This window comes from Tachypleus tridentatus, chromosome 7 (assembly GCF_004210375.1).
Source record: "Tachypleus tridentatus isolate NWPU-2018 chromosome 7, ASM421037v1, whole genome shotgun sequence".
NCBI classification, from domain to species: Eukaryota; Metazoa; Arthropoda; class Merostomata; order Xiphosura; family Limulidae; genus Tachypleus; species Tachypleus tridentatus.
Window position 1 is genome coordinate 147,998,781 of NC_134831.1, and position 72,089 is coordinate 148,070,869.

A 72,089-nucleotide genomic window follows, 5' to 3' on the forward strand; every position below is an offset into this window, starting at 1 on the left:
ATATACATGTACCTAATCGTGAGAAGAAAGCGGGTGTAAATTCCAAGTTTACTACAGGGGCATTATTAATGGAAATGTACAATTATTTATTGAGTTAGTGTTCATTCTGAAATTTAATCAAAGGAGTCGTAAGTATTAGGTTTCTTTTCATCCAGCTTATCAGCGTCTGTTTTCAAGTCTACTTTCTTTTCATTCCAATTGAATTGTTTTAGTTCTTTATTCACAGTTTGTAGCTAGTTTAGTTTAATGCCTTGTTTCAGTTTTGACTGTAATTTCTGAATGTTCTAACGTGTTTCATTCATATCTGGCTTTACATTTTACGTTCATGTCTTACATCTTTTAATTTCTTTTCACCAAATTATTTACCAATCTTTATTTGATTCTATGGATCCTAGCTGCCTGTTCGTTAATTGTTCTTTATATTTTTGGTCTTAAGAGAAAACTCTGGGATGTTGTTTCATCACAGAAAAGTTTCCGACTTGCTGCTATATGACAAAAGTAATGACAAACTGGAATTGGTACTCATTACGTCTGACCAACAAACACGAAATGCCTCATAATTTCCACAATAATATCATAAAACAATTTATCCGTTGGGTTACAATATTTAAGATAAATATGAAGTTGTTGTTTTACCTTTAATAACATTATGCATCCTTTTTATTTCTTATGAACCATGTGACTTCTGTGGGTATATCAGAAGTTATCATTATTTTCATATGGTCCAAGTGACTTGTGTGAGTATACCAGAGGTTATTGTTTTTTATGCTATTTTTAAAACTTTCTTTTATTATCACATCTTATTTTTTAATAGTATTACACATTCATTGGATCTTGGGATATTCCTCCTGGATATTTAACGCTCTAAGCTCTCAAGGTTCATTTGTTCAATCTTGTGCAAAACTATTCCTAGGCTGTAGCTTTATGTTCTGTCCGTTCCTAATTTAGAAGTGATAAACTAGAAGAAAAGTAGCATTACCCATTGCTAACTTTTAACTAGTCCTTACTGAAAAAAATAATGCAACTGACCATTACAGTTTAACACCCTCACGATTATTCGGTGGTGGGATTCAGATTGTGACTCGAGTGTGCTAGCCACCTGTCCATGCCAGGTACCGTAAAAGACAAAAAAGCCGATCATGGGAAGTCTTTTGAAAAAACAATAATAAACTTAAACACTGTCATTAAACAGCCCAATAGTATTCTATAAATTCTACAATAAAATTATTCAAATTGATTAAATTATTGTGAACTCCATTTTAATCTCTAAATTACAACCAGTGAATTGTACTAACGAAACGGTTGAAATGGAATTTTCAATCTGAACGCCCAGGTCAGATACTCATAGTGTATCTCAATTGGTTTGGATTGTAACATTTTATTGATAAGTAGAGAACAACGTTTCAACCTTCTTAGGTCTTCTTCAGGAAGGTCAAAACATTGTTTTCTGCTTATCAATAAAAGTGTTAATACCCCTAGCAGCCGTTCTGAGATACATTTTTATTTCAAGTGGGTTTCTCGTCATCAAGAGATACTCATAGTATTCAGTTAAAGCTGTCCAGAATTTAAGTAAGATAGCTAGTCACTAGTATCAGTGCGTTATCTGGCTTTTGAACTAAATAATTGAGCTGATTATGACTTCTATAACTTGCCCCAAAACAAAAGTGCTAAGTGCTTTTTACGGTACCATTTCTGAATCCCAACCTCTCTTCATGTGCATCCCAACACGTTAACCATTAGGCTAATATTTCCTATTTATAAAAGAGTTTATAGAACAGAAAAATCGGGTAGAAGTTTATATAAAACTTCTTTTAAAACGTATTTCTCTTAATTCTAAAATCTTATTTCTGCCTCATGTGAAGGGTGGATGAGCGTGGTCTAGTGGCTACTCTGACTGCAAATCCAAGACTTCATGGTTATAATCTCATTTCCATTAAAATGTACACCGAACTAAAAGAATGACGCTAAAACCCATTATTTGGTCAAACAAGAATATCCGAACAATTTTTGGTGGATGCTGTTGACTTTTGCTGTCTCCGCTCTTGTATATCAGCTAGTTTCTTGTGTGAAAATACAAAACTAGGAATTAATTATTTTATTAATGAACTTTAGAATAGTTTTACTAAATAACAAATGTAATGTTTAAAGATAATATTGCATCTTTATATATCTCCTTAAATAGAGAGTAGTTAAAGTAAGATAGAAATTATTTATTGTTTCGAAAATATTGTAGAATCTTAAAGTGGTATTTTAGACTAGTAAAAGTCCTTTATAAGTAATGTAACTAGAATTTTATGAAACATAAATATTATATTGAAAATCTTTCATAAAGCATAGAGCCTAAATTTATCTCTCTTATCCTTCAATGTTGTTTTCTTTATATAATTTATTATTATTACACATAATTATAGTTTGAAAACTGTTGAATTTTATAATAAACAGTCCATGTATTTTAACAGCTCATCGCCCGTGCTTTAATACTAATATCGGACGTTTTCTAACAGTATTTATTTTTTAAAAAACAACAAAAAACAGTAGTAATACAGAGTTAACGAATATGTCTCAAGCTGTACCTTTTGTTCCATAATTTATTTTGGAGAAATTAATATGTCTCAAGCTGTATCTTTTGTTTCATAATTTATTTTGGAGAAATTAATATGTCTCAAGCTGTACCTTTTGTTTCATAATTTATTTTGGAGAAATTAATTAATGAACCTAGTGAATGGGCTGTCTTCATTCTATCTGTCGCAAGAATTCGAGTCCCGGATTTTTGAACTGTAAGTTCATAATTCCAGGTGCTGGTTTGCATGAAAGTAAACTCTTCTAAAGCAAAACTTCAAAGTACTGAATGAATCTTTTTTATGACTTTTTTATTGTGAGCTCTTGAAAAAATAAACAGAGTAGAATATTGTTATCATATATACATATATATATATATATATATATGTTACCTTTGCTTCCAAGTAATTTAATGCAAGGTTAAAAGAAAATTAATAGCTCTAAATTCCTGAAGTTTATGTAAAGGGCGTTGATATATTTCTTATGCGATAAATACTGCGCGCGTTGTTGTACAAGTATCACATTTTTATTACATGAACTGAATATGTTTTTATAATATTATTATGAAATATTTTATTAATTCAAAATATGAAAGTAATATTTATTAAAGTAACTAATATAATGATAAAAATAATGTATTGGAAGTGTTATATCTTATTATGGAAACTGTATTTTAAATTAGATTTAACCTAAATAATAATAAAAATTTAAACCTTCTAAGTTTTTATATATAATTTAGAGGCCACTTAACTATTGATATTTTAGTAAGCTATTGAAAAAAAACTTTAAAATGTGAAAGTTAAAACTGGGACTGAAGAAAAACGCTTGAACTACAAAACAATAAAAACTCATTTATCCATAATATAAATTTAATAAGTTTTGTTAGAAAACTGAACCGTATGTTAACTTATAGTGTTGCCTTTGAAAGTTTGGTTTGATTTGAAATTTGCGCAAAGCTACACGAGAGCTAGCCGTCTCTAATTTTGCAGTGTAACACTAGAGGGAAGGCAGCTAATCATCACCACCCACCGCCAACTCTTGGGTTACTCTTTTACAAACGAATAATGGGATTGACCGTAATATTTTAACACCCCACGGCTGAAAGGGCGAGCATGTTTTAAACACTGACAAAATACATCTTTGCGTTGTCTTACTATTTTCTCGGAAATACCTATAACTATCTTCACTGTAAACATTAAAAAAAATCCGTCTAATTCTATGTAATATATATTGTCCAGAAACACAAAAACAAATTACAAATAGATAAGTAGAAAAGTTTACTTCCAATAGCGACGCGGTATGGCCAGGTGGTTAAGGCACTCGACTCGTCATTCCAACGAACGCGGGTTCGAATCCACGTCACGCCAAACATGCTCGCCCTTTCAGCCGTAGGGGCTTTGTAATGTGAAGGTCAATCCCAGTATTTGTCGGTGAAAAGTAACCCAAGAGTTGGCGGTAAGTCTTCCCTCTAGTCTCACACTGCTAAATTAGGGACAGCTAGGGTAGATAACTCTCGAGTAAACTTACGCGAAATTCAAACCAATCGTAAGAATGACCAATGTAAATATGCTTTATTTAATTACCTATACTGATGGCTAGGGTAATTTTCAGTTTCGCTCTAAGCACATAACTTGCTCTAATCACAATTTATTATTATTATTACCGAGAAATATCGGATTGTTTCAAAACTGAGTATAGTTTTATACAACAAGTATTTGACTAACCTAGAGATTATAAAGTAGCGCGAATTGAAAACTTTAAGTGTGTATGTGAATAAACATATCCTCTTTCTTTTCTTGATGCGTGGTAAATAAACGTTGTTGTGACTACATATAAATCTGTATATGTGTGTTTACGTCATAAAGGCCAAAAATACTAATTTATCCAGATTTCCGTTCACACAAAGAACAAGCTGCTCATTTAAAATGGATAACTACACTTGAAATTTCAACATCACAACCAATACAAGTATATGTATTAAGTCATATTTTTATATTGTTAGATCTAGACTAATTGGTTTTGTTTGACTTTCGCGAAAAAAAACTATACAAGCACTGACTATCTACACTATTCATTTCTAATTTAACAGAAATAGACTAGAGGTAAGGCAGCTAATCAATACCACCCACCGTCAACTCTTGGGCTACTCTTTTACCAACGAATACTTGGATTGACCCTAATAACATTATGACGTCCCATGGCTGAAAGGTCATGAGTATGCCCGGTGGTGAGGATTCGACTTCACAACAGATTGCGATTCGAGTGCCCTAACCACAAAGTCATGCCAGGTCCTAATCTATGTTAAGCCCATGTTTGCAATCATTTATAAATGTTTAATTATATACCTTGAAATGCGTGATATCTTGAAATATTTTATTCATTTTTTTTATCCTGATATGTGTCACGTATTGTTGACAAAGTTTGTCATTTTGTGCTCACTTTTTATAAATATATGTATAATTATGTTTATTTTTACTTGTATAATTTTAGGAGAAATTTGTAACCTAGAAACTGTAATTTGTTGTTTAGTCCGAACGTCTTTCATCAAATTGGAGCGAAAAACATTCACCAGTCTCTTTATCGACCACTTAAAGTGGGCACCGCTGAGTAAGGGGCGGGACTCACTTTTGTTAAGTCCAACCGCGTTGAATGATAAATTACCATGTTTTGTACGAATTGCGTTTCTACGGCTACGCTCTGCTACCCTAGTGATAAGTGAAAAGTCTTTGGTTTGCATCAAACAATCGGTTTCCTAAATACATCTCCACTTTCTTCTCAAGAATAATTAACTTTATCTTTACGAACTTGATTATCATGATTTTAAGTTGTTGCTACTGGTTTATGGATACGCCTTTTTTTCACGTTCAACAAGTTTATACAAAGTTCAGTTCTTGAAGCAAGACAAAACCTATGAAAGAATAAGTAAAAAAAAAACCTTTTGTGTTCTCTAGTACAAGACCAACATTTTACATAGGAACATATATTAAAACGACACATTTGACTGCGGTAGTTGAAAGGGAATATATGTGGAAAGAAAACCTACACTGAAAGTTATATATACTCTTCTCTGTTAGGGCACCATTGCTGAGGGTTGAATTAGTTTCTGAACCTGCATGTTCCGTATTTGTAAAGTAAACCATCAAGTATATTAATCACGGTTGCTGAGCAACGAAAGATTGTCTGTAAACTTCAGATACAGGTATAACCTTTAATATGTATATTTATTCTTTTATATCATGTAGACATATGCGTGAGTGTACTTAAACAGATGCCAGAATAACGTGTAGATTTGAATACTATCAGAAATAAGCGTTGGAAATCGTTTATGGGCTACTTAAGAATACTGTGTTTGAATTATTGTGTTTTATTATCACATCTTCTGTTTAAATAACTTAGTTTTCACTAGCTTTGCTCTACAATTGACAAGTGCATAGCTCATACTGAGTTTGGAGTACATTAAGCACAGAATAAGCTTCTGTTCTTATGATAGAAACGTTAAAAGGTTGTTTACAAACAATATCGATTGCTATTAACGTCTTGTTAGTCCATTTCTTCACTTTTATTTGTTTTTAGTTTATTATTTTCTTGTAATACTAAATTCTTTATAAAAAGCTATTGGTAATTAAATACTAAGGTAAAAGTAGAATGCGAGATATTAGTTGTATATATATTTATATATATATACTTATAATTATTTAATAAATCAAGATTTTCAAAATCATGTGTTCTTTTTTATTTTTTTCATGGGGTTAGTACGTAGTTTCGTAAATACTCACACTGCGTATATGCTTTGGGCTTGTTCTATAGTTGATAGTGTAACTAGATGTCCGAGTAACGAAAATCTAAGATTCCAAATCGATTCCTTTCCATACACTTATTTAGATGCAGTAAAAACATTTTAAACGAAGTCCGTGAGATTGTTAACATCGGAAGTCATGTTTCATTGATGCTCTTAGTACTTAATAATAAATCTATCGACAAAACATACCTAAAACTTTGTGTGCACACAAAAATAAATAATAATTTGTCACTAAGTATTGTATTCCTCACCCCGTTTTCTGTCTCAGCCTAACTTAACATTGTTGTACACATTAGATATCAAAGAGGCGTGAGCTTAAAATAATATTTTTGGATACCAAAGAGACAATAACTAAAAATAATACTTTTGGATACCAAAGAGACAATAACTAAAAATAATATTTTTGGATACCAAAGAGACAATAACTTAGAATAATATTTTTGGATATCAAAGAGGCAATAACGTAAAATAATATTTTTGGACATCAAAAGAACAATAACTTAAAATAATATTTTTGAATATCAAAATGACAATAGCTTACAATAATATTTTTAGGATATTAAAGTGGCATGATCCTAATATAATATTCTTGAATATCAAAATGACAATAGCTTACAATAATATTTTTAGGATATTAAAGTGGCATGATCCTAATATAATATTCTTGAATATCAAAGAGACATGATCCTAAAATATTGGTTGTAGATGTGGAGATGTGATGGCGAAATGACGTAAATTATTCTTAGGAATAACAAAATGAAACCTCTAGATCTGCTGTTTTAACTTCAAAGTATTGTACTAGATTACAGCTTTTTTCGTGTATATTCAGTGTACAAATTACGAATTCTTCTACAATTCACTACTGCTGGGGTCTTTATGTTGTACCATATCAAGTTATTTTGTATTTTATCCTGTTATAACACTGTCTAAAAAGAACTTACCAAATATATTGAGTGATAATGATAATTACCCAATTTCTATGTAAAAATAAACAGTGGAACCCAGCATTAACTAATTAAATTAATTTCAATATTCATGATATATTTGGTTAATTTCTTTTGTATGTGTGACATGTAATATTAGGGACTTGTAACAAATATAAGCATAGACGCAGAAGGAATTTGATGGGTATTTAGTTTAGAAAAATTTGGTAATTTTGAGTTTAATATAAACTTTTATTATATGTAGATAACTTGTTTGGAATTTCCTACCAATCAAAATAAGTTTTCAATGTTGAATATTTAAGATATAGCAATTACGTCTCCTCAGTTAAACAATGAAATATTTAGAACTAAAATTTCTCAGTATGTAGTTTTGGAAACAAAATAGTTAGATATTTTCCTGATACAATGAGGGTTTCCAGTAAAAGAGTGTAGGCTAATGATAACATTTGACTATATCTTGATCATTGAATGCTACTACTGCCTTCCTATGAGGTCGTTTGCGAACACTACTGTTCATTAAACAGGCCCAGGTACGGGACAAAAAAAATCTTAGTTGATCATAGACATGGGAACCAAAATGGATGGAGGGGGTACATGTTCCTAACAATTAAATTGGAGCCTCAATATAATTGAACTATTCCTCAATATTTTACTGGCAACAGTTTTTGTAGTTAGTCTTTTTCTATGTTGCCAGGGGAAATAACACAAGACTATATTTCTTTGGTAGATTCTAAACATTACAATGTAAGTAACTTTTGCGTATCTGAGTGGTGTGTATACTGGTTATTATTATTTTTATGACTTACAATTCTGTAGTTCACAGCAAAAAATTTCATTTGTTTGTTTTTGAATTTCATAAAGCTACTCGAGGGCTATCTGTGCTATCCGATTTAGCAGTGTAAGACTAGAGGGAAGGCAGCTAGTCATTACCACTCACCGCCAACTCTTTTATCAACGAATAGTGGGATTGACACGGCTGAAAGGGTGAACATGTTTAGCAAACCCGCGACCCTCAGATTACGAGTCGCACGCCTTAACATGCTTGGTCATGCCGGGCCGTAACTTCATTTGTATTTTGTATGTATAATGTAGTAAATATTAATTTTTGAAATTGTTGAATTTATTTGACAGATTTTCATGTCTCTCAGAAGTCCTCTTACCCAAATGTTTTGCACATTCTTATGTGCCTGTTGAAATGGTATTTGTAACAGTCGTTTATGAAACAAGCAATAGAGTATATAATAATATCTAAAAGTAAAGCGTATATGGCCTGGCAAAGCCAGATGATTAGGAGGGCAGGTTTCGTAATTAGAAGGTCGCGGGTTCGAATCCCTACTTGTCTTTCTAAAATTTAAAAATGTGTGTTTCTTTTTTAATAGCTATATTTTTGTGCGCTAGAAATCCGAGAATCGCTGGTTTGAATCTCCGTCACACCAAAATATCCTTGCCTTTTCAGCTGTGGAAGAGTTATAATATGACGGTCAATCCGTCTATTCGTTGGTAAAAAGAGTAGCCTAAGAGTTGGCGGCGGGTGGTGATGTCTAGCCGCCTTCCCTGTAGTTTACCACTGCTAAATTAAGGACAGCTAGCTAGCTCAGATAGCCCTCGTGTATTTTTGCGCTAAATTAAAAAAACAAATAAACAAAGTAATACGTATCTGATAGTACATCACAGTAAGTCACATTATAAAACACGACATATCTATAACATCTGTTCAGGTTCTTAAGTACCTCTTTTAGTATAGATGTTGTCATTGTTTATCCAACCGTTTACAATAAAAATGGGTATTACAAAAGTCTATATGACACTTATTTTAATATTTCTACAGGCTTATCGAGTTGGAAATACATAGACTTGGCTCGAATTTCAAAAATGTACAGCTAAACTAGAGAATAACAAACGCCTAGCTTTGTCCGCTTTCGTTTCGGCCTTAGGACTTGAACGTTGCTGGTGAAAATACATTGAAACACGGCTTGTGTATTATACTTTTGTGTTGGATATCGAGGGGGCCTCAGTTGTTGCGACTGCTTTCAGTGCTGAAAAAGGATAAAGAAACTGAATTCGATTGGTAAAATGGCGTCTTTTCAGGACTCCATGGAAGCTTTACAGATCCCAATAACTACAGAAGCATCTAGATTGATAGAATTTTCATTCAAGTCTAAAGTCTCTGAACCGCACGCACACCTTAGCTATTTGATGTAAATCTATCTGTTTGAGAAAGTGTATGGTTAGGTGTTGTCCATATAGAACTATTTAGCAAATTAGAATACTATAAGTCAGTTAGCCTAATACTGACAATAAATGTAGATTAATAGCTCATTTCGCTTATAATAATTCCCGTGTAGCCAGCCACGAAGGAATTAATAAGAACTAGTAGTTATGGACAAGAACTCAGGGTTGTGATGTTACATCATATGTTCTATAAAATTGGTCATCAATTCAAGCTGTCTCATTTCTTTATTTACTGTATGTCTGGCCCTACGGCAAAGATGGTGGCTGCCTTGTTATACAACAAAACCAAACGGCTGCTGCTAGATTTTCTTGCCCTTGAGAGGAATCTTTTCTTTTTTTTTCGCGACTCCAAAAGTAACCATAAAACTTATCTCATAGATCCTCATTGAATCCAGCGAGACCATATTAGCGATTTTACACTTCGTCCAACTGTCGTGAGGGTCTGAGAGAAACTTGTGTTGAGCATAATAGACTACGTGCTTTTTATAGGATAATTAGAAGACACTTAAAAACACAGTGGCGTGCCTCAGCCATTATCCTTTATGTGACAAGTCAACGGCATATAGAGTCGGTGAGGTTGGTCAAAGTGAAAACGCCAAGGAAAGAAAGTATCTTGCCAGTAGATATGATCTTTGAGATTCGTATTATGTATGAAAGGAAATGTAACCAGTAGTTTAAGAAAATTGGTAAGATAACCTACAATAAACGAATATAGCCTAGAATATTACATGTATGTACTATGTATTTGAATACTTTGCTTGCTGTAAATCATAGTCTTATAATAGTACATTCATTTGTGGATTACATGTTGATGTAAACCAAAGGGTAAATATATATACGAAACTTAGCTAATTATTAAGAATTTGATGTTATTTCAGCCGTTTCTACTGTTATAATCAAACAATAGTATCTGTAGTGTTTCTATCTAAAGTACGAGCCAGTTGGTTCCAAAATTAATAAAAATAAAATTAAAATGTGGAGGTAGTTTTAGTCATAAATTGTTTTTGATTGTTGGTTTGTTTCGGACATTTGCGAAAAGATATGCAAAGACAATTTACGTTTGTCGTCCCTAATTGAAGTGTTTATTTGTTTTTATTGTTAAGTGCAAAATAGTACAGTGGAATATATCTGCTCTGAACCCATTATAAGCACATAATCCATAATTTTAAAATAATAAGCTCTAAAATGTAGCGCTGAGCAATTGGGTGTATATTTAACTGATAAATTAGATAAAATGTAGCAAGCTAACAACATCCATAGCCAACTCTTGGTTACTTTAATTGAATAATTAAATTTCACTGTCACTCTTATAACGCATTCACTTCCAAGCATGATTGTACTGCAACGGTACGCGAATCTTGGATTTACAGTCTGATATGCTAATTAGTAGACTACACCCTGCCCAGGTAGACAGAGAATAGAAAAATACAGCGATGCACAAATATTCGTTAATAACTCAACCTAGTTCTGATCCATGTCCAAACATCGCGTCTTTATGTTGACCTCTGAACTTCATAGGAAATACGCTTCCAATCATAAGTGAATTAATCCCGTTACCATGTTTTGTAACTACATATAAAGTATTCTATATATAAATGTTAGAAATTAATAACGCAACCTGATATTTAGCTTCACAATAAATTATCTTATTAAAAGACGCAAATTAAGTCAGTTTTAGGTATCCTAACATATTTTACATGTTTCAACCACGAATTGCAAATAATCATGTCAAAACAAAACGTTCTCCGTAAATGATCACATATGATCCAATAATTTAATCTGAGATTAAGTAAGATTCCCAAGATCTCGCAGAGAATTTTAATAGTAGTTATTAGATACTTCAAAATAAAATTTACATTGTGATTTGACTAAGATAATACTTATTACTATAAGATAATACATACTTCAGGTTGACAGTGAAGATGCTTAAGGTCTGATTTTACTCTGAAAAGTTTTCGTGTACTTTGTCTAACTATAGAAAAGACAATTATAGAATTTAATATAGCTACTGGTGAACTGAAAAGTAAACTAACAAATAGACCAAAAGGCATTATACGATAAAATGATCCCGTGATCTTTGTAAATAGCTTAAGAAAACAATAAAAACTAAAAGTTAATTTATCAGCATTTTATAATACAGCATTTCATCTCTAAACGAAACATTTTCAAATGTAAAGAAAAATAAAATATATATAAATTATTAATTTACATAGAAAAAAACACACAAAACTCTCCCATTTTAAAATACACACAGAGTAAATATAAACAGACAGGAAGGTAAATGAATATATGATCTGAATACAAAACGTAATTAATTTTAGTATACTTTTAATATAGATAATTTCAGCAAAACTAATATCTAATATCAGTTGTTTGGTATATTTTGTTGTTGTTGTTTATTGATAGAATAAGTCTTTATAATTAATCAAAGTCTTTGTTATGACAAGTTGATGGAGTTTAAATCTTTTGATAATTGTTCTTACATAAAACATGTGTAGATATAACAACTTCCATGTGAAAATGCTTCTTATTTATAATGCTGTAGACACTGTAATAAATGAGGTCTGTCAGTATAGACGTTCACACACTATTAAATTGACCCGGCATGACCAGATGGTTAGAGCACTCAACTCGTAATCTGAGGGGCGCGTGTTCGAATCCCCGTCGCACTAAACATGCTTGCCATTTTAGCCTCGGGAGTGCGTTATAATGTAATGGTCAATCCAACTATTCTTTGGTAAAAGTGTAGTCCAAGAGTTTGCGGTGGGTGGTGATGACTAGCTGCTTTCCTTGTTGTCTTACACTGCTGCTAAATTACTATCAGCTAGCGCAGGTAACCCTCAAGTTGCTACGCGCGAAATTCCCAAAACAAATAAACAAAGGCTAACAGAATATGTATGTTTGTTGTTTTTATGTATTAGAGTTATGTTTCAATTTTAACCTATACGTCAGCAAAATTAGACTTAACGAAAGCATTAATTAGAGAAATATATTTATATTTAATACTTTATCTCGTAAGGACGGTAGAGAAGATCGGAACAGTAATTATGTATTTATAAAGTTGTTCATTCTGTCATTAGCAGGCCATTAAATCAGCGCCTCGTCACAGAATGTTTAGTTTTCACAGCCTCACCTCACCCACTCGTCATCAGCAGTGTCGTCTAACGCGCGTAATAGATAGAGCACACGCATGATCTCGGATCCATTACTCTAGATGTTCTTGGGCATTGGATTCCCTCGGTTCGGGATCGCTGCCGTCACTTATAGATATTGAATCACACCATTTCGTATGTTTCTTTCTCCATATCCCCAGTGACTCGAATTGCCGGTGACACCATATTAGCTTATTCTATAGGAGGGGAAATTTACTGCTTTGATTTAGAATTAATTCGTAAATCCTAATTCATCTATTTACTCAAGCTGCCAATTATTTGATATTAATTTGCAATATAAATAAAGTACTCCGTGGATTTAGAATTAATTCATACATCCTAACCCATCTGTAGTTCTTGCTACAGTATTAATGTTACGGTGTGGTTAAATGTGGAGCCACAGCGAGGAAGATGTATTTATCAGGCAGCCAGTAGTACTACCATATAGTGATGGCTTGGGTTGTTCTTTGAAATTGTATTTTAAATAACTCCTTAACAGGTTATCAGAATTTTACTACAGTACTCAATGTTCCCTTTATAATAGTATCTATGTAATGACTGAGTCACATGTTCTGTAATTTTATAGGAAAATGTTTGAATTTCTTGTTTTCCTTTCTTCTGTTTCTTTTTTTATTACATGATAACCCAAAAACTAGGTACTTATTAGACCTTGTGATAATCAGACGTGTATGTGTATGTATGTATATATATATATTCATGTAGACTGTTATACCTAAAGTTTAAATGTTTCAATGTGAATAAGATATGCATATTGCTGATACTTGTATTGTTCTCCACAAATGTCGATATAGGTTGGTAGGAATTATATAAAAACAGTTAGGATTATACATCTTGAAGTTTTTAAAGTAATTCATACATATGTTTTGGAGCATGAAGAAGGCGCTTCCATCTGTTAAAGGCCCGGCATGGCCAGGTGGTTAAGGCACTCGACTCGTAATCCGAGGGTTGCGGGTTCGAATCTCCGTCACATCAAACATGCTTGCCCTTTCAGTCATGGAGGCAGTATAATTTACGGTCAATCCCACTATTCGTTGGTAAAAGAATAACCCAAGAGTTGGTGGTGTATAGTGATGACTAGTTGCCTTCCCTCTAGTCTTACACTGCTAAATTAGGGGACGGCTAGCGCAGATAGCCCTCATGTAGCTTTGCGCAAAATTCAAAAATAAGCAAACAAACTATCTGTTAAATCAATTATTTTTCCAACCCTTCTGGTTTGTGATACTTATTCGTGGTGCATTCAAACAAGAGTAAACTAGAAATACTCGCTAGTTTAACCGGCAATAGTCTAGCAAGTTAAATTACCATTGCTAGCAAACGGAGTTGAATCAGTAAGTGATAAAGAAACTGATAAAAATTAACATATAGTAATATTAATGATGAACTCAGGTACAGAGCCAAAGGCTTTGTGGCAACTCACTGTGACGCCACCAGCATTAAACTGTGTGTGTGTGGGGAACGTTATAGTCAGTAATATATTGAAATAGAATTTGAATGAGCGAAATGGAAGATATTACTTTTATGTTTTCTTATAGCAAAACCACATCTGGCTCGCTGCTGAGTCCACCGAGGGGAATCGAACCTGTGATTTTAACGTTGTAAATCCGTAGACTTAGCATTGTACCAGCGGAGTACCTTATGTTTATATATTAAATATATATTATATAAGTTAACAGTTGTATAATTGATGTGGTTACTTGAACGTACTTATGGTAGCTGCGCCACTGACTGAATATTACAGAAGAGGTACTGTTGGCATATTATAAGATATGCTTCTTTCCTTCCACTCATAAGTTCTTAGGAATAATACAATGTAGTTTGACTTACTTTTACGCTGAAAATTAAGTTATTATGTTTGCTTACAATAGTTGAAATGTTTACAAGATAATCTAGATTTAAGGCAATGTAGAGGTATGAAAGTTTTGGAGAAGAAAACGAGAGCATATTTTTATTCTGTATTACGTATGTACAGGTTGGAGTATAATTATGTACCCATCCGAAATATTGTTCTATTTAAATGATATGTGGGAATTGTACTTGAACTCACGTACAAATGCAAGTCCTGTAATTTTTTCATTTACTGAATGTAGCCCTCTGCATGTTCTCTACAGATACTGGCTTCTGAACAAGTGGTTTCCGAACGTAGGTAGCATGTTGGCGATAGAACTAGTCATCGCTATGCTGAATACATGTTTTCCTGTTGCTTCATTGTCTCTCCGTGTATTTTTGTTCCCTACTCGTGAATGCAAATTCAAGTCACTCGTAATTGTATACACTTAGAAGTCGTATGTCCAAATATCGTCAAAATGAAACGATATTTCTAGATGTCACACAAGTTTTCTTATACTTAAAACTGCAGATTTTGGATTTGATTTCAACTTTCAACAACAAGTATAACTTTTAGACTGTAAAACTTTATTCATGAAAAGACCTAAAGTTTTAAAGCACACACGTCATGAAAATGTGTATGACACTTTATCTAGTAACAGTTTTAATAATTCTGCAATTACAGCACAAAGTAATTAGCTTCTGAAAGCAATATAAAAATATATGAACAGAACAAACTTCACTTAAACTAATTAGGCTGCATGATTAAAAGGAACCCAAGCTATAATGCGGGATATAAAACGTGCTTTGAGTTTTGTAAGTGGCTGTGGAAGTAGGGTACATATTCCGGTGCAGATTGGCCGTCAACCAGTCTTAACCTCTTCTATATGACAGCTTCACATGTTGAGAAAAAAGAATAATAATAATCAAACAAAATTAGCAACAAATGTATAAGTTAGGAGAGCAAGATATAGATGTTCAAACCTATAACGTCCAGATCTATACCACCTTTCACTGCCTGCAGACTGTAGGAAAGTGATTGCTATTCAAGATAATAAAACGAAAATAAGTTTCTACCACTAAAGGTAAGACAAATTTATGTAAGATTAGCATTCCAGTAGTAAAGTCTTAAATTAAATTAATTAGAAGTACAGTAGAAAAAGTGTACTCATCACCTCCATAATTCGTTTTATATACCACGTTATAGTCAGTACTTGTGAATCATTTTAATTTATGTAGAATCTTTAATTTCGATTTTTGTTTAAACCTGCTTTGTTCATTCAAATGTTGTTTATCACTCTTATATCTGCTGTTTTTAACGCAGTCATTCCTTTTAATGTTAGATTTTGTTTACCTGTTTAAGTATTAATTAATTTTCAATACATACATACACAAACACACACACACATATATATACACATATATAGAACATGTTTTGGTTTATTTAATGATATGTGCAAGCTTTACGATGATATGTACAAGCGTCAGATAAAATATCTGTGTTACAGATATCGAAACCACATTTTTTCTCTTGCGATATAACCCTTCACACTTGTAACTGAGCTATTAAGAGTCCAGAGTGGTTGATTACATTATATTGAAACGGTTTTTGAACATCAACACGTCGTTACAGTCCATGTCGCCATATCCGGTTATGCTCTTTATAGTTAAGGTACTGCACGGGGTACCATGACATTTGTTTCAGTCCCTAAATTTTACCAATATATTCATTTAATAAAAAAACCTCTAAGACATGTCCTTGGTACTGGAATATGGAAATTCTAAAGAATGATAAGTATTTTCACCCTGGTTAGTTCAATTGTCAACAAAGATCAGTGAAGTATTACCATAGTGTTGAAATTTACATTCTCTAATGGCATAGAATAATTAGTTTGTTTTTTAATTTCGCGCAAAGCTACACGAGGGCTATCTACGCTAGTTGTCCCTAACTTAGCAATGTAAGAGTAGAGGGAAGCCAACTAGTCATCACCACCCACTGCCAACTGTTGGGCTACTCTCTTACCAACGAATAGTGGGATTGACTGTAACATTATAATGCCCCCACAGCTGAAAGGGAAAACATGTGTGGTGTGACGGGGATTCGAACCCACGACCCTAAGAATGGAAGTCGTGTTCACTAACCACTTGGTCATGCCGTGCCACAAGTATTAGTTCATCAAATGGAAAAATTAAGACAATATTCTCTTCTCCCAATACTTTTTCCACAGTGCTGTATACTTAACAGAGATGTGAACATAGTAAGTGTTAATTTTGAATGTAAAGATAAAGTACCATGTTTTATACAGCTACGTTTTCTTTGTGTATATAAATTAGTATATTCTTATTGTTTGTAGAATGTTTATTTCTGTAATTAAGAGTAGAAGCACGTTGGGCTAGCTGCTGTATCCAATACTTAATCAAATACCGGAATTTACCGTTGTAAGTCCATTGAGTTATTGCTTTCCAACTGGATGACTGTTTATAATATTACAATTAGATAATTTTCGTAAGTTATCGCTGTTTCACTGAATGACTGTTTATAATATTACAATTAGATAAGTTTCATAATTTATCGCTGTCCCACTAGATAACTGTTTATAATATTCCAGTTAGATAATTTTCATAATTTATCGCTGTCCCACTAGATAACTGTTTATAATATTCCAGTTGGATAATTTTCATAATTTATCGCTGTCCCACTAGATAACTGTTTATAATATTCCAGTTGGATAATTTTCATAAGTTATCGCTGTCCCACTAGATAACTGTTTATAATATTACAATTAGATAATTTTCATAATTTATCGCTGTCCCACTAGATAACTGTTTATAATATTCCAGTTGGATAATTTTCATAATTTATCGCTGTCCCACTAGATAACTGTTTATAATATTACAATTAGATAATTTTCATAAGTTATCGCTGTCCCACTAGATAACTGTTTATAATATTCCAGTTAGATAATTTTCATAAGTTATCGTTGTCCCACTAGATAACTGTTTATAATATTCCAGTTAGATAATTTTCATAAGTTATCGCTGTCCCACTAGATAACTGTTTATAATATTACAATTAGATATTTTTCATAAGTTATCGCTGTTTCACTGAATGACTGTTTATAATATTACAATTAGATAAGTTTCATAATTTATCGCTTTCCCACTAGATAACTGTTTATAATATTCCAGTTAGATAATTTTCATAAGTTATCGCTGTTTCACTGAATGACTATTTATAATGTTACAGTTAGTGTTATCCAGCTAATTGTCGAATAAATAGGAAAAGAATCTTCAAAATAAATTAGTTGTTGGTACAAGTCTTACAACTATATCGACTATCAACATTTTAGAATCTCTTTTACTAATATTTAAAATTGGAAAAAGTTGATTGTTATTATTTACTTTAATGGTTTGATTAAGCCTTAAAGTTCAGTCGTTCCGATCGCGTAGTTTCGTTCTTTTCTCAGTTCAATTTGTCGTCTTTCTTCTTTAATTACGAAGTTTTCAAAAGTGTATGAGTTTATCGTCTTACTCTTACGTGGAAGGTTTTAGATTCTAAGAACCAGGGGCGCTCATAAACATATAATTTCTCTTCGTTCCCTCAGTGGCTAAAGAATATGTGAGCTACATATGGCCTGCGACCAATCATTTTTCGAAAGGAAAAACAGTTGTGTGATATAGTGTAGTATAATGGTGGATAAAAACCTAAACAGCGTTTGCATTTGATATTATTGTATATTTTTAACGCAAGCAATTATATTTGCTCCTTAAAATCTGACCAAATGTAAGTTGTTTATCCAGTGTTCTGATTGAGAGACCTCCCATTTGTGTCTTACACTGTTAAATTAGGGACGGCTAGTACAGATAGCCCTCGTGTAGCTTTGCGCGAAATTCAAAACAGACAAACCTCATTTGTGTACGAAACACACAACTAGCTTTATTCAGTCCAAACACCACTAGTATTGTATCTATCCGCCAACTCTGGTGTATAAAACTTCTAAGTAAAAACCGACTTATCGGCTGTCTGATCAATTTCTTTCATCAGAAATGTCAGCGACGGCGGTACTTCAGTAAGTATTAGCAAGAATGTTCTTTAGGCCGGGAAGATAAAACACTGAACACCACATAAGTTGAAACCAAAACACTTAATTCTGGCCTAATGTCACTTACAAAAAGTGTAATACATCTGCCAAACTATTATAACTACAGTTTATCTAACTTCATAGTCATGTACAAGAATATTCAATAATGAGTTTTCAAAGAAAAATATTAAAATTATAATAATATTTTGTTTTTTATATTTGCAAGCAACTCTACTCTTTTGAGAAATATAATTTATTTTTATCCAGTATTTGCGTATAAGTTGGTGGGAAATATTCTCGGTATTCACTTCCAAATTTATAAAGTATTAGTGTTACTTATTAAGCGTAGAGTTTGCACCCTCAGTATTATCCGAACGATCTGGAATAGTCTGCTTCTTTCATCTTACCAAGTATTAACAGAACAATATAAAGAGAAAACAAAATCTCTTGAATCTAAAATGATGTTAAACTGTTATAATAGAATCATTGGTATTTTCTTGGATTCGGTGATTTATAAAAGACAATTTATCTCACTTTAAAATTTATCACCGTTACATCAAAAATGTACAAACAAATGTAGTTCATATAAATTTTAATTGATATAAAACAAATAAAACTCTAGACTGAATTAATCAAAAGAAATTACGGATCAAAAGAACAAAACGCAATAACGCAAAAATTGAGCAAGTCTGTAAAATCAAGCGTCTATTGCAATAATAGGCAAACCAAATGAAACTGCGTTATCAACTTGATTTGTTAGCTCACTATCACAATCCATCTAAGCATATTAATAAACTATCATTCTTACTTTTATCAATAATCGACTTTAACAGGTACATCTACTTTGACTCTAAATAAATATGAATGTATTAATTTCTTCACGATTTATTTGGAATAACAGTGATTAACACACCTTATTATTTTTATATGCGTGATTCATCACATTGCTCTAGATACCCTGTAAGCAAATATTAATATAAAGTATACATTTAAGTTCATCATGATAATCTAATTCTGCATGTCAGTTTGACAGGAAATGGACTGGATTCGAAATAGGTGCGTTCTGTCGCCCGTTTCCTGCAGGTTGCAGCAAGATATGTTATTAGAATAACAAGGTTGCAACAACATATATTATTAAAATAGTAAGGTTGCAGCAATATATATTATTAAAATATCAAGGTCGCAGCAAGATGTATTTTTTTAGAATAGTAAGGTTGCAGCAAGATGCATTTTTAGAATAATAAGGTTGCAGCAGTAAGATATATTTTTAGAATAGAAAGGTTGCAGCAGTAAGATATATTTTTAGAATAGTAAGGTTGCATCAAGATATATTATAATAATAATAAGGTTACATCAAGACATATTAGAATAATAAGGTTACATTAAGATATATTATTAGAATAATAAGGTTACATCAAGATATATTATTAGAATAGTGAGATTGTATCAATATATATTATTAGAATAATAACTAGACAATACAGAGTTAATGGATACTACATTTTCAAGAGTCCTCGATATTCTTCATAGAAGCAAACAAACTCGCGCATCAGAAAGAACTTAGGACAAAAAGGAACTCCAAAATTACATCTTAAACCAATCTGGAGGAACACCTTCCCTCGCAAAGTAAAGTATGTGGTTATAAAAGATTATTCTCTTTGAGAAAAAGCTATTACGATGAAAGAAGTCATATTTTTCTATGATGCACTGTTCGGGAAAATATTTAGAATCCAAGCATATAAGGTTTTTTTTACCCCCTTCTTTTTATTAAACTGCACCCAAGTTCACTTGACCTTGTTTTACAAACTTTCATGTATGCAAATGTACATTGATGTAATACAGAAATATGGTCAATTAAGTAGATAAGTTATTTTACCACAAGTTATCTATTGCACTGGGTTCTTCATCAATGATGTAAGTTTCATTTCTTGCGAGAAGGATTGATTTAAAGTAAAAACAATACATCTTATGAAGGTGGGAAGTGATCATTTCCGCACTGGCGAATCTGATGATAGCGGCCCAACGTGACCAAATGATTATGGTACTCGACTTATAATCTGAGAGTCACGGGTTCGAATCTCCGTCACACCAAACATACTCGCTCATTCAGCCGTGGGAGCGTTATAATGTGACGCTCAATCTCACTATTCGTTGCTAATGGAGTAGCGCAAGAGTTGGCAGTGAGTGGAGATGACTAGCTGCCTTCCCTCTAGTCTTACACTGTTAAATTAGGGAAGGCTATGCAGATAGCCGTCGTGTAGCTATGCGCAAAATTCAAAACAAACAAACTGGTGATAGCTTGAGAATACATTTTCTCTTATTTTTTTATTGGAATAATGAGAAATGAAGTAGAAAGCCTAAAAGCCCTCAGAAGAGTGGAATTGTAAAATTGTATATCTGATGCTATATATTGGGGAATATATTTTAATAACTTACAGATTTTGTAGTTCTTCCACAGAGAACTCTCAAACATCCAGTAAAGACGCCGTCCTCCCATATCTTCCATTCTGTTTTGTAAATTGAATAAAGTTTCTTTCACACTGTTTTACATTTTATCCAGCCTCTTGGCTTTTCTCAACCCAGTTGAAATCAAGATTTAACTCGGTTTAACTCTGCAACACATTTTCTGGTGAACCTCTCGTTATTTGCAACTTCTAACGAGCCTCACCAGAACCGTTGCTCTTTAAATACCATATTGGTATATTAATAAGATAACAAACAAATACTTGCAGTTGAAAACGACTAACTAGCCAAATAGTCATAAGCTTTCAGCCATACCTCAAAATCAACACTACCATCACTAGAATGGTAGCCTAAAAACACTGATCACAGCAAAACGGTTCGACCAAACACCTGTAAAGACCACTGATCAGTCAAAAAAAATAAATTTTGTGCTTTTGGTTTGCCTAAACGAGATTTTGGAATCTGACGTACGCGTACAAAGGAGAGTCTGTGGAAATAGGTTAAAATTTGTGGTTATGATTGATGTCATCATATATCACAGAAGCTTGTTGCTGTAGAAATTGTAATAACGAAGTAATTGTGCGTAATCATGGTTATCAGAGTGAGCATATGTTACGATGGAGGAAATAATTCCAACTCAACCACGAGACCTAGAACATCTTCTTTATCAAATTCAAGTAACTTTAAGTTTTTAAATTATGAACTACATATAATTGTATTTAAATGAATTAACGAGGAAAATCCAATAATACACAGTATTTTAAGCCTATGAATAAGAAAATAGACGCTTTTGAAATTGAAAACGACCACTTCCATGAAGTCATATGCAAATAACCTTGAAATGCACATATAGGTACCTTCAGAAACATTTGGATGACATTTCGAGCTGACAGCGTCCTTATCAAATCGTCCAAAGATTGATGCTAGTAGCTCAAAACGTCAAAACAGACGCAGTTTATTAACAACGCGTTGTAAATATACTACTATTTGTTTAAACTTTCTTTCAAGCAAGGTGCAGCTCAATAAAAACCACGGAATACAATAGCCACGCTAAGAGCGAAAGTATTAGAGAAATTATCAGCATTTTCACTAGGTCACATAGCTGGACAAAGAGCTGCGTGAGTGAGCGAGGAATCGTTTGATACATGCAATATCGCTGTCCAAAGTAAAAAGAGTAACGTCGTACTTTTGTTCATGTCAGAAACAGTTTTCCTAAGGTCAGAATACCCAAATTACCTCCATGTGTTGTGAGATAAAAATGGAGTATGACCCACGATAAACCTTCGTCACTGTTGCTAGACAGATGTAACTCTGTCCCTAAACCCACGAAAGAGTTTTTCGTTGTATGGACTAATCTTCAATCAAGACAATATTGTACGTCAAAGGAGTGGGCATTATAATTTTGTTCGATGAATCCAATTTTGCACAATTCTTGGACAGTGGATGCAACATGAACTGTCGACTAGCTTCTAACGAACTTTCGTCTGAAAGCCACGCAAACATGGCAGTGTTTCTGTATGATGTGACATTTGAGCATCTGGATAATCACACCTGTTGAGATGTTTAACGACGGGTCACTGCTGGTGCTAGATATGACAGAATTTTCGAACAAGTCTTTCTATCTGTCTGCACAAATAATCAGTTTACCAGACAAAAATAGTGCCGTCATGCAAGATGGTTTTCTGCTGTCTATGTCACAAAACGAAGACTTAAAATTCAAGACATTACATCTTTCTCGTAACCAGACTAATCGTCGTATATTAACTCTATCGAGCATACATAATTATTCCCTTCCAAAGCATCCAAAGCAAACAACTTTAGGGGTGCCATAATCCAATTTCTTCTTCAAAAATAGGATGCAATCCCACAGGCTCAGACTTTCGACTTGTATATACGATATGTAACTGTTTTTCTGCCTTAAATATTATAAAGTTTAGATCCAGAATTCATAATAATTAAGTACCTTTATTTGGTGCTTGACTATTTAACTCTTTCACTGTTATTGACACATATATGACGCCCTCTAGGGCACTACCACAGATTTATATATGTGGGATACATTATATAATCTTAGTTTGAGAAATAAAAGTGTAATATCAAGTAAATATTCTAAGAAATAGATTTGTACTAAATATGGAATTTGATTACTTTTTTTTTTAAATGGCCAGGTGGTTAGGGCGCTCGACTTGTAAGCTGAAGGTTACGAGTTCGAGTCCCCGTCACACCAAATATGCTCGCCTTTTCAGCTGTAGGGGCATTATAATGTGACGGTCAATTTCACTGTTCATTGATAAAAGAGTAACCCAAGACTAGGCAGTGAGTGGTGATGACTAGCTGATAAATTTGGGACAACTAGTGCGGATAGACCTCGTGTAGCTTTGCGCGAAATTAAAAAAAAAATAATGCATAAGTAATTATTTTATTTAATTCTTTTTACCATGTGAGAACGTACTTACGTCAGACAATTATTTCTAAAATATTTCGAGACAATACAACAATTAACAATCGAAGTAATTATACAGCACCACATATGTTCCATACATCTTGCCACCCCAGTTTCAATACCCGAGGTGGGCAGAACACAAATAGCCCATTATGTAGCTTTGTGCGTAATTACAAATAAACAAATCAATAATCTCAAAATAGACCCCTACTGGGGAATCATTTCTCTGTAAGCGTGCTAATGAAAAGGTTAATTAAATGTTATTATTTTTGTTTTTGGAGTGGGTGTTTGTTTACTTACTGATAGACAGTATCTGTAAGTAATTTTCCAATACAAATGTTTGTTTGCTGTTAAGCATAAAGCTACATAATGGGTTAACTGTGCCGTGCAGCCACAAGTATTGAAACTTGATCGGTTTTTAACGCTATAAACTTTCAGACTTACCACTGAGACATTGGGGAGTAATAAATAATGTATCTGTAGCGGTTTAAAACATATTTATTTAAAATATACAGTTTTAGATACCTTTATTTGTAGCTGAAGTACAAAAGTGTTAGTCTAACACTTTTAAAATGTTAACATAAAGTTGTCCCTACTTTTCAGATCATAGAGGGAAAGCAGTTAGTCAACGGTTCCCACCACCACTTTCGCGCTTCTCTTGCTGGACCGAGTTATGACTTTGACCGCCACTCTTACAGTGCGCCCAGGGCTCAAAGTATAGCGCAGTTTTACTCGGATGTACAGTTGGGGCACATTAACCACTAAACTATATCTGGCCCACAAGATGAAATCAGTAACAAAAATACAAAGGTAAAAATGATACCAATATATTGTCCTACTGATTTTCTCTACTTAAAAGCTAAATAAAGACTCTATGTGATTTCATTCTCAGAAGATATATTTGGTTAGTGAAATACGAAACTAACATATTTATTCCTAATTAATACTTTCTTTCACATAGATATAGAACTCTTGAGAAAAAAATCTTTGAACAATGTTATTTAAACAATAACTTTTACTTAACTTTCTATATATATATATTATCTCTTGTACTTTAATTAGCCAGGAATGGAGATTAAAGCATTTGTTTTCATATAGAAAAACCTCTTAATTATGTCTCTACAGTAATCATATAACAATATCCTTTTTGTCGAGGTAATATTCTGAGACAAGATAACAAAAGGTTTGTTTGTACGTAGAAAAATACAGTGGTTATGTTTGTATAATAACCGCATAACAACATTGCATTGTTTTTGTCAATGTAATGAACTAAGATAGGAAAGCAACCAGTTAGGTATTTTAGTGGGTGGATGAAGAATAACACACTAGACGTTAAATCATAAACTTACGAGTACATACAAGTGAAAGTATGTCAACCACACGATATCCACCATATCCAGTAATGATGAGGTCTTTCGTCGAAGACCACGAGCTCATCAGGCCAGTTGAGATGCGATACACATAGCAGTGCTCCAGATGGTATTTATACCATCAGTTGCTTGAACATTAATTGTAATTTTATTTTTTTATAGTGGTAATTATAAAAATTCACGTATTCAAAGCGAACTACTAGGATTGCCACTTGATATTTTTTTAAAAAAAGATGGAAACTTTTGCTAGGCAGCTTTTGGAATTTATTCTAACCTGCTGCCTGTAATAGAAAAACCTGTGAGACTGGAAGTTAGGCCCCCTACACGCAATCTGAGGGAAGCGGGTTTGGTTTGATCGTCTGTCGCTGAACATACTCGTTTTAAATGATTGTCTGTTTGTTTGTTTGTTTTTTGAATTTCGCACAAAGCTACTCGAGGGCTATCTGTGCTAGCCGTCCCTAATTTTGCAGTGTAAGACTAGAGGGAAGGCAGCTAGTCATCACCACCCACCGCCAACTCTTGGGCTACTCTTTTACCAACGAATAGTGGGATTGACCGTAACATTATAACGCCCACACGGCTGAAAGGGCGAGCATGTTTGGCGCGACGGGGATACGAACTCGCGACCCTCGGATTACGAGTCGCACGCCTTAACGCGCTTGGCCATGCCGGGCCCTTAAATGATTGTCATCTCAGCCGACCACCCTGATATCAGAATTCTTGGCTTAGAAAATTACCAGCTGACCTAAAACTATTTGGGATTAAAGTCCTTACGGAGCAATAGTAGAAAAACTGTAATTTCTAATTCAGCATAAAACACTTTAAATCTGAAGTACATGCATCTGACTTTTTGCTTAGTAATCGGAATGAAATTTAAAAACAATCCATGTGTTTGTTTTCGAATTTCGCGCAAAGATAATCAAGAGCTATCTGTGCTAGCCGTCCCTAATTTAGCAGTATAATTCTAGAGGGAAGGCAGCTAGTCATCACCACCCATGGGCTACTCATTTACCCACGAATAGTGGGATTGCTCGTCACATTATAACGCCCACACGCCTGAAAGGACGAGCATATTTGGTGTGACTGGGATTCGAACCCGTGACCCTCCGATTACGAGTCGAGTGCCTTAACCACCTGGCCGTGCCGAGCTGCACAATCCTTGTGAATAAACGATCAAGTAGAATGAAAGTAAATGTAATAGTTTATATTCTGAGCTTTGGTCCTGATATTTTGTTAAATGTACTTCACTTCTCATTATTCAGTCATACAACTGATTCAGCCAACAAACTGGTATCATATGTTAACCAAATAAAATCTAAATGGGTCGGTTGGCTCCTTTCTAAAATATGTAGTGGTAATACTGTTACATATCCAAGCCAAGTTACATACCTGGCTCGAAACTCTCCGTTGGAATCGATCTTTCGAAAATCGCAAGATTAAGCCCTAACCTAGAGAATCATGATTGACGTCTGCGGTAAGACCACATGATGGGGTCGGTTTACCACACGTTTATCCTTACGTTCATAGGTCTAATGAAGGCTGTTTTCTTAAACACTTTAAGTGTTTCACGTTAGTTTCGCCGAGTTAACGTTGACGTAAAATAAACTAGGAAAGTATGAGACGAGATTTCAGCGACATATCAACTAAACAGGACATGCGTGTTATATTTGTATCCAAATAACACAATTTCGCTTTGTTTAATTGTGAATAAAGCATTCTCTTCTGTTATACAACTATTCGTAACAGAATAGCTTAGTGGATTGTCCTCAGCGGCATATCCCGCTTCGAACCTGCGATCCTCTGATTCGCAGACCAATAAAAAAAAATCAGTTGAATAATGAATATTGCGTTAGATTCAATCAAGTTTAAAGTTAGGCTAAAGACGTTTAAAATTCAAATTATCTAGTGAAATTTTGAAACTAATTTCGGCATAGTTTTGGAAACATTCTTCTTTCAGATATTTTTTGCAATATTTTATATAGATTTTAAGAAATAAATGAATTTAAATTTATTTCAAGATTTTTAAAAACTGTTACAGCTTAACTGTAAAATTATTTTTTCTGTCACATGATATTTGCTTGAATGGTGCCACACAAACTTATAGTAATAATGAATATTTTTCTTAGGACATGTGCATTAAATGTACGAGCAGGCATATCGGTAATAACTGAATCAATATATTTGCTTGTCCATTGGCCAACGAATCAAAAACGTTTAAACGAGAGAGCACGAGATCTTTACCATTGTTAAAAGTTTTCGAAAAGGAGGTTATACCGAATACGAAGAACAAAAGAAGGAATTATACTTAAAGTTCAGAAGCTTTTGTTTATATATTAAAAGTAAAAACAAAGGAAATTAGTTTTTATGCCTCGTAACGGGAAAAAGATAACCCTTTCATGCTTTAGTAGGTTTTTAAGAACGATCTCGGAAAAAATGGTGATTAACTCCATCTGTTTTACATTAAAACACTGAATCCCTTACGAGAGGTAAGCGTTAGTGGTGTAAAAAACGTAACAGAATCACGATAAGTCTTGCCTTTCTGTTCAGTATAGTCACTGAAATTATTTTGCTCCTGGACAAATGATTCACTTATCGTATTGTTTATATCATGCCAGTGACCAACGAGCTAATGAACGGAGTAATCTTTAAGGTTAATAATCATTAACCACCACTTCTGTTTTATACGTGGCGTATCTTCGCAATTTGCAGACAATGGACGTTTTCTTCTCATTTCTAAAGCAAACTAATTTGTCTTTATTAGTCTAATTAGCTTTAAATGTTTTTAAAAGATTGACCTTGTATATGTTTCGGAAGGTTTTCCCTGAGTTGTATAAAAATAACCTTTAAAGTTGTGTTTCAAAGCGCATTTAAGAAGAAAACACGAAAGCTTATTTTGAAATATTATTGTTTTATGTAGCTTGGCAAGAGAGATGTAACTTTGTTTACAAATGCTCATAAGCGCCACAAGAACCAACTTTAAGTATCTTTAAGCAGAGTTTCTGTGGTTATATGGTTTTATTGTGAAGTAAATATGCTTAAGTTTCTCGGCAACAAAACCGATACTTTATTTAGGAACAGTAAAATCTGATACCAGTCTCGTCCAATAATGATAAACAATTTAAGCAACATTTTTTGTTGTTTATTTGTAAAGTACCATTGCTCTAAGTTGCTTGGCAAAAATCGAAACTTTGTTTAGAAATGTTCTGAAGCAGATACTGCTTGTGACAACCAAATTCTAGCTATCCAGATTTATCGTTCAATGGGAATAAGTAATAGAAATAAATCTAACCTAACATTGTCAAATTCTTACATGACATTTAATTGGGTAGGGCAGAGCTCGAAAGCAAAGAGGAAGGATTCCAGCACGTCACAGTCACATTTATATGTCTGTGGGCGGAGCGTAAACGTCGGCTCTGTTTTATCATTAGGTCGGTGTGTCTACCCACGGGTAAGACTTACAAAAAAGTTAAAGCGTAACATCGGTGGCTAAGTCCCCAGGGGGTCATCTATGGGAGGTCCACCATCTTCGTTTACTGTGACACTTTCTCTGCGAGTATAGATATTTCAACATCTATAGATAAAATAGATATGTATTTCACATGTATGTATGAAATAACGTGTAATGCATGAATAGCAGTGTACGTCTACATGGGAATTAGGAATGAAAATAAGATAGGTTCAGCGAATTATATGGGAATTAGAAATAAAAGGCACAGTTAGGCTATTGTCTGTAAGGACCGCAGTTAAGGGAATAGATTTGTGAACAAAATACAGAAGGGTGGAAACAAACTATATATACAGTTTTCCAATGAATGAAGACCAGAAAAAAAAAATTAAACCTAAGTGTTTTGTAGGATTTCAGGGAAACTAGGTTTTCCCCGTCTGACGAAGACATAAATGAATCACAAGACATATAAGTGGCACATAAGTGACAAAAGTGAAGCATTGCGCCAATGTACTTTTGATAGGTCGATTATGAAAGAACTTGAAAGCACTACCTATAGAGACAAAATAATAGTCATGTAAAAGAAATGTAAATAGCATGTGTGTGCCACAGATTAGTGCATAGGTATGGTAATAGAAGAACATAGTAATTATGTTTATTTGAATGTAAGATGAAAATAACATGACACATAAATAGTATAGAGTTAAGAGAGAAAAAACCCCAAGGACATTTAAAAGTTTATTTATTAACTACATGGAGAGTAATTGGTGTTCTATAGTGTTATGTAAGAGTGAAATGAAGGAGCGACATATGGAAAGTGTAATAAAAGTGATTATAGAAATGTTAAAATGTTTTTAGAGCAGAATGATTAGTACGAGTTTGGCACGTTGTTTCCTCTGAGTACCTAATAGTAAAACTTTAAAATATGTAAATTCAGATCATAATTTCAAGATTAAATTAACCGTTTCAATTATAGATCAAATCTAAGTAGTGTTTGTTGAGTGATTGTAAATGTTCAGTTATACGGATAACCTGTTTGTCACACGAGGAACGAATATTTAACTTAAAATTAGCACGAGAAAGTAATCTTGTATATTGTAGCTAGTTACTAATATCCTTTGACAGTTTGTACGAAATATATTTTCATTCAGACTAACTGAAATCATTTTAATAAATTTCCACTCAGTTCTGCGTGTAGTCATGTCGTTCATGTAAAAACAAATTCTTAATAATTTCCGTTAAACGTGCAACAAAAAACTACTTATATTTCATGGTAATTTCTACTTCTAATATTTGATCTTTCTGTAAGTAAATTTATAATTTCATTTTTATGTCATTTGTTCATGAACTTCTCTCTATTGCCTGTGACTCACACTAACGTTTGTCTCTAGGTTTGGAACATTCATTGGCTTACGGATACACTAACAAACCCTGCGTCATTTTAAAGTTCTCGTTCGTTTCCTATTATTAAGCCGTTTAACCAAACACAGTCGTCTGAAAAACAAGTTGGGAAAATGAACGTTTCATATGCAAGCGTGCATAAACACGCGCATACACGCAAACCTGACCAATATGCAGCTAATAGTCATTATGTGTTTCAAAATGTATACAGTATGTGAAAGTATGGTTTTTATTATGTTTCCGTGTCAACGTTTCTGTCCAAATGTGAAAGACTGCTTTCAGGATTTAGCAGGAAATGTAAAAGTGATTACAGCGAGAAATGACCACGTGAAACCGATTTTATACACTATGAAAGTGGACGTTCGGATGAAAAAAAAAACACATTTCACTAGAAAAAGTAAAATAAACTACCTTTTGTTAAATGTTCTTAGTGCTCAGCCTACTGTCAGTATATGTTTGAAAAGCAACTGAAATGTACAAAATCTAAGATATCTACTAATATTATGACTAAACATTACTTTGTACCGCCTCCTTTGGTTTTGAATATAAAATAGAAAGCGAGGATACGAAATGTAGTCATAGGCAGCGTATGATTGATTTAGGTATTACAAACAAATTACGAGTTGAGAAACATTATATTAAAGATTTTTTATATTCTGAAGCTTTAATGAAAACAAAAACAAAAAACGTGTATGTATGTAGTTCATAACTAGCAATTTAATTCCATGTATAAACATCTATTGTTTGTATTCACGCATCAATCGAAACTGTTTCTTGATCTATTTTGTAATGTGGTTGAAATTAGCAATAAACAGATTATATATAGCTATCCCAATGAAACCTAAATATATATAAAAGTTGGTATATATATGTGTGTATATACATTGTAATCTCATTTCCAAAATTAGCATTAAAAGATGAAACTTTAAAGCCTTTATATTACAAAACAAATTTTCACTGCCTCGTTTATAAATGAAAAATCTGCCATGTCAGCTTTATTCTTTTTAACTTAAAATAAAGGACACATGTGTTTTAATATTTTATTGTTTATCTGAAACTTCAAAATGTTAAATCTTGTGAACTTGGAAGCAACCTTTTCTCATGGTCATTTGCAAAATTTTAGACTTCCAGAAAATGTTTCACAGAAGGACATATATATGCCCTCGACAGTATTTTTACCCACGACAGAGCTTTGAAGAAAGAAATACTTGTGATCATAGTGGTGGATTAGAAGGACATATATACGTGCCCACGATAGCGTTTTAGAGGAAAACGTGTATGTTACCCATGGCAGTGAAAAACTAAGCTTACATGTGCCTTACATTCCGTACTAAACATTTTAAACACGTTAATTCGTTGTAATGATGTTTGTTCAAGATATTTTTTTATCAAAGTTAGTAATTGAGGATGTAAAGGTATATTTAAATAAATTAAATTTGATAATGGATTAATATATTCATGATTAATATCTTCATGATTAATATATTCATGATGAAGAACAAAGTAATAACAATATATTAAAAAAGTTGGTGATTAAGTATAATAGATTGCTAACACGTTCTCAGTAACGTAGTTATGGTCCTCAGTAATTCTGAGAACTTATGAGTGAAAGTAAAGAATATATAACAATGTGTCAACCACACTACATCTGCTATATCCAATACCGACAAGTCCTTTCTCCTAGTACCAGAGCCCGTCAGTCAGAAAAAAACAACAACAGATACAAGCTTGTTTGTTCAATAGTAAAGTGTCCACTGCAAGGAATGGAACCCCAGATTTTACGTGCGTAGACTTACTGTCACATCACTGTTTACGATGTATTTATGTTAATAAGTTTCAAGAACAACTGTATCGTGTGAATTAGATTAAGCTGATGAAATGTAGTTTTTAACAATTTTATGAACCACTTGCATACCAGAACTGAGATAACCATTAATAATACTATTATTTATTTATTTTAACACTGCTTAAAAGGCGAGCATGTTTAGTGTGACGGAGATTCGAACCCGCAACCCTCGGATTACGAATACTATTTATTTATTTTAACATTAAATATTCTAATTTCTATTTATTTTTACTTGAATTTACTTATTTGTTTGTAGTTAAGCGCAAAGCTATACAAGAAGCTATTTGTGCTTTACCCACCAAGGGTATCAAAATCCAGTTTCTTTCTAGTATTGTAAATTTGCAGACACGCCGCTGCACCACTGGGGGAACTTTAATTATTTTTAATCATTTTTAAGAAGTGATAAACCAACAAACTAGTCTTATTCTTACCGGAGTGGGTCAAACAACCTCAGCGTCAAGAAGGAAGGCTGTATTTCCTTTATTTTAGCGCCATAACAAGCTACGAGGACACAAGAGATCGTGTCCAAATTTGAATCAGTAGAATATTGGACTTGGGTACGGTAACACAGGTATATTCTTTGTTTGTTGAAATTCGAACACAACTCTAGGGCTACCTACGATAACCGTCCCTAATTTGAAGTGATAAATGAGTGGAAAGACAGTTAGTCAATTCTAAACTTGAGAGATACGTTTTTACCAATGCACAGTAGGATTGATCGGGACATTATAATGCCCACATAGCTGAAAAAAAAGCATGGTCGAAAATTAGTGTCGAATCCGCGACTTGCAGATTAGGAAACGAGCCCCATAACCATGCGATTACATAAGGAATTCTAAACATTTTGTGTGTGAAAGTAAGGAAGAACATATATGCATAGCAATACGTCACCCGCACCATATCTGTCATATCCAGTATCAATGAGTTATTTCGTTCAATATCAAGACTCCTCAGATCAGATGGGATACAACAGATTTTGTATGTTTGTGTTGTTGAATTTTGCGCACAGTTACTCTAGACGTTTCTGCACTTTCCTTTGGTGACGTCATTTCAATGTCTACTGACTGACTGACAGAAAACGCAATACTGCTTAGGAATAAAAACAGGTGACCCTTTCTGGAGACCTTCTGTCCCCTTTGTGAGTTTGTGTTTGTGTTTTGTTATAGCAAAGCCACATCGGGCTATCTGCTGAGCCCATCGAGGGTAATCGAACACCTAATTTTATCGTTGTAAATCCGGAGACATACCGCTGTACTAGCGGGAGGTCCCCTTCTGAGAAATCAACAAATTCCATGAACAATAACTGTTGTGGTGTAAACTAAATTAAATTGACGAAATGTCTTTTTAAACAATAATTTTATATGAATCATTTATACAGAAGAATTAGGACATAAAGTGCATTATGTAAGCACTTGAGATAGGAAAGTGGTTACATTGAAGTTCATTACTATAATAAAGATAGCGAACGATTTTTCCCATTCTATTCCAAGAACTTAGTCTGATTTGGAGATAAATTTCAAGTAAATATTCGTACACGTAAATACTTCATTGACTATAAGGTCTACAATTTAGAATAGGTCTTTTCTGGACAGTCAATTGTCAATTTTAATTAAATTTAAAATTTAAAATCGTTTCTTAGATTAATTCGTCATTATATGTTGTTATTGCTACACCAATCGGCACCTGTCAAATCATAACAACAGAGATAGAAGATATATTATATTTAAACGATTTTGTAAAATCACCATATCGTTACACTCCATATTACCGTGTCTATTCATGCTCTACCCGATAATCGAGTACTTTAACAATAGATATGCCAGGTAATTCATCCATCTAATGTAAGAAGACAACGACTTTCTACTATTCATTTAAACAGTCCAGTCGCACAGAAATTCATGTGTTGCATCTAGCGATTTGAACCGAATGTCCTAACCTGGAAAAGCACGCTGCTTGAGGTATCCGACAATTAAACTGACATGTCGTGGAAGAAAATCTTAAAGACCTGATTTGTGTTAATTTTTCGAAAGGGCACCCTTCTTAGTTATGTTGTGCAATGCTGCCTGGAGTATGTGGACGTCTTGTTACAATGGCCTTTGGTGTTTATAAATTCTTATTTCTTACAAGATGCTGCACTTTTGTTATTATTATACATATAGGATACGACTAGTCTCTTTTTTGGATTGTCCTATTACTCCAAGTTGATCTGTATTCATTTGGTTTCCAGTGCCACTAAGTATAAGGTATACGCCAATCTTATGAATCTTAAAACATATCTATAATTTGATTATATTAATATTTTGTGTCGATAAAAGTTACCCTTTTTGAAAGCGATTAATATTCTATGGTATCACACTATCTACTCCACTCCAAACAATGTCTAAACATAGTTGTGATACATACGGTTCCACCTTAACTTTATATCGGTCGTAATTTTTCACGTGGCAATCTGCATGTTCAAAATCATTTTAGTATAGCGTACTCAACCTTGTAAACCATGTAAAATGTGCAGTAAAAAGTAAATTAATCTCTTTCATAATTTCACGTTAATCTTTTGAACATGTTTTTTTCGATATAGCTCAATGAATTTGGTAATATTTAATTCAGTGTTTGAAAATTGCAATCGGATCGAATTTTTTGTTTAACAGCTGAGTGCAAATATTCTTTTAATTATTTTGCTCAAAATAAGCAATTATTGGTTGGATACCAATATGTGTGTGAGAAACAGTAGGTATAGAATTTATTTTTTAATTTTCTGACGTACTTTTTCATCACGTGCTTGGTCATATGTATTGTAACTTTTCACCTAACATAAATAATATTATTTTCAATAGTACCCTAGTCATTTCTTGAAATCCTACTTATACGCAGTAGAAGTTACTTCTACGAAGTAAAATTTTGTCTCCCAAGAATAAACATAAAGTATACAAAGCTTCTGATTAGTGATCACATACATTAGAACCTGCTTAGAAGCACATAATTATATAGTGTCAAAAAAAGACGGGAAATTAAGGGGTGTTGCAGTCCATTAAATGCGCACCATTCTGCTGGGTATTTATGACAGTATAATGTTACTTTTTCCAGTCCGTATTTTGTTTTATATTTTAATTTAGTAGAAGTCATAATACATATATTAAAACAGTGTATCGTCGAAAAAAAAGGTTTCTTTAGTTATTCAAGTGTGTATTCCAATTATATGGATATGTTTTATTGTTGTTTTTATTTTAACACATTCAATTTTTGATCAGCATTCACATTCCACAATTCTATTATTCGTTTCTGGTTATCCATTCTTTCAGGAAGAAGGTCAGAAGAGAAAATAACCAAAGTTCAGTTGCTATAGTAGATTAGTCAATCGACTTACCAGGAAAATTGCAGGTTGGCGTAAAACATGTGACACTATACGAAAGATTACAAGTTGTAGTTTAACTACAAAGTAAGGGTACTTCCGAAATCATGTAGATTGTCTTACACGTCATGAGAAACGTCCTCGTAACAAACATGTTTTGTTATAAAAATACTTGAAACACTCTCATATAAAAGTCTCTAATTATCTAAATTTATTATTGTGAGCCCTTGAAAACATCAAACTTCTCGACCAGGATTGTTGGTAGGATTTCTTCAACAGGTTTCCTCCATTTTCTTTTTGTTATATATTTTCCATTAAACAATACCTCATAAACGCTTGTCAATAAGATCCTTCTATAAGTATTTGGTTTGTGTCTTGGCAAAAAAGTATGTTCACAGGCGATGCTTTTTTTTTACATATTAAATCTCTGTTTGTTGGAATGTTACTGGAGACTGGCAAGTTGGTAAATTAATCTAGTATTGTTAGTGGTAAACATTAACCCAATTTGTTTTTCATGGAAATGTTGAAAAGTTCAAAACGTGAGGTTTCCCTTACGCAATTAGAAGTTATGCTAACAAACATGTCAGTAAAAGAACCGAGTATATGTACCATCAAATAAGTCGTCTTATTGAAGTTTTCGATCAGCTTTCAACCCAACATTAAATAAATGTCTTATTATTCCAAATATTGGAATCAAAACTGCGTCAGTTTTAAATAAGGAGTAGCTATAAGTTTTAGAATTCAGGCTAACAAAACTATACATGTAAGTTTGTGTATGTGTGAGTGTAGAAATATTTCGTTTTCACTCAGTTTGATTTTCAGTTTTTTTTATGGACTCTCATCACATCTTATTGTTATAACTAGAACTTATGAAAACCTTCAGAATTTATTTTTTCGTGCAAATTATTTTCAATAGTCTGCAATTCTTCTTTCTCAAAGAACATTTTTGTTCTGTGAAGTGGTACTAATCTCAGTTCATGTTGATGTTTAATGTTTACTAATCTCCATTCCTGTTGATGCTAAATATTTACTAATCTCCGTTCCTATTGATGCTTAATGTTTACTTATCTCCGTTCCTGTTGATGCTTAATGTTTACTAATCTCCGTTCCTGTTAATACTTAATATTTACTTATCTCCATTCCTGTTGATGCTTAATGTTTACTAATCTCCGTTCCTGTTGATGTTTAATATTTGCAACAAAGAAATATCTGTTTGAATTTTTTTAACAGTAAAGTTACTTTAGAATTCAATACCTATCGCAGAATATAGATCTCAAGAAGCTATAGTGGTTAGGACGCTCGACTCGCAACCTGCGGTTGGCGGGTTGGAATCGCAGTTACCGAACACTCTGGCCCTTTCAGCCGCGGGGACGTTATAAAGTTACGATCAGTCATACTATTTATTGATTAAAGATTAGCCCAGGAGTTGGTGGTTGGTGGAGTTGACTAGCTACGTTCCCTCTAATTTATCACTGGTAAATTATGAACAACTCGTACAGATAGTCTTCAAGTAACTGTAAGAAAATTGTTAAAAAGTTAATTCAGATTCGTAAACGTTTTTAATTTTATACAGAACTGGCATGGCCTGGTGGTTAGAGCTCTTGATTCTCAAACTATTAGTAACGGAATCTAAACCCGTCCCGAAATGCTTACTCTTTCAGCTGTAAAAGCGTTATTATGTGGTAATCAATCCTATTATTTGTTGTTAAAGAGTAGCCCAAGAGTTGGCGGTCAGTGTATTGAATATCTGCCTTCCCTCTTGCCTCTCACATCAAAATTCAAACTAAACTAGCACAGGTAGCCTTGGAGTAGTTTTGCGCGAACTTTTACAAAAACAAACAAAAATTTCATCAATACAAAATAAAAAACTGCGAGTGGCATGTCCAATGGCACAGCGGCATGTATACGGACTAAAGACGCAAGAAACCGAGTTTTGATTATCCTTTGCTTAGCTTTGTGCAAACAAGAAAGACTATGCTATTTAATTTTATTTATATTAGACTAAAACAGAAAAATCTAAAAATTTAAACTTTTTCTTTGGCTACATTCATAAGTCGTTTTGATATCAAACTCAATGAAATCATTAACATAACAGTAAAATGAGTGTATGTATGTAGAAATCCTGGGAGAGTGCGTGCGTAGTGAACGATTTAAACCTGGTTAAGGTGATAGGCCGCCTCGTAGCGCTGAGGAGGAGCACGCAAATACGGTATCCATTACAATAATTGTTTCTGTGGCTGTTGATTAGCTGAAAAGGCCAAGACAAAGCCGTCCGCAAGGAGTGGTGGAACCCAACAGAGCTGAACCCACTCCCAAACGCCACATTTGACAAAGTTCTAATATAAATCATGAGCTAGCTAATGTGACTAATGTTTCAGAAATGGAAGCCAACGGGCAGGAACGTTTTTGGGGGGCTGTAATTAGTGTGATAGTTGGCGCCTTTTTGCAAAGTTACGCCTTCTGGGCCAAAATATGAACCTAATCGTGCCACCTGGGGTCAGATTAAAGAAATCTTTTTGATGTTTTGATTTAGATGGCAGGAAGTTTTACCATTTTGGATGCAACCGTGTGGCTTTACCTACTGAGACACGCTGTGTGACCGGCGCCGAGAATACCAGGTCGAATCAAGAAACACATCTGTTCAGTAAAAGTATTAATCGACGAGGGAAAATTTCTATAACCAACTGTACTCACCTGTAACATCTAAAGCTCAAATAAATATATATTTTACAAACAGCTATGAATGTCAAGATAACTTGGATTCATTATACACGTGATTAGGTTAAAATATAAGCTTTCCCAACACAGGACTGTTTGTTATCTGTATAAATAATACGCATCTCTTTGTTTGTTCAGAACTTTTCTCGCAAATATCTCGATCAAACGATAAAAATCTCTTAACGTTAGAAAGGCCTTTACTCTAAAAGTCCGCCTACATCAGAAACTCCTGTGTTGTGACGTTTGTGTACCGAACGATTAAATTATTAAACATGCAGCCAACTAAAATCATGTGAAGTGTTTTGTATTTTATTTATATAAATATACATACACTCACCTATACACAAACAATATTCAGAGCTACATATCCAACTAATAGATTTAGTTATAAACCGGAATCACCAGACGTTCAGCCAAATAACTAAAAAGCGACCATCGGGAACTCCAAACATTCTTAAAAATGTACGCATCGTCCCTCCATTGTTGTAACTGAACAAAATATTGGACAGAAGCTTTGTAAAAACCGGTCTAACAATAATCAGTGTTTAGCACACAACATTTTACTGGAAATTGTTTTAACATATCGAAGTACTTGTGGAATTGTGCTGTTTTCTGTTTTTAATTTGGTTATGACAATAAACTTATTATTGTCTCTCACACTGAACTAACTCCGCACTTTGACCGCCAAGTACTCTATTTGTTTACATTGTACACCCACTGATGAAATAGTGCGGAAAGCGTGTTCATCAAAAGCCATTGTCATTCACTGATGAACTGTATACAATATTCATTCTATATACTGAGACAACTGTCATAGAATCGTATGTACTGGTACATATGATGTAACTACATACAATGTTAAACACGAAATACCCATGCAATATTTTTAGCTGTTCACGTATTCAATAACAGCACTTCAACACATTAATAGGAATTAAATAGGGGCTTGTTAAAACATTTGTGTTATTGTAAGTAATATTCAGGTGGAGCTTGCTTAAAACGTTAGTTTTGCTGTAAACTGGGTTCAGCAAGAGCTTTTTTCTTACAATAAGGTACCTGCTTAATTATTTCTGGTAAATTTATTATTATATATTTTCGACTAATAACATTAAGTAAGTACACTTATTTGCCATTCCATGGTCTTTATGGTGTCTATCGTAGTTATTGCAATATGAAGCCGAGTGTTAGACCACACAGTAACAAAATATCTGATTTGATTGTACCAGCCAAAGGTCGTGCGTCTGAGAACAATATAACGTCAATATATTGTTGAGTTGTTAATTATTCCCTTTGAAACACAATACCCTTCCCCCGTAATAAAGTGGTAAGTCTGAAGTAAAATGTATTCTCAAAACGGCTGGTACAGGTATTGAAACTTTAATTAAAATAAAGTGCAGAACCACGTTTCGACCTTATAGGTCATCTTCAGGTTACCAAACATAAGTCTGAAGGTTTATAATGACAAAAATCGGGCTTCGATATTCGTGGCGGGCACAGCACAGATAACCTATTGTGTAGTTTTGGGCTACAAACAGACAACCTCTTATAATATTGAATCATGTTACACTTTCCCAACGTGGATCTGTTGGTAAAAACAAGCTTTGAACCATTTGTAAAGAATACAGATGCTTGACAGATTTTCTTTTAACTTTGGTTGTCCCGACAAACGTCCACACAAATTTCTTGCTGTTGTGTAATCAAATGCGGAGATGAAATGGGACTTCTCGACCTTATATCTTATATGGAAATTAATAATCATTTCATTTGCCGTTGTTTGGAAAAAGAAAGTTAGAGAAAAACTCAGATGGAGTGATATATTTTATAAAACGGTTTTCACATGTAAATACTCCAAAATTAGCATATATACTCACAACAGAATACGTGTGAAGTGAGAATGTAACTGATAGCATTTTTGGAATCTCGTTCAGGTGAAATGTTTCACTTTGTTTTTAATTTCACGCAAAGCCAAACGAGAGCTATCTGCGCTAGCCGTCCCTAATTTTACAGTGTAAGACTAGAGGGATGGCAGCTAGTCATCACCACCCACCGCCAACTCTTGGGCTACTCTTTTACCAACAAATAATGATATTAACTGTAACATTATAACGCCCACACGGCTGAAAGGAGAGCATGTTTGGTGTGACGGGAATTCGAACCTGTGGCCCTCAGGTTACAAGTCGAGTGCCTTAACCACCTGGCCATGTCGGGCCCAAATGTTTAGGAGTACATTAAATGTTTGCCCTTTTGGTGTTTTAGTAAAGTATATGGTTTACAAACACCTGACGTATATATTATTTGAATATATATACATGTAGCAATTTATTTGGAGGAAACAAATCTGTAATATTTGTGGTAGTTTCCGTATTGCCTATCTTATGCACGTGTTTACATATTTTAGTGTTCTCCCTTCTAAACGTCTCTCGCCGGTACAGCGAGCGGTAAGTCTACCAATTACAAAGCTAAAATTAAGGGTTCGATTCGCCACCGTGAACTCACCAGATAGCCCGATGTGGCTTTGCTATAAGAAAAACACACGCTCGTACATAAATATATAATGTTGTGACTTGTTTTCAAATACATCCCATACAATTATATATTAAAACATAAGGAATCTAGTTTCATCTTTTTAAAAACGCTTACTCGAAGAGCATCCTTTTAGTCCTAGGGATGATATTAAAAATACATTTTCCGTCTTTAATTTTAAAGTAACGACAAAAACTTTTAATGAAACTGAATTGCTATATTATGTAAAACACGCATTTCTTCTAATGTACGACCTTCTTTAGCTCCTTATTCGTACGTTACCCGCTAGGACAGCGGTAATTCTTCGGATTTATAATGTTAAAATCAGTGGTTCGATTCCCCTCGCTGGACACAGCAGAAGCCCGATGTGTCTTTGATATAAGAACACACACACACTCACCCTTATTCGTAAAAGTAAAGAAAATGGCTTACAGTGCAAATATAACTCGAATCTAGAAGTTTAGTTTCATATGGAAAGTAAAATTTGAACGAAAGAGAACCAACAAATTCTTAAACACTTGCTAAAATCACTCCCTTACAGGTTTCTCCATATTAATAAAATGTATAACAAAATATTTCTAGATTTTATCCAAGTTGCTCTTCATTCACAAGTAATTAAGTTAGACACTTTAACATAAAGATACAGGCGATTCAAAATTTGATAAGCTGAAAAATTCGACTTGAATCTTTTGCTATTTAAATAACCAAATTATCAAAAAATAAAAATTCGTCACTCTTACCAAATTTTGAATACCCAAACTATTGCTTTTGAAAACGTTGCCCCCTGTCGGGTAATAACATCTGTATGGATTCCACCTGCTAGATACTAAACAGTGCTGTTCGTTATAAAACGATCATTAAAGTACCATCGAAAATGCCGCTGTTGTATGAGATGTCTTTCAGTTAAAGTATGAGTAGCACTTTTTAATAAATCATAAAGAACAATGGTGCCAGTGACAAAGACAAGCATAAAGATTCCTTTTTTTTTCGTAGTTTTTATTCAACGTTCTTGAAATAGGTAACGAGCCGCCACAGTGTTAATGGTGTGTTTTTATACGTACAGAATCATGACTTAATGAGGGCTCCTGCTATCGTAAAGTAATTCAATAGAAAAAAAAAAACTTTATCGGTTATTAAAGACCCAGAATCTCTTACTCTTACAACTACTTTCCTGTACAGTCGCTATTCCACAAGAAGAGGCCTCTACTGATTTCTTTCCACACTCTCATATTTGATGTCATTTTTATAAGATTAGGTCCACTTACATCACACCTGTTATTTGCTCTTTCTCAGCTGCTCTATTTTAAAAGCATAGACTAAATAACATAAGCCTTATAAAAGTTAACGATAGATGGCGGCACAAATGCAATAATAATGTTTATCTTAGTGTGAACCTAACATTCAAAAAGTTGATGAAAACCTTATTGCACACATGTACACATAACTTAAGTTAGTAATATAAAAATAATTATTAGTAATATGTGTGTGTGTGTGTTTCTATGATAATGTACATTGTTCATTTTCTCTCCTCTCTCCTCTCCCTGTAGGGGCGTTATAATTGGACGGCCAAACCCACGATTCGTTGGTAAAAGAGTAGACCAAGAGATGGCGGTTGGTGATGATGACTAGCTGCCTTCCCACTAGTCTTACAATGCTAAATGAGGGACTACTAGCTCAGATAGCTCTCGCGTAGCTTTGCGCGAAATTCAAAAACAAACAAACATGTATATGCGACCTTACATTGCTAGAAATCAGATTTCGATATTCCTGGTGCACAGAGTAAAGATAGCCAATTATATAGCTTTGTGCGTAATCACCAACAAACTCTCACCTGTACAAATAATAAGCTTGCGTTTCTTTGTCCGGAACTTTTCTTGTAAACGTTTCGACCAAACGCTACAGATCTCACATAGTTAGAAAGGCCTTTGTTCAGAGGGTCTAGGTTGCGTATTTTTTTTTCAATTTACAGCCACCTTACCTTTTTCCTTTGGGGTTGTGATGGGTTTTGAAATCATTTACAAAGCTAGACACTGGTTATCTGTGCTCTGCCCACCACGAGTATCGAATCCCGGTTTTTAGTGGTGTGAGGCCACATACGTGTCGATGGGGACTTTTTGCTTAGTTACACTTTTTATTGCAACGAGTATGGTACATGATGGCCCAATATCGTTGTCATCACGTGACAAATGACTTAGACTACCATTGATTTCAGCTTCAGTTCTTTTATTTCCAACCCACTATTCGTTGGTAAAAGAGTAGCCCAAGAGTTGGCGGTGGGTGGTGATGACTAGTTGCCTTCCCTCTAGTCTTACACTGCTAAATTAGGGACGGCTAGCACAGATAGCCCTCGAGTAGCTTTGTGCGAAATTCAAAAACAAACAAACAATTTATTTCCAAAAGTATTTCATACAAACAACACTTAACCCGCGTGTAATTCCCCAAAATAATTAACATAACACTTAATACAATTTCAATGGGTTTTCTCTACTTATTTATGTCTAAAATATATATGGGCATTTCATTCAAAATTGTATGTTTGTCACTTTATGAATATGCATTCAGACATTTATGTATACGTTGTTGTTTGGTATTAAGCATAAAACTACATGAAAAGCTATTTGTGTTCTGCCCACCACGATAGCTGGTTTTTAGAGGTATAAGTCCGCAGACAAAACCACAGTACCACTGGGTACTAGACGCTTCTACGAAATCAACCAAGTTTTTCTACGGCTTACTTCCTAAATTGTATAAACACCTTCTAGTTATCTTTTACTTTACTGTGGATTTTATTCTTTATTTATCGACTCGTAATCTGAGGGTGGTGGATTAGAATCCCCATCGCACCAACAGATGCTCGCCCTTTCGGCTGTGGGGGCGTTATAATGTTATGGTCAATTCCACTATTTGTTGGTAAAAGAGTTGGCGGTGGGTGGTGATGACTAGCTGCCTTCCCTCTAGTCTTACACTGCAAAAATAGGGACGGCTAGTGCAGATAGCCCTCGTGTAGCTTTGCGCGAAATTCAAAAAACAAACAATCAAATTCTTTGTTTTTGTGAGTTTCTTTGTTTTAACTCGTAAAAACCGCGTTTTACATTGAAGGCTCATAATCGTTTCATACAATGTGCACCATTATAAATACCATTAACTTACTTTAATTTTTACTTTACGTGTAATTTTATAAGATAAAGTTATGTATATGTAGATTTATTAAATAAAATTACGTCTCCGTGAGTTTGTTTGTCTGATCTCATAAAATGTTTTTGAACAATAGACGAGGATATACCGATCTAACACATTATGCCTGCAAGAAAGCGAAGCTTAAATGGTGTGCGTAAAAGTGATAGAATAAGAAAAACTGAAGCGAACTGGGCAAAAAGTAGCGCAAATGCTTTGTGGGTCACGACTAGTAACATATATATTATACTAGACTATTTAAATAAATCATTTAGAATATATTGTGATAGCCCTCATCGCTATATTATGTTATATTTTTAAATAACAGTGTAACAAGGCAATGGTATCAAGAACGAGCTCAGTATAACATATTTTATAATATCTGATTTCTGCTATTCCTTTTCCTTTTTTCGGAAACATAATTTATGTGCTGAACACAATCTGTTTTCCTATTTTTTGCAAACTGTTCGCTAGATCACAGAATTCCCTAAAATTAGCCCTCCGCTAATACAGCAGTAAGTCAACGGAGTTACAACGCTAAAATCAGGGGTTCGATTTCCCTCGGTGGACTCAGCAAATAGCGCGATGTGGATTTGCTATAAGAAAACACACAAACACACACCCTAATATTAATAATCAGAATAAAACTTGTATTTTTAACAACATAATTTGTATGATTTATGTTGATAAATCTTCAGTTTTTATACTAATGGTGTTTAACTCTAATCGCAACCTTAATATGTTTCATAATCTTAAGCTTTATAGCCTTTAGCTTCAAAGATCTGGATTAACCGTAACATTATAATACACCCATGGCTGAAAGGGCGAGCATGTTTGGTATGACGGGGATTCGAACCCGAGATTATCAGATTATGAGTAGAGTGTCTTGATCACCTGGCCATGCCGAGCCTACAGCGGTAGTCTGCGGACTTACAACGCTAAAAACTGGGTTTCGATACTCGTGGTGAGCAGAACACAGATAGCCCATTGTATAGATTCGTGCTTAACTTCAAACAAATAAACACCTGCAAGTTTTCATAAAACTTTACGTTATGCTGTCATATCTAATTATCTTATGTATATGTTGCATGATATTAAATTTTCAAAACCTGTATTTCTTCTGAATACTATGTTATTTGTAGTATCGATGTACTAACTTTGGTTTTTGGAAACTGTATTTTGTAGACTATTTCTACGATTGATTTCCACAATCTGATTATCCAAGTTCGTTATTCCTGTGATGATTTGTAACATTTAGAAATTACTAAACCCATTGTTTTAACATGAATTGTCAAGTTTCGTGATGACACATACCGTATTAAGAACATTCCAGAGTGCTACATAAAGTTATCGTGTCCGTGAAACTTTCTACCCACAAACACTGAACGTTTGTCGTTCATGGGATGTCATCAGCGATTTTCCATAAAGCATGCACGAGTAAACAGTCTATATGAAACATTCTTGACTTACACTATTTACTTCATGAGCTGGTATCAATTTATGCTGGTACTTCAACGAATTCTTAATTTTTTTCAGGATGAATAACCTTCAAAAAGTTTCTCAAACCGCAACACATACATTCCATGCGTTCTTTCCTCGTGTTTGAGGAAACGCATAATCTCTCACGGTGGTGAAGATAATTTATAATGATTAATTACAGATATAAGAAGTAGAAGGTTCAAATATTTGTGAATATTTAATACATGTAATACTTTTCTTTAACCGCGTTACCAGGAAATGTGTTCTTGATATAATCGTACAGAATAATTGAAATCTGTGATAATTTAAATGCAAAAATAAGCAACTACTAAAGACACTCTCAACAAAATGGTATATAATAACTCAGTATCCATCATACCTAGCTTTGTTTCACATCTGTAATACTTTCAGTATTAAAATGAGCAATTGCTAAAGACACTTTCAACAAAATGGTTTATAATAAGCCAGTATCCATCATTTGTAATACTTTCAATATGAAAACGAGCCACGACTGAAGACACTTTAAAGAAACAAGAATCTAATACCTTAATATCTATCATACTTATCTCTGTTTCACATTTGTTAATAATCGTCTTCAACTCAGAATTGAAAACATCAGAAGTTAGCTATATAAGCAGCAGTATTGTCAACATATATCATATGATAGTTTTGTTTCTTTGGAATTTCGCGCAAAGTGTACGAGGACTATCTGAGCTAGGCATATAGTTATATACCATTATCAAAAATGTCGTTTTTGGTTAGTAATGAATCGGCAGTAACCATAGTTCAATAATAAACTATGAAGTAATAAGCATCCTATTACAATTTGAGAAAAGGTTGTTCATTTGTGTGTGTTTGTCCTCTAACTCTTCATAAGCTTTTGTTTTAGAGCTGCCAAATATAAGTTAATCAATTAGGAATGATTCGAAATGTGTCAAAAATAAGTTAATTTTTAATGCAAAAATTTCTTAGCTCCATAGCTTTTTAAACATAGCTCGGTCGGTGGGAAGTAACTACAAGGGGACTAGTAGGGGTACTGATGGAATTTCTCTAGTTTTTTCTTTCATTGCGTGAGGATTCATAGTCTGTGAATTTTCAGTCATTGTTTGTTTGTTTTTGAATTTTGTGCAAAGCTACACGAAGGCTATCTGCGCTAGTCGTCCCTAATTTAGTAGTGTAAAGCTAGAGGGAAGACAGATAATCATCACCCCCACCATCAACTCTTGGGATATGATTTTACCAAAGAATAGTGGGATTGACCGTAAATTATAACGCCTTCATGGCTGAAAAGGCAAGCATGTTTGGTGTGACGAGGATTTGAACCCGTGACCTTCAGTTTATAAATCAATTGCCTTAACCACCTTGGCATGACGGGATATTTTAGTCATTATTGGCATATTTAGAACAGAATTTAAAACACAGGTTGGTAAAATGTGAATTGTACAATTGCATTTATTTGAAACCCCAGCAACCATTTGAGATATTTCGTTTCATACATTATATGTAAATACCTTAAAGACAGACATACTTATATAAAACGAGATGTTTCTAAGTCATATGTTATTTAGTATCTTTCGATGAAATAATACTAAAATAGAAAATAATATGGTATTTAAATAATTAAGCACATTGGACATTAATAATTTTATTATTATGCGCTTTCAATCTTTATATTGCCACTGGCATATTTCAGGGGGAAAAGTTGTACAAACCTCTTACCATGCATTGCACGGACACTTCTGTTAGTCTTTTCAACTAGTAGTTGAAACCAGTATTGCATATATTTCAATAAGTAGTTCAGAGCCAGTATTACATATATTTCGACCGTGAATCATTATATCATACTGTCATTTAACCATGTAACTAGGGAATAAAACTGAATCCAACACAGTCATTAACTGTTGCGAAGAAACGTGCAACACATTTGTGACAAGCAGCTATAACACGTATTATACTCAGTTCAATAGTCAACTGAGAAATAAATTTGTAATACATATATAATTAAACAGTTAAGTATAATACAAAATAGTGCAGCTAATATAGTACAGCATTTAGATAGTTCATTTCTTATCTTAGTAGGAAGTGTCCATTTACTCAATAATTATATCAAAAACTACAGTGATTAAATGATAAGTGACATCCAACATTCATTTTAATATTTGGGCAGTAATTAGCTATGAAACACTAAAGTGATTAACTAAGTATTCATGAAAAGAGTTTAGCATTTTCTCAACAAGTAAATGTGAAACAGTACAACGAATATATTACAGCGAAGAGCTGAAAATATCATTCAACATGTCTTTAACAAGTGCCCCTGAACTAGTGTTAACATTTTGTAAGTAGTCAAATGTGGAACAGAACAGTGAATGTTTTAGGGATTAGCTGGGGAGTCCACTAGCTTTAGTTAATGTTTTGTCAACAACTACTTATGAATCAGAACACTGATTAGCCGAGTGTCCATAAATTAGAGTTTGTGATTTTACCAACAGTTGCAAATAAAACATAACACCGATTAGTTAAGAAACTGTATTCTATAGAAGCTTATGAACTTATGTTTAGTATCTTTTCAATAACTAGATATGAAACAGTAAAGTGAATCAGGTATAACACTTATCTGAGAAATATAAGTCAACATGTTAACAAATGTCTGAAAACTATTATTTAACATTTCGTTAAGAATTATATTTGAGACAGCACAAAGAATACAATACAGTAGTCAGACGAGAATCGATATTCGACAATTATTGTTAATAAATGTCAACGAATTACTATTTAACGTAATAGTTCAGTGAATAAAATACAATAAATAGCTGAGAAACACATTTAATAATTTCGTTAACTGATGTATAACATTTTATCAACAATTATATATAAAACGTACAGTGAATATTGTACAATACTTAGATAAGAAATACAGTTCGACATATAATTAATCAGTGCCAATGAATTACTGTTTAACATGACGTTGACAATTCCCAATGAACCAATACATTGAATGAAGTATGGTAATTAGCTGAAAAGTATAGTTCATCGTGTTGTTAATAAATGACAATAAACTGGTTTCCAACAGTTATGCATATGTGAAACAGTATAAAGTATAGTAATTAGCTGAAAAATGTTGTTCATCGTGTTGTTAATAAGTGACAATAAGCAAGAGTGTAACATTTTGTGAACTATTAAACATGAAAAAGTACATTGACAAGCTGAGAAAGTGTATTCAACATATATTTAACAAGTTTAATATTGTTTCAGTAATAAGATATGAAACAGTACAGTGCTTAGCTAAGAAATCGTATTCAAATGCCATTAACAACTGTTCATGAAATATTGTTTAACATATTCTCAATAATCAGATAAAAATGTTACAGTAAATACAGTAAAATAATGAGAAGAGAAGAAGTATCATGCATTGTATTAATAATTATTAGTTAGTTAGTTAGTTAGCACCATTATATTCCATCTTGGAACATAGGGCCGCAATCACTTGCGGATTCTTCAACAAGTATGTAAGTGAGTAGGTTGTTAGCCCACTGCACCGAGCCGTCCCTAATTTAGCAGTGTAAGACTAAAAGGAAGGCAGCTAGTCATCACCACCCACCGCCAACTCTTGGGCTACTCTTTTACCAACGAATAGTGAGATTGATCGTCACATTATATCGCCCCCACGGCTGGGAGGGCGAGCATGTTTGGCGCGACGCAGGCGCTAACCCGCGACCCTCGGATTACGAGTCGCACGTCTTACGCGCTTGGCCATTAATAATTATTACTAATCTATTATTCGATATTTTGTAAAATATTCGACATGAAACTTTGCAGTGACAAATATACTGTTTAGGAAATAATGTTTACCATTTTGTCAAAATATTTCTATGAAACACAACAATGATTAGCTGAGATGCACTAATCAGTAAGTTGTTTCGAAATATTTATGAAACAGAGTGTCTAATATTTAAACAAAATTCAGTCTGAAACAATTAAGTGAATATAGAACATTGATTATGTAAGAAGCTGTAAATGTACCACTTACACGTGCAAGTGAGCCTGTGTTTAAGATTTTGTAAACAATTAGATATGAAACAGTAATTAGTTGAGAAATGATGTGCAGCGTATTATTGACAAGTATTCATAAAATAGTGTTTAAATTTTTGTCAATGACTGTGCATGAAAGAGAACAATGCTTAATCTGGAATATGTCTTTAACATGCGTTTACAAAGTAGTGTTTTAACACTGTATGAACAATTAGATATAGAATACTACTGTGATTATAGTACAGTGACTAGCTTAAAACCAGAAATCAACGCATCGTTAACAAGCGTCTATGGACTAGTGTTTATCATTTTGTAAACAATTAAATATGAACCATTTCATTGATTAACTTAATATTCACGAATTAACGTTTAAAATGTTTATGAAGATTCTACTCGAACAAGTACAGTCAATATGAAACAGGGATTTGTTAAAAAGAGTTATTCATTGTTATTAACCAATGTTAGTTGGTTCCTGTTTAACATTCTGTCAATAATTAGATATTAAACAGTACAGTAGCTGGCTTAGAAACACTGTTTTACACATTGTTAAAAGGTGTCTATGAACTAGTTTTCAGAGCGGAACCATATTCTCACCAGGTCCCCCTTCTCTATCTTTTCATATATTTTTAAGAACTTATTTAAAAAAAACAAGGGGATCCTAAATTAGGACAGCAACGAGCTTATAAACAAGACACAATCGGAGCAGCAGCCGTTTTTAACTAACAGTGTAAGAGCAAAAACATGCTTTATAGCATAGCCAGATTTCATTCAATTCAATAGACCCCTGGGCAGTTGTTTCCTTTGTCTACCCCCGTCGGCGATCCTGCTAGTTTTAACATTTTTTTCAACAGTTATTAACTGACAAACCGCATTTTTCATGTCGTTAACAAGTTTTTATGCACTAGTTTTTAACATATTGTCAGTAATTAGTTATGAATCAGTACAGGGATTAGATGAATAGCCATTAATATGTTTTAAACCATTTATTTACAACTGGATACAAAACGTATAGTGAGTACAGTATATGTGATTAGCTGAGAAGCAGTATACAGCATGCCTTTAACAAGTGTATCCATGAACTAGTGCGTAACATTTTTTCAATCATCAGATGAAACATTACAATGATTAAAAGATAATATACATTCTGCATTTTTTAACAATTCCATAAATAGTGTTTCACTTTCAGTGAAAGTGTAAATATAAAATAGGACAATGCTTAGCTGGGAAAGCGTATTCAGTATGTAGTTAACAAGTATCTGTTATTCACCGTTTAACATTTTGTCTCCAACTCAACCCGAAACTGTACGATTGTTAACTGTTCATTGAAAACAGTTTTCTGCGTATGTAAACTATGTGTAACTTTTTGAACTATTGTTTGTGTTGAAAAACTCGATCTCCTTAATATTGTAACAGATTGTTTGTCTCAAATATAATAATAATTGAAACAAAACATTCATATTTCTGAGCCATTTGTACATCTACATAAATCACAATAAAATTCACTTTAGTTTTTAAATAAAACGTTTGATGAACAACGTACCTAACATCGAATACAAAAAAAAAACAACTATATATTTTTTTTAAATTCAAAATACAATCACGATACGTGAAATGGGAAAAAAATACAAGCCCCTAATTTTAGCTAGAACCATTTCTGAAATTTAAAACATGTGGTAAGCTCATATTTTATACAAATTTAACGTATGTCAGTACAAATGATTTGGACCAACAGTTCATTAAATATCACGACACGTTTTAAAAATCACTGACAAATCTGGTTCAGAAACGTTTCTATGAGATTATCTGACAAGATCAAAACATTGCCTATTACCGTCAGCAAGTATGTTATACGTTGTTTCCAGTTTTCTGAGCTAGTGATAACTTCTGTAATTTTAATATAGTAAAATTAACAATACAGTATAGATAAAATGATTACAAATATTATGTTGATAAAATATTATACTTTTATTATTTTGTTTTCAGATTGTTTACTGTTATACCTATAACGTAAAATGGATATCGATGGTTCTCTGGTTCTTCCTGTGATGGTTACAGTTGCGGTGATATCGACCAGAATGCTGATTAGCTGTTACTAAACCAGATTGGTGTCAAGTTTTATTTGTGAGAGGAACACGAGAATTAACCGTTTACTTACTTTGCTGTTATAAAAATTAACAAAACAGCAAGATATAAAGAGATAAATACACTTCTGGACAAACTCTTAAGGCACATAAAGAAAAAATATGCACTTTGCGTTGTTAGACTCAACCACTTATTTGAGTATAGCTTCGAGAGATGAAAATAAGAAAAGGGAAAATTAAAAAAACCTTTTTAGCAGTTAATAGAAAAATGTGAACACTATGAAATTAGCCTAAATACTAGCTGGCCAAAAGTTTAAGACCATACTGAAACGAAGCGCTAATCGGTAAACACGTAACGAAATTTAGTCATTTGTGTTCATGCATTAGCGTTGTCAACATCTCCCACTGACATCTCTCATGTTACATTAGGTAAAAACATGGCAAAGGCTAAAACGCTGACAGTGTTTGAGCGTGGCAGAATTGTCGAACTGCAAAACCAAGGTATCTCTCAACGTGCCATTGCTGGTGAGATTGGGCGTAGTAAAACTGCTGTTACAAATTTCTTAAAAGAACCTGAAGAATACGGAACGAGAAATTCAACTGGTCGGCCCAAGAAAATTTCGCCGGCGTTAAGCAGGAGAATTCGACGGGTTGTCCGTCAAGACACCAGCCGATCGTCGAACCAGATTAAGGCCCGTACGAACGCAGGATGCAGCTCAAGAACAATAAGACGGCATGTACGAGAGAAAGGCTTTAAAAACCGTAAACGTATTCAAAGGCCACACTTCCTTTCACACCACGAAACAGCTCGGTTAAACTTTGCTGGGAAGCACCAAACATGGGACATAGAAAAGTGGACGAAGGTTTCATTCTCTGATGAGAAAAATTAACCTGGATGGTCCAGATGACTTCCAACGTTACTGGCACGAGAAGGATATCCCACCGGAGACATTTTCTACACGACACAGTGGAGGAGGTTCCATCATGATCTGGGGTGCTTTCTCTTCCCATGGAACAATGGAGCTTCAGGTTATACAGAGGCGTCAAACAGCAGCTAGCTTCATTGGAATGTTGGAGAGAACATGAGAACATCCTTATTGACTGAAGGCCCTTGCTTGTGTGGAAATGGCTGGATCTTTTAGCAGGACAACGCTGCAATCCACAATGCCCGCAGAACAAAGGACACTTTCATGGTGAATAACGTGATTCTTTTGCACCATCCAGCGTGTTCGCCCGAACTGAACCTCATTGAAAATGTTTGGGGTGGATAGCAAGGGAAGTCTATAGAAATGGATGTCAATTCCAAACAGTGCATGATCTTCGTGAAGCCATCTTCACCACTTGAAATAACATTCCAGCCAGCCTTCTGCAAACGCTTATATCGACCATGCCAAAGCGAATGTTTGAAGTTATTCGCAATGACGGCTGTGCAACTCACTACTGAGGCCTCTTGTTGGGCATTTCCTATCCTGTTTAGGACTTCTTTTTGGTATGGTCTTAAACTTTTGACCAGCTAGTATTTAGGCTAATTTCATAGTGTTCACATTTTCCCTATTAAATACTAAACAAGTTTTTCCCCCTTTTCTTATTTTCAGCTTTCGAAGCTCTGCTCAAATAAGTGATTGACTCAACAACGCAAAATGCATATTTTTTCTTGATGTTCATTGACCTTAAGATTTTGGCCAGTAGTGTATCATATTAACTACCTTATTTTCAGGCTGAACGACTGATCACAAAGTGGAAAAATTTGATGTCCAATGAACGAAAGTCTAGTGCTCACCTGCAATGATTCATAATTACATAAAATTTGATTGAGCTACAATTATGTATAATTTGACTGTTTTATAAGTTATATAATTTGACTGAGTGTTTTGTTTAATAAATTAGTTTCATTTTATTAATCCTTAAATATATATTGTTTGCTCACTTTCTCAAAGCATACGATTTGATTAATTTCTTAATACAACTGATCTGTTTCATGTATAGATACCAATGAAATAATGTATGATGCATTTGCTTTAGAAATAACTATGATAAATATTCTTTGCTTCACCTGAAAACACGTATAACGTGATATTTTTATATAAATGTGATTTCGTGAATTTATAAGCTTATATGATTCATCGCTTTGTAAATTCCTCATGTTTTACTATTTAACAAACGAATATTACCTGACTGATTTATCATTTTATCTACATCATAAATATTATATTTGTTATTAAAAAAAATTTACTAATCGATAACGATATAAGAACAGCCACTGTTCTGTAACTTGTCTCTTTTTAAGTAAAACATTTGTTGTATTAGACACATTTCTCATTATGTTAAGTAAGTTATTTTTCTTTTTATTCATTTAACTTCGTTGTTTTTATAATAATATTACATATTTACCACATATTATACATCTTTGGTATTAATTTAATTTGTTTATAAACTTTATAAACTTTAGTCCGGTTTTTGGTTTTTTCAGAACTCTTTATATCATCCTGCCACCTAACACTATATGTGACCTGTAACCTGAGGGTCCCGGATTCGAATCCTCATCATACCAAACATGCTCGGCCTTTCGACCGTGGGGGTTATAATGTGACGGTCAATTCCACTATTTGTGGGTAAAAGAATAGTCCAAGAGTTGGCGTTGGGTGGTGATGACTAACTACCTTCCCTCCAGTCTTAGACTGCAAAATTAGGAACGGCTAGCGCAGATAGCCCTCCTGTAACTTTGCGCGAAATTCAAAACAAACCAAACCAAACGCTATATGTATAGTAAACAGCAATATTTACTGTAGTACTGTATGTCAGATGTTAAACTACTCATATGTGCTTCTTAAGTAAAATATATCTTTAGCAATAGTTTTAAGAACAGTATTGGTTAAATTGTTTAATATATACATTTCGTTCATAATTTTTTCATTTCTTATTATAAAATTTTATTATGAGGATTATTTTAAATTATTCTATGCTTCAAAAATAACGTAGATATTTTAAGCTACCTAAACCTCGTGAGGTATTATTGGGGTTATGGACGAAAATATCATTAACTACAAAGGCACACAACTGAAGAAACAACGCATTCTAATCGTGTAACGGATTTACTGTTATTTATTTATTTTAATATCTATGTTTGTTTCAGTTTCTACTTGTTAGAAACGGATGTAACTTATATTATTAAATGCGTGTTGCGAAAGTCCCACCTGTTCTCTAAATGTGTAGAAGATTCTCGAGTGTAAGAATCAACAATATATGTTTTACGAAAGCACTAGTGTATCATCGAATATCGTTGTCAAGTTAATTTTCGAGAATCTTGCCTAATGAGGATAACAGCTAGCCATCGCAACACGGAAAAAAACAGTTTAATAATATTGTTGGTCAACTACAGTTAGTGTACTCGAAGTGTTGGAAGCTATAATTGTGACAAATGCTTATTAATTGGAAAACTACGGATATTTGACCAGGAAATTTTTATAGATTTTGAGAATTACGAACCGTTCAATTTCAAATAATTAACTTCAAACGTTAGTATTTTTACTTTCAATGGCAAACTTACATATGAGCAACGAGAGATGATTTATCTGTTACGTGCACTGTACCGATATCAACATTGAATTATTCGTTTGTCGTGAACCGTCGAAAAAAGATTTAGTTCCAGATTAGACAGAAGCCTCCGTACTGTTTAAAAGTTTCAAAAACTCTTGTATATAAATTATTATTTGTAATAACTGTTATTATAAATTGCATTGTTGTTTGTACATTAAAATATATTTATATTAAGAAAGAAAATTGTGTGTATCAATTTTGCTGGCATAAATAAATTTGCTACACATTGATATCCAGTTAACATCTAAATTAAAATTAAAATTTTCGGGTGTTTGAAATTGTCGTACGTAACATAATAAATCGAAGATTCATCCGAGGCAAATTAAAATACGTAACAATAGTTAGAAGTAAGAATGGTTGTATATTGCATGAATGATATTCATTACCGCAATAATGTTTAGTTCTGGTCTATGTAAGAAGCTTACTTTATTCTTAATTTAATCATAATTAAGATTTTAACTATTAGAAAATGTACAGCTTTATCTATAAGTATCTCATTAAGGAGAGTTAGTACTTGAATAAAAAGGTATTAACGGTCTTGCTTTTAGTTTGGTGTAAAATGTCATTAGACACAGAAGATCCAATATGTACGGGATTTGTCTAAAATCTTATTTACAAACCAAATAAGAAAAGAAATAGAAATAAGTAACTTATAGTTTATGCTTACTTAAACATTTACCAGAATTTCTATTAATCCCGTTATATAAGGAGGTTAATTCGCAATGTCTAACAACATTTTTACAGTTACGAGCAATATCAGCTTTCACTAGCCCAACGACATCATTATCTGTTTTGTTATATTTTTCTAATATGTTTTATATTGCAGCCTACATAAATTAAAAATATGAAGTCTCAAATTCTGGGTAAGATTAATATATTGTTAAATGGGATTTCTCGTGGAAAATATTTCCGTAAAGTACTATACACTGTGTAAAGATGGACAGTGATCTTTTCAAGTGGCACTTAAAGTGATAATTGAAGCATAAACTCCCCCCCCTTTTCTTTCTATTACAACTACCATTAGTGGCGTGCGTAGCGCATGCGCACTGAGATGGAGTCAGTCATTATATAATGCAATATCATTACCATCTCATTTTCTTAAAACTTAACAAAACTATCGTTCAAAGGACAGTGGTCTTGCATTTTTTTATGAATAAAAATTGATTTTCACTTTGGCCACATTGTGTCCACTCTTTTTGTTTTACTCCAATCAAAGTCTAAGATAGAATTCAGATTTACTAGCTAATACATTTTCTGATCGAACATTTAGTTGGTTGCGGATACTTTCTGAGAAGTATTAAACCTAAGATTACCACTTTAGTTAGGACACCTGCCCACATACACTTTAAAATACAGAGTGATTTTATTTCGGTTCGAATTGTAAAGCTTGGTAAGACACAGTATATCAATAAATTAGGAATTTCTGTAGATTATTGCCCAGAAACAGTAAAGAAATAAAACTGTTAACAAGGAATAGACAGTCGAATTAACTAGAACTGACGCACATAACTGAACAGGTGTATGCTTAAATTGAAATATTTTAGTTAACTTAGAGTTAGATCATAATAATTTTCTGTAAAAAGATTTATTTTATAAAACGTTTTTCTTTATGTAAGTTGTTTATTGTTAAACTAAAACCTCAACAGTCAATCTCACTATTCATTGTATGAATTACTTTATTCAAACTTTAATAAACAGTGTACAGAACAATCAGTATCTTATGAATTTTGTTTTAAATGAAGCAATTAAAGTTCTTTTGACTATCAGTTGAAATCTGAAACATTAGCATTTATATCTATAGCATAATTAAAAGAATTATACGCCTTCAAAAGCTTGAATTCTGAATTACAGTCCTCAGAAGGAAATGCTTAAGTGTTGTAAACATGACCTAAAACCATAATTATTACAAATTATAATAAAACACAAACTTTATGAATACTTTTCATAATGATAGGTTTGAAAGTTATGTTTCCAATGCTCTGTTTTTGGCTATAATGAATACTTTATAATCCAACCTAAGCATTGTATAGTTCTAAAAGAAACAACAGAGGGTGCCACATTAGCTGCAACATGTTTATAGGCAATTATGTCGAGACGGAAATAAGTACTCATAAAAAGCAGAATATTGTAATTATTATGCAAGTCATTCCCACGCATGTACGTACCTCATTAAATGTTTATAAAATCGGAGGAGAAGTAAAAATCCTGACACCAATTAACTAAACAGTATATTTATCGTATTATATGAATATAAGAAAATACGTTTAGCTGTTAGACGATTTTTACAATTATATATTTTTTTTATTATCTATGCATAATTATTCTGTTAAAGTAAAACGATCTCCACGTATTACATTATAACAGAGAGGACACATTTAATAATATTCTTATTATATTGTTATCTTTATGAATAGAAACAATAAAACTACTAAGAACAGTATACGTATATAAGTAACTATTGTGCAAAGAGAGATTATAGCAAGAAAAAGGTTAACCTCCAATGTTTATAATATGAAATATATCATTAAGAACATTGACCGTTTTCTCAAAAGCCCTAAGATATGATATTGTGTGACTTTATGGTCGTGTAAGGATATTATTTTTCTTATTGGGATATATCTCAGTCGTTACTCGATTTATAACCAATAATAATTTCAACTAATAAAGTTGTAAGAAATATAATATCTAAAGGCTTTAATACGCAGATTTAACCCTACGAAATAGAAACAGAACTTCGTTAAATAACTTTTCCTAATATCAATAGAGCTCTCAACAAAAATACAGCAACCTTTCAAGTTATTGATTCTTAGCTAAAAATCTCTCACTGTATTTGTTTTGTATTCATTTCTTCGAAATGAGCAAGTTCATGACACTTTGGATTAATGTCCAGAAATAAAAACATGTAAATGCTTCTCGATATTACTGTCCAATACTTCACAACTATATTCGCAAATAGAGATATTTTACGATGTATTTGATTAGTAACATTGTTAAAATTAATCTTTAACGGCTCAGTAGCTTCACTCCAGTTCTCTATAGGTGTTATATTCCACAGGCAATGTTCTCACAGTTTAAACTAAGTACTATACAGTTAAATCTCTTTACACTACTAATCTAAGCTATTTATCTACAGCTACTAGGACGTAAAACAGCAGGGAACGATCCAACTGATAAGACAATTTATATCTTTATTGGTTGTAGTTAGTGCATGGATTACCCGCCAGTGTCGTGACATTTCGTGCTATCCCAAACCTCAGAGAAAGTTGGCAATACCTTTAGGCAACTCAGGACGCTTAAATTGAGCTTTAATGGAAGCTATTACAATAATCGTTTGAGGAAATTTAAAACAGTCCAGTCTATGTACCAACTGTGCCACAAATTTCTATATTTAAACATACGTCAAAGCATTTTTCATATACAACTGATCATAACACGTGAAAGTATGGGATATCTATTTCATATGAATATCTGTTATATAATCAGAATTAAAGTACGAATTTTTTTAACACTACATTATTCAGTTATTTTAACATCATATATTACTTATAATTTTATCTGGAAACAACTCATTATTAAGAATAATCAGTAAATTAGGTTTTTATAAAATTTCATTTACTTCAGCCTTACATCACAAATTGTAAGTTATGACAAACATATCTCATCAGATGTAAAAACAAGATTTTGTTTTAATTGTAATGTAACAGTAATTCACAACTTCTCATACCAAATACAATACGTTTATCAGAAGATAACAAACTATGGGAAAGTTGAATGGAGCTCGATTCATGAAAATTTGTTTATTGTGATATATGACAAATTAATTTAAGAAACTTGTAGGTATTGTAAAACCTGCATAAAATATAGTTTACAATTTTTAAATTTATTTATCAACCCGCATTGTTGGCCTTTTTATTAGTTTCGCGCATCACTTTTACATTTATGTAATTGAACTTTGTTCTAATGTCATATCCTAACTATTATAATTTCTTCTAATTACTACTTCATGAAGGCCTGGCATGGCCAAGCGCGTAAGGCGTGTGACTCGTAATCCGAGGGTCGCGGGTTCGCGCCCGCCCTTCCAGCCGTGGGGGCGTTATAATGTTACGGTCAATCCCACTATTCGTTGGTAAAAGAGTAGCCCCAGAGTTGGCGGTGAGTGGTGATGACTAGCTGCCTTCCCTCTAGTCTTACACTACTAAATTAGGGACGGCTCGGTGCAGTGGGCTAACAACCTACTCACTTAAATACCTGTTGAAGAATCCGCAAGCAATTGCGGCCCTATGTTCCTTGATGGAATCTAATGGTGATAACTAACTACCTCATGATAATCTTTCGTTCACCGTTGTTGTCAACAAGGTTCTTATTAATAATATTCCATTGGTATTCCACTAACAATATTATAATTGTTGTTTTATTCATCAGGATTTCAGCTCTCCAGATTTAAAGAAATTCATAAATAGCAATTGATAAATTTATAATTCCGATAATATTTAGAGCATAAAAAAGAGCAGCTAAGTGTTTGGAACGAAATACAAAACTTCTATTGAGTTTTGAGTCCGTTTCACTTCACCATATCGTCACCTACATTAATTTAGGTATGTGAATTCGATATTATACAGCGGACCAACTGTTTAATGATCTCTATGTGTGTGTTAAAGATTTTTCTTTTTCAACGGAAGTGAAGTTGAAAAGAGAATCTGTGACGTAGACTGTCGTAGAGGCCTAATACTTTGTTTGACTGGTTACCTCTGCACTTACCGTTTTTCAAATTCATCAGCACAGCTTGGGTCGGCAATTCAAAAATGACACTGTATACACTTCTCCATTATGTGAGGTCTAATATAAATACAAAATTATTAAATATACATTATTAACAATACAATAATATAATCATGAATATTCACAAAATAAAATGCATAAGTCACTATTTCATTCTCAAGTGGACAAAAAATTTGAAATTTTGTTTCGGGTTTTCTAATACTACAGAATTTTACACCTCTTCCGTCTCAGTGAATAACGTAGTGCTAAACTAATTCAAAATAACGCGTGTTTTTGAGCCACAAATATTTATGTGTTCTTTGATTAAATAAGGAAGTAAAAAAGTGGGTCTGGCCACTCTATTGTTTATATTATTGCACCAATGAATTTATCTAATGTTATATATAAGGGCGCCTATCACAATAATATAATATTTTTCTGTTAATTCTATGCCGTAAGAAAAGGATGGTATTACCAGTACGTCCATTGTTTCTACATGGCGCGTAAGTTGGCAAAAACTGACACCATTTAATGAGACAGTGCCTAAATAACCTGTATGACTTCACAGTTGTGAGATAAGCTATACATAATACAATAGAACTATTTATTAAGTTTACCTTCACGAGGTTGGTAAGCCTTTAGTAAATATTACAAGTATATTGTACATACAAAATCAGATTTTATAATGAAGCATTTTTACTGAAGATCAGTACGTGAATTTCCAAAGCCTTTACTATATAAGTGAAGGATGATTTTCAGTTTAAGGTTAAAAATGCTTTTTCTCGTAAGTGATATGCTTAACCCTAGAGCCTCCTAAATGATGTTGTTGTTTTGAATTAAGCACAAAGCTACACAATAGGTTATCTGTGCTCTGCTCACCACGGGTATCGAAACCCGATTTTTAGCGTTATAAGTCCGCAGACATACCGCTGAGCCACTTGGGGCTTCCTAAATGAAAATATAAGGCTTTTTTTTTAAATAAAACTTTATATTTACCTATTATTTTCTCTGTTCTATTAACATCTGTAGTAAAATCATCAATGTATAGTGAATTGAAAAGTTAAATTAGTATAAATAATTCCTTTTCCGCCTCCTTTTAAAGGCACCGGAAGAACGGTGGTAAAGCTACTGATTTACAATGCTGAAATAAGGAGCTGGGCTCCCCTCAGTGAATACGGTAGATAACCGGATGCAACTTTGTTATAAAATATACACAAATAAAGAAAAAATTTATTTCAGTTTTTCAAACTGTATATCTTTACAGTTTCGGTTGTTAATCTTTTCACACATATTTTATCCTAATTACATTGTTTTATTACCTGTCTTTGGACCACATGGGCAGTTTTTTTTTTCTCAACAAAAATACTAAATCCTAAAGGAAGCCCATAAATTGTTTCAGTGAAAAGTATGTAATTTTTTCATGAGTACAAGCCTAATTTCTTTTCGTAAATTTAGCTCTCCAAAAAGAATTCACGGAGATTTAAAATATGTATTTTACAACACAAAAATTTACCAGTCACTAGAATAAAATGTTCCAAAAGTGCCGCTTACAATTTATCTGGCTTTCTTAGTAAGCTACGAATAAACGTAAATAATCTTCAGGGCTCAGTTAGGATTACTAAGTTCACATACGAAAAAAAAACAAACAATACTCTAGCCTGTTATTTTATGGAAGCCAAAACAAAACAGTTGTAACAAGTTTTTAATAGTTATGAGACAAAGAAATCGTAGCTTAGGCGCATCTTGTGACACAGATAGATAGAAATTGCGAAGTTTCAAATATATTTGTTTGCAAATTAGCAAATTAAAACTTAGATAACAGAAAAGTTTAGATTATAAAGTACATATCCATTTCAAATTTATTGACACACATTCACTATAAAATAATAATAATAATAATAAATTTATTAAGCAATAAATTAGACACAAAAAATCAAATAACAATATAAAACCATCAACAAAGAGTTAACTCGTCCTGTGATGGTTAAACACATAATAAAGTAAAATCAAAACTTACAAAATCAAAATAAAGTTCCCAGAATATTATCATCAGTATTTAAGATCCATTGTTTTAAGTATTTCTTTTGATTAACACGATTAATAGAAGATCTTATACTATAAGGAATAAAATTATGAATACGAGGTGCCAAATAAAGATATTGATGAAGTGTAACTGTTTTACGTGGTGTGGGTACATTAATTGGAAAAAAAGATTGAAGTCGTGTAAAATATGAAGTGACTTTAAAAGGCCTATTAAAAGAAACATGCATTGTAGATAAAGCTAAAAAATATAAATAAAGTTTATCATATGAAAGAGGGGAGTTAAATTTACTGAAATCGGTATCAAGCCTATGGGTAAAAATAAGAGAGAAAACACTTTTTTGCAACTTGTGAATAGGAATTAAAAAGTCTTATATGTGCCACCCCAAATTGAAATACAATATTGTAAGAAAGATTGAAAGAGAGCATAATATACACTTAACAAAATATGATAAGGAGCACAATGACTAAGTTCAAAATTAGCATAGAACTATATTTTAATTTATTAACTAAAGAATTAATATGAAATTGCCAATTTAATTTTCGATCTAAAATAATTCCTAAATATTTAACAGAGGAAACTTGAGTCAATTTGGGACACTTACAATTAGGGTAAGTATAACAATCATTGGAATGATAAAAAATAGAAGGAAAAGCTGGAATGACACCATAAAGGTTAAACTGAAGAAGAAAAGATTTAGATATATTTAAGGATAAGCCATTACAGAAAAGCCAATTTTTAATTTTATTAAGATCACTAGAAATAATGGCTTCATTAATTAGATTTGGCTTACTATAAACAACAGCAATATCATCGGCATGGGCTTGGATATCTCCAGAAAACTGTTGGTAAAGAATATCATTTATATAAATGAGAAATAATAAAGGGCCCAGAACAGAACCTAGTGGTACTCCAACATTAATTGTAAGCCAATCACTATAATTATTATGGATACAAACCGATTGCTTTCTATTGTGAAAGTAAGAAAAACCAATCAAAACAATGCCTCTAAAACCATAATAAGATAATTTATTTAACAAAATTTTATGATTAACAGAATCAAAAGCTTTGGCTAAGTCAAGAAAAACAGCAATTGGATGAAGATCAGAATCCAAAGCTTCTGTAATACTTCCCACAAGTTTAGCAACAGCAACCTCCGTTCCAAGCCCAGGCCGAAAGCCAAATTGAGAAGGAGACAAAACTGAATGTCTATCAAGAAATGATAAAATTCTAATCTTCATAGATTTTTCAAATAGGTTAGAGAAATGTATTAATAAGGAAATAGGTCTATAATTCGTAAAATCAAAAATATTACCAGATTTATAAATAGGAATGACCAATGATAACTTTAAAGCATTAGGAAACTTCCCTTGAGTAAAAGATAAATTATTTAAAAAGTCAAAATTGGTGCAAAAAGATTAGTATTAGCTTTCAAAATCTTAACCGAAACACCATCTACACCATTAGAAGCTGAATTTGATAAGGAGAAAATATTATTCATAGTTTCAGATACAGTAACAGGATATACGTAACAAGAAGAAGAAGGAGCAGGAGGCATGCCCTGAGAACAAAATTTAGGATCGGAGCAAGTAGATTTAGCAACATTAACAAAAAAATAATTCAAATCAGATAAATCAGTAGTACCAAAATTACAAAATTTCTTTTTTTTTTTAACATCAATAATAGAGTTAACAATATTCCAATTCTGTTTAATAGTTTTAGCATTCTTAAACAGGTTATGATAATAAGTCCATTTAGTCTTACGGGTCAAACTAACAACATAATTCCTTAAACACTTAAATCTAATCTTTAGATAAATATCATCAGGAAATTGATGTACTTTCTTTTTTAACTTATCTCTTTTAATCATTAACAAAACCAATTCACTGGTAATCCATGACTTAATTTTTCTAAACTTTCGTGACACAAAAACAGTAGTAGTACAACTTTGAATACAATCAGTTAACACTTCAGCAAAATTATCATAAGCAACATTAACATCAGAACAATTCATAACACAAGACCAATCTGAAAAATTCAAACAAGAACTCAAATCATTATACTTAATCTTTTGAACATTTGAGACATGTTCTAGATCCGATAAAATGTCTATACATAAAACAATTGGAAAATGATCGGTCAAAAAACTCTCAACAATATAAGAATAACAATTTTTAACAGTATTTCCACTAATTAAAAAATGATCAATACAAGAATTAGTAACATTGGTTATCCGTGTAGGAGAAGAAATAATAATACGAAGATTGTTCTCAGACAAAAACTTAAAATATGCATTCTTATAACAAATATCATCAAATGCCAAAACATCTATATTAAAATCACCAACAAGTATATTAATATCATATTTGTATAAATTCAATTCTAATGAAAGCTCATCAATAAATTTCAATACAGGCAATCTAGGAGATCGATAAACAACAAAGAGATTAAATTTCTTATTTTGAATCATACAAAATAAAATTAAAGCATCAGACTTAATGTACTGTACTTCTTTTATCATAGTCAGTATCTCAAATTTAAGAAAAACTGCCACTCCACTAGCCTTATTTAGACCAGAAGGTGAAGAATAAAAGGAGTAACCTGGAATCGAAAAGGAAACAAATCCATCCTCAACAAACCAAGTTTCAGAAAAAGCTATTATATGAAATTTAACAACGCTTGATTGTAAAAAAACAAGAAATTGGTCAAAATTTTGAGTAAGACTTCGAATGTTAACATGTATTAAATTTAAATGACCAACAGAAAAAACATTTGGTAAATCAGAAAGAGAAGACAAAGTTGGTGTAACACCAACAATATCATCAAAATCATCAGCCATTGCAGTATTTATAAATTATTAAGATCAATCAAGCAGCATAAAACAATGGGTTGAGTAGTTTCTGATTTCCTAATAAGAATATTACCATTCGATACCCAAAGAAATTTATAGCCAAGATCTTTCTGTTTTAGTTTTGCTTGCATGAAAATATCACGATAATATGGGGAGAGATGTTCGTTAACATAAACTGGATAAGATTCATTACAGAATTTAATATCATTAGTATTAAGAGAGCGAAATTTAGTTTTCTTAAGTTTAAGCAGATCAAATTTAATTTGCTTACGACAAAACTTAACAACAATCTGTCTCGGACTCTTATTTTCAGTTGTTTTCTTTCCTATATGATGAACAGTGTCAATATCTGTAGGAGCACAGTCAACCCCAAGAGTAGTTGTAATCTTCTCAACAACTTCTTGCAAATTCTCATTAGGCTTCTCTGGAATACCTCCAATCAAAACATTATAGTTATAAGAATATTGTTCCGCGTCACACATCTTCCTCCGAAAACTTGCCATCTCCTTCCACAATTCTTCATTTTCATGCTTTAATGTTTTATTTTCCTGTTTACACTCCTTAACTTCAGCTCTCAAAGTTGTGATATCCTTACTCATAGTTTCTACCTTCTCTGAATAAAATTGAAAGGAAGTCACTAATTCTTCGACCTTTACTTTAATTAAGTGAAAGTCATCAAGTCTTGACAAAATTTCAGTAACTTTTGTCTTAAGCCACTTCATATCTGCCTCCCCCATATTTAAATCAAGCTCACTATTCTCAACAAGATTCACTGTCTCCCCCTCTAACGAAATGGACACAGTCCTTCTTAATGGAGATTCACTATTTAGGCTTAACTTTCTTTTTCTCATACAAAAATCACATTCATAACTTTTCCCAATTTCATTAAAATATTCCAAATCCTGTTCAGTAAAGTTCTTACATCTTAAATGATACCATTTTTGACACTCACCAGAGCAATGAAGGGCTTTATCACCAACTTTAATATAAACTTTACATTGAGCACAAAATCTACGTGGCATGCTAGCCTAATTAAATTGTTAATGTAGCACTGTAAAAAGTCATGACATGCACACATTTACCTGGCCGTATAGCAATAGAATAGAATTTTTTTTCGAAGTTAGTATCGAATCATGGATTTAGAATGCAACAGTGACGTTGAGTGATGTGCCCTAAGAAACATGTGACTATATCAGGTTATAACCATTGTCAAAAAATGCAAACAATTAGAATAAGAGTAAAGAAATGTCTGATCTGTTTGAGTACAACAGAGGAAAACGCTTCCCAGACCCAGGATTCAAACCCAGATGCGCAGTCGGGCAGTTTATCCTGGTAAATTTGTTTGTTTGTTTGTTTAGAATTAAGCGTAAAGTTACACAAAGGGCTATCTGTGCTCTGGGCCCGGCATGGCCAAGCGTGTTAAGGCGTGCGACTCGTAATCTGACGACTGCGGGTTCGCATTCCCGTCACACCAAACATGCTCGTCCTTTCAGCCGTGGAGGCGTTATAATGTCACGGTCAATCCCACTATTCGTTGGTAAAAGAGTAGCTCAAGAGTTGGCGGTGGGTGGTGATGACTACTGCCTTTCCTCTAGTCTTATACTGCAAAATTAGGGACAGCTAGCACAGATAGCCTTCGTGTAGCTTTGCGCAAAATTCAAAAGCAAACAAACCATCTGTTAAGTCAATTATTTTTCCAACCCTTCTGGTTTGTGATACTTGTTCGTGGTGCATTCAAACAACAGTAAACTAGAAATATTCGCTAGTTTAACCGGCAATAGCCTCGCAGATTAAGTTACCATTGCTAGCAAAATAAAGGACAGCTAGCGCTGATAGCCCTCGTGTATCTTTGCGGGAAATTCAAAAACAAACAAACAAACAAAAATAAAGAAAATCGAGAAAGCGGGCGAACAGTTTGATGCGCCCCCCAGTGGTTCAGTGGTATGTCTGCGGACTTACAACGCTAAAATCCGGGTTTCGATACCCGTGGTGGCCAGGCCACAGATAGCCCATTGTGAAGCTTTGTGCTTAATTCAAAACAAACAATTTGATGCATTTGTTCTCGAAATAGCCTAAATACAGAGCATTTAATAGAAAATAAACACTCAGATCACAATTTTGTGGATCTTTTATTAAGTATAAGTTGTTTTTTAAGAATAAATCATGGTAAGTGATCTCACACAAAAATGTGCTTAATAAGGATTTTATGTAAGCTGAAAACGAAAAAATATATTTAATTGTTTTTGATAAAAGTGGCCAAGGAGACAAAAACTATACATTATCGCAAATAAAGTTTTGGTCACTGCATGCATTTTGCAGACTACCAATTTTCGCGCACTAGTGAATATTTTGAATTTTATTCAGTTTAAAATTTGAGCAGTGTTTGAAAACATATTTGTATTGGTAAATTGAGGCTCTGTAATGGTTCAAATGTAAGCTTAAAGATTCATAAAGCTGAAATTAGGTCTCCCAGTGGCACAGCGGAATGTCTGTGGACTTACACCACTAAAAACCGGGTTTCGATACCCATGGTGGGCAGAGCACAGATTGTTTGTTTTTGAATTTCGCACAAAGCTACTCGAGGGCTATATGTGCTAGCCGTCCCTAATTTTGCAGTGTAAGACTAGAGGGAAGGCAGTAGTCATCACCACCCACCGCCAACTTTTGAGCTACTCTTTTACCAACGAATAGTGGGATTGACCGTTACATTTTAACGCCTCCACGGCTGAAAGGACGAGCATGTTTGGTGTGACGGGGATTCAAACCCGCAGTCGTCAGATTACGAGTCAAGTGCCTTAACCACTTGGTCACTTGGCTTTTTTATAAGACAGAGGTGGACTAAAATTGGGGCCTTCAGCTTAGAATCTTAAAACTAATATAGTTGTATCTCACTATACTCATTGGTAGGAAGTGCTTTTTTCTGATATATTAACAGGTAACATCCTATTTACATCCAGTCAAACCATGTATCTAGTATTGGTCAAAGTCTTGGATTCGGTTGTTGCATGTTGGAAAAACGAGGCCTAAAATCACAGTGTATTGCTACAAGATATCTAGCATGAATGTATATGATACGAAAAGATTCAAGTTGCTAATTGTAGGGCTTCATACCAGTCATACAACTAAACTTTGCTTCCTTTCAATTACGGTAAATAAAAAAAATATAAACAGCTATATGTTCAGGATGAAAACGTAAGACGAAATTGTGTTAGCTCTTGGAAACTCAAGCTGAGATCGCGCACCTACTAGTATTTATTTTAAAAATGTATAAGAACAAATGTGCTTCTAATAATATTACCTGTACGAATGAATACGTTTTTGCTAGATTATGGTTTTTGGATCTTGTATGTCCATCGAACATTAAATACCAACTACATATACCAATGTCAATCATTCTTTGTTTTACACCTTCTTTTTTTCTGTATATAAATATGTGTATATTATCCGTATGCCTGTTTTTCTCATTACGGTGCAATATTCATAAAGCCAAACTTCTATGGACCGGCATGGCCAGCTGGTTAGGGCGCTCGACTTGTAATGCGATGATCGCGGGTTCGAATCCCCGCCACACCAAATATGCTCGCTCCTTTCAGCTGGGACAGGGCGTTATAAAATAAAGGTCAATCCCACAATTCATCGTTAAAGAGTTGGCAGTGGGTGGTGATAACTAACTGACTTCTCTAGTCTTACACTGCTAAATTAAGGACGGTTAGCGCAGATAGCCTTCGTGTAGCTTTGCGCGAATATTTCAAATTACGTTGTTCCCAAAATCCGACTAATCAAACAATTCCCAAGGAAAACAGTTCAAGTGGAAGGAGTTTCTTATTTCAAATATGTCAAAAGGTGTACTATACTAAACGTATTTAGTAAGAAATTACGCATAGTACGCGAAATTTAAATTTAAATCACTAAATATATTTATAACACACAGCATACCCGATATTCTACTTTATTAATAATGTGGAATAACAAAGTTTCTGTTCACTTGCATTCTCAGTAAAGTATAGCGACCGTATACACGTATTACTATTACAAAAGCACGAGTTAAAATTTGTAAAACACAAATTTTTCTTTGTTACATAAAAAACAACACAACAAAACATGGTAGCTGCTATAAGGCATAATCGTAATAACATAATTTTGTTCATTAAAAAACTTTGTTTCATGTTGTAATCGTCGTTATGTTTGTTGAAATCCCGCTAAGCTCAAATTTGTGTGAGCAAACTATCTTCAAAAGAGAAATTACTATACAGAATGGTTACAGTATTTGTATTAGTCACACATCAAACTATAAGTAATAGTTCTTTTCCGTAAAAATAAGGCCCAAAAATTCCTAACTGTTCACGTGTAGGACTGCGGATGGGGTGCTTTGTGGTTCGTGTTTCGCTACCGTATAAAATGCACTCGGTTCTCTGAAGCCGTATATCCGTTATAATAGTGACAGTCAAATAACACAGTTCGTTATGATAAGACTGTTCCAAGAGTTTGCTGTAGTGGTGAGAGCGGCTAACAAAGATATCTCTTAAGTTGTTTAATGGTATAATAAGTTTATCATTGATTTTCTAGTTTTTAAATGAACGTTTATTTTATATTGTTTGTTGCTATTCCACATTCTTATTGATGTCATCAAAATGTTTATTTGCAAAACTATTTTTAACTAGTTTCATTTTTTATAATACACCAAAACTCCGAATAAAAAGTAACGCCATTAAATCTGTAATTTTTACAAGTGCCTGAATCACAGCATGCCTTCAAAACGACAAAAAACAATATGATTGCTGAGTTGTTGATTACGAATGTTAGAGGGCGCTTTCTCGTAAACGTGAATTTACTCAACCCTAACGCCCTAGTGATCCCGACCGTTGGCTTTATGCTGATACATTTTATTAAAAAACAAAAAGACTGTCTGCTTGTGTCTTATGTCATATGCAAACAATTTAAAATAAACTTCGGATGATTTTTTCCGTTAATAATTTCACTTATCGAAAGAAATATTGTTTGTTTTCTTCATTATCTTAATATTTTTATACAAAAGATACAAAGGACCTTTAGAATATTTCGTTTCGAAGGAAAACAGAGAATGTATTAAATTGTCTTTAGTTTTTGTCACAGTTTCATTTACATTGCATATTCTAATCAGCTTTTTTATGGAATATACTTCTTTATAAACTTTTACTCCCTATAAATGTTTAACGAACAAACGGAGTATCTATAGTAAATTTAACAATATTATTTTCATTAAGTTACCACGCAAAGTCTTAGAAGGCAAACGTACTCTTATTTAACAACGACCACAAGCCATAAAAAAGAAGTTTAATAACTCTAGAAGTTAAAGCTTACACTTTGCTTACATCAAAGTTGCGGAGCATATTTTAAGTCGAATGTGAGATGAAGAATGGCCTTTTCCACCACCTTAGCAGACAATACATAGCTGTCTAATTTGACAGGCAACAGGTTATGATAAAAGATTTTAATAGAATGGGCACTTTTTTCTTTACAATAAAGTTAGCAAAATATAGAGTGTAAGATATAACCAATTTAAGTCTTTATAAAACAACAGTAGAACTTGAGTATCGGACCAGTCAAAATGCAAAATTTAAAAAAAAAATCGTTGTTTCTTATGCGTTCTTATGGATAATATACACAGGTCATAATAAATTATTTCAAATACCGGAAATTACGTAAGTAAACTGAACGGAAGTCATTCTTCCTCCGCCCACGCATTCATAAGTATGTACATGAACTTACTTGCTAGTCCATGTCCTGTTATTCTCTATCCGCAGTTATAATGAATAAAGATTTTTTTATCATAGTGCTAAGCCAATTGAGAGGAAATCCGCTGTGTTTACTGAAGCAAGAATACACCATTTCATTTAGCATAAATTATTATCATTTTTATGGCTATCAGTTGTGTTGTTATACAACTAAGCCTATTTTACGAAATTTACTACTCAGACAGTTCAAATATTATCGGAGTTTATTTATTCAAGGATCCATGATTTATAGAATCTTATACTACTTTCAAATTCAAACGAACTGAGTAAATGTGACATCGTGTTTCGACTTTTCTCTAAACCTTCCTTTCAGAATGTTTTTGTACTAACATCAGAGAAGAATATAATAATCTTATCCCTGAGGTGGTTTAAATTTTATCATAGAAATACTGCAGGCTGAACAATGTATATTAACTGGCCTCTTTATTAGGACTTCTCTACATAAGTTCGTAAAATATTTTACTTATTTCTATATGCAAACAAAACTGGTGATATAGCGTACCAGATAATGGTAGAAATCTTCTAGACTTTCAAAGAGGAATGAATGACTTTAGCTCATGTTCACACATTAGTGTCAAAAACTAAACCGTTTTATTTTGACCTACACTTGAAAGACACCTGTCATATTTTATTAACAATTGCTGTCAAAAAGAAATGACTCTGTCTCTAGGAAAGATTGGAACTGTTCAAATACATCTGTTGCAATCTATCAAAAGTTCCCACGGAAAGGAAATGACTCTGTCTTTAGGAAATATTGTGACTGTTCGTACACATCTGTTAGAATTTATTAAGAGTTTCCATAGCAAGGAGATGACCCAGTCTCTAGAAAAGATTGTGACTGTTCAAAGACATCTGTTAGTCTGTTAACAGTTGTCATCAAAAGGAAATGACTTTGTCTCTAGGAAAGATTCTGACTATTCGTACACATCTGTTAGAAGTTTTCACTGAAAGAAGATAATTCAATCTGTAGGAAAGATGGTGATTATTCAAAGACATCTGATACAGGCTAGTAACAGTTACCATCGAAACAAAACGACTTTGTCGCTAGGAAAGATTGTAACTGTTCGTACACATCTGTTAGAATTTAAGAGTTTCCACAGCAAGGAGATGACTCAGTCTCTAGGAAAGATTGTGACTGTTTTTTGCAAATACATCTGTCAGTCTGTTAACAGTTGTCATCGAAAGGAAATTACTTTGTCTCTAGGAAAGATTACGACTATTCATACACGTCTGTTAGAATCAGTCAACGGTTGACATTATAAGAAGGTGAGTTTCTTTTTGAGAAAATGTGACTGCCTAAAGCGAAACTACTGAGAGAAAAGAGGACTGGACAGCCTTGTGGAGTGCAAAAGGTTAGAGGTAATAACTGATGGATTCCTTTAACAGACGATATATGATTAAATTATCTCCTATTGCACCAAGCAAAAGACAATACGTCAATCGACAACGAGTCAAAAAACATTTATCTTAGAGGTAAACAGGAAAACAGAGTGCTTAAGCTGTTAACCATGGCTAGTGGTAGTTTGGAGCATATGATGTGACCTAGTGAAGCGCGTTTTACCATTTTGTATATCGTAAACATGTGAGGAAAACCTCATATCATCTTCCTTATTCAGCACAATCATCGAAATTCAATTCAGGTGAACACCTTTGAGATGAGCACTTTGCCACCCCAATTCCCTGTCAAATTTCGTAAACTAATCAGAGCATCTTTCTTAACGGATTAGGTACAATCGAAGGGAGTGTTTTCCAGTATTTTATGGAGTCTATGCCAACCTGAATCCACATTAATATTATTGAGGTGAAAGGTGATCAAACCCGATATCAGGTGAAGAATTCTAATAAAGTGGGCAATCAGCACAAAAAATAGATGTTTTGTGGTAGCTGTGGCCTCGAGTGATTCCAGATAAATTATTTCGATATTTCGATAAAAAATTAAAACAAAGAATTATTGTTAGAAAGTAGCTCGAGCAAAAGTAACTCCACAGTTAAAGAAATGTATGTATATGTATATATATATATTTAATTGGCATAAAATGTTATTACATATTTCTAGATTTAAAAATACACTTGACATATAAATACAGTTCACACAATGCACTTGATACTCAGAATGAGAGCTTGCTAGCTATTG

At 33.3% G+C, this 72,089-nt stretch overlaps 1 long non-coding RNA gene across 1 annotated transcript; it reads left to right on the top strand.

Annotated features, from left to right (window-relative positions):
- Window positions 1–5,556: 5,556 nt before the first annotated feature.
- Window positions 5,557–37,896, top strand: LOC143256862 (uncharacterized). The gene is made up of 3 exons (XR_013031582.1): window positions 5,557–5,758; window positions 24,123–24,329; window positions 37,464–37,896. It is a non-coding gene; the product is annotated as an uncharacterized LOC143256862 (long non-coding RNA).
- Window positions 37,897–72,089: the final 34,193 nt, after the last annotated feature.